The sequence below is a fragment of the Zootoca vivipara genome, chromosome 3 (assembly GCF_963506605.1).
Source record: "Zootoca vivipara chromosome 3, rZooViv1.1, whole genome shotgun sequence".
NCBI classification, from domain to species: domain Eukaryota; kingdom Metazoa; phylum Chordata; class Lepidosauria; order Squamata; family Lacertidae; genus Zootoca; species Zootoca vivipara.
The window spans coordinates 112,062,443-112,114,217 of record NC_083278.1 but is presented as its reverse complement, the minus strand read 5'-3'; the positions used below and the strand labels follow the sequence as shown (position 1 = coordinate 112,114,217).

At 46.1% G+C, this 51,775-nt stretch overlaps 1 protein-coding gene across 1 annotated transcript; it reads right to left on the bottom strand.

Moving 5' to 3' along the window:
• Positions 1–20,192: 20,192 nt before the first annotated feature.
• PAPOLG (poly(A) polymerase gamma) lies at positions 20,193–49,866 on the bottom strand. Its single transcript, XM_035110481.2, has 21 exons — positions 49,850–49,866; positions 44,446–44,601; positions 41,334–41,400; positions 40,170–40,251; positions 39,967–40,076; positions 39,678–39,731; positions 37,419–37,530; positions 36,770–36,859; positions 32,809–32,947; positions 30,829–30,901; positions 29,118–29,238; positions 28,463–28,547; positions 26,937–26,990; positions 26,213–26,332; positions 25,548–25,657; positions 23,471–23,592; positions 23,204–23,376; positions 22,096–22,200; positions 21,479–21,704; positions 20,684–20,737; positions 20,193–20,334 (listed from the first exon to the last, which is right to left on the bottom strand). Exons 1-21 carry the CDS (start codon positions 49,864–49,866, stop codon positions 20,236–20,238), a joined length of 2,169 nt encoding a protein of 722 aa, XP_034966372.1. The 3' UTR covers positions 20,193–20,235.
• Between the last annotated feature and the right edge of the window lie 1,909 nt (positions 49,867–51,775).

The window sequence follows — 51,775 nt, the reverse complement described above, 5'->3', positions numbered from 1 at the left end:
GTTGCTGGTAATACTCCTGAGGTAAAAGAAGGAGGGAGGGAGGGAGGGAGGGAGGGAGGGAGGGAGGGAGGGAGGGAGGGAGGGAGGAAGGAAGGAAGGAAGGAAGGAAGGAAGGAAGGAAGGAAGGAAGGAAGGAAGGAAGGAAGGAAAAATGGGTCTGATAGCTCCTAGTGATGTGCAGTCTAGCTGCTGTTACCAATAGCATCATCCAATCTTTGTACAAAGTGTTTTGCGTATTTTCCAAAAAGGATGAAAGCAAGGCTGAACCTGGGTCAGGAGGGATAATTTGCTGGTCAATAGAGGAAATTTCTTTGGGAATCTTGACCCAGAAGTCATGCATAATCAGGCAGTGCCACCACAAGTGATAGATAGTACCCTTCCCATCCCTTGCAACCTTGGCACCAAGTGGCCAGTAGTTCACTGTTATGCCATTTGGCAGGGGTGTAATAACGCCTGTATATTAACTTCAAGGACCAGGTGGCGCTGTGGTTAAACCACTGAGCCTAGGGCTTGCTGAACCGAAGGTCAGCGGTTCGAATCCCTGTGACGGGGTGAGCTCCCGTTGCTTGGTCCCAGCTCCTGCCAACCTAGCAGTTCGAAAGCACGTCAAAATGCAAGTAGATAAATAGGAACCGCTACAGCGGGAAGGTAAATGGCGTTTCCATGTGCTGCTCTGGTTTGCCAGAAGCGGCTTTGTCATGCTGGCCACATGACCTGGAAGCTGTACGCCGGCTCCCTCGGCCAATAATGCGAGATGAGCGCGCAACCCCAGAGTCAGTCACGACTGGACCTAATGGTCAGGGGTACCTTTACCTTTATTAACTTCAAAGCTATTCCTCTGTTCCTAGAGGAAGCACTCCTGAGGGGAGGCTTGGACCATATCAAATTCCACCCATCTTCTGCCATCACGTGACCAATAGCTTTCCCCCAGACTTGACTGATGCATGCCATCTTGGAGTGCACTCCAAGATTCTGAGGCAAGTAACTTATATAAAATCAATATTCTTCCCATTCTATGCAGATCTTAGACAAAAACTCATAGCTCAACTCCTAGGCCAACTTAGCCCTGTAGCCAGACAAAGACAGGGTTTTCCCCCCTGCTGAACAAGTTTACTGGAACAACAGCCTCCTTGGTTGCCAAATTTCTTTTTCTGGCCCTTAAGCGTCGTAAAGTCAAAATTGACAGCATTGACATGGGTCTAAATGTATAGCCTACTTCTTATTGTCGGTTTAAGTTTTAAGTTCCTTTAGATGTTTAGATGTTTTAATTTTTGAATGGATAAATGTTTATTTCTGACTGATGGTCAAATAAAATCTGATTGATTGAAATCAATATTATTGAAAAACATTGAAATCTCTCTCTCTGTGTGTGTGTGTGTGTGTGTCTGTCTGTGTCTGTGTCTGTGTGTCTGTGTCTGTGTTTGGGTTTAAGTCCTGGGAACAATGTACCTGATTATTTTTCCTAGACATGTGCAGATCGGCCTTGAACAGAAGATTGGCATGTCAACACATGTCCATGTCTTTTTGATACGATCTCTCATAAGGACACCCAATAATTTAACTGAAGTGCTGAAAGGATGGGGAAACAACCCGTTATTAATGGACACGGAGCACAGGAAGTGATGAGGAGAGGGATATTTATAACAGCAAACAAGTTTGAGAAAATGGGAGAGTCCCAGTCATGTTCCTTGTTCCTCATAGCCCAAAAGCAGCAGAGCCTTCAATGAGATCAACCCGCGAGCTTATAGCTCAAAACACGGCTAAGTGTTACCTAGAAACAGAGAAAGCAGTCTTTTAGCAGGCTGTTTCATCATCTGTCCTCTACTGCATGACATTGGCTCTCCAATGTCTAATGTACAGAGATCTTTCCCAGGCCAGCTTTGCTGCCTAAGGGCCTTTTAATTGGATAAAGCTATGAAACATGTGTTCTCCCAGTAAGCTATGGGTTGCTCCATTATAAGGGAAACTTCTGGGCAAATCCACAGCAAGCATTTAAAACACATGACTTAGTAGCAGCAGCAGCAGCAGCAGCAGCAGCAGCAGCAGCAGCAGCAGCAGCAGCAATAAATTTATACACCGCCCATCTGGCTGGGTTTCCCCAGCAACTCTGGGCAGCTCCCAACAAAATTAAAAGCACAATAAAACATCAAACATTAAAAACTTCTCTAAAGAGGGCTGCCTTCAGATGTCTTATAGAAGTCAGATAGTTGTTTATTTCCTTGACATCTGATGGGAGGGCATTCCACAGGGTGGGTGCCACTACCAAGAAGGCTCTCTGCCTGGTTCCCTGCAACCTCGCTTCTTGCAGTGAGGGAACCACCAGAAGGCCCTCGGAGCTGGACCTCAGAATCAATGGGGGTGCAGACGCTCCTTCAAGTTCTTTACCCAGAAAAATCCCAGGAGTCGTCATTTACCCCTCACAGAGCTACAGTTCCCAGCAAGCTATGACATACAATTCCTTAACAAGCTACAATTCCTTAACACAGCGTTTCTCAACCGCTGTTCCGCGGCACACTAGTGTGCCGCGAGACGCTGGCTGGTGTGCCGCGATGTGCGGCGACGAGAAGGGAGATTTGCATTGTCACGTGCCTGGCGGCCGCCAATATGCCAACACTAACCCGCCGGAAAGGAAGCCGGCTGGGTCACGACGCGGAGCGAGCGCAGCTCTCAACAGCCACCACCACGGGAGGGTGGTTTTAGACAAACTTAAAGAAGCTGGCTGGCTGAGCTCAACCTGAAACTTGCTGAGCAAAGGATTGTGCTGGCAGAGAAATCAGCGGCTTGTGAAGCCTTATTACAGGAGATTGCAACCAACACAGCAATTGGCAAGTGTTTCTTACAGTCATAATTATATAGTCAATATAGGGCGGCACAGAGTTAAATTTTTTAACTTTTTTAATGGTGGTGTGCCTCGTGATTTTTTTCATGGAACAAGTGTGCCTTGGCCCAAAAAAGGTTGAGAAACACTGCCTTAACAAGCTAGGCTTCTCAGGATTCTTTGGGGGTAACTCATGAGATTGAAAAGTATGTTACATGTGCTTTATAGTGAGGATCTGCCCACTGTTACCAATCCCAGACCTCGCAGAGACCTTTCATATAAGAATCAGTGTGTGCGCGACCCTATTTATATGCCTATATACAGTGCTTTTTTCTATATATATATCTATATATATATATATCTATATATATATATATATATATATATATATATGTTAAGGGGTACTCTCATTTTCCCACTCATATTGAATGTTCCAATAAAAAAGCCAATTAACATATCCATAATCATAATCCAATTAAAAACAATAAACTAAAAAAACCACACCAAATTACAGCTATTCCAATCCCGGTTGTTGTCCAAGCCTGTTGTTTGATGTTACGCATACTGTTTGCAATATTGCAATATAAATGAACTGTATTCCACAGATATAAGTCATTTGGTGATCGATCAGCTTTCGGAGACCACACAATTGCCCCCTTCTGGGCCCTAGAAGGGGGGCTGCCAGACATCCATTTAGCCTTTTCTCTCGCTCATAATGAAGAAATTCTGCACACAGATGCACTGTATGTTATCCCAAATTATTGTCTGAAGTTACTAGAAAGTCAGCCAGCAAGCATCTCCCACTTTCCTCAAAAAAAGGGAGGAACTCTCATTTTTCTGTGCTGCGTCATATTAACAAGCTCCATCTTGTTTCTTCTTTTATCTTTATCAAGTCTTTCAAGTCTAAATAAAGCTGCGCAATTCAATACTTAATTATAAATAAAATACCATCTGTACTTTAAAAAAGTTTATTTTTAAATCATTTTTATTAATCCTATATAATAAAATGCAAGTGTCCCTGCGTCCACGTTTTCCCGTGTGTCCCTGGGTTACTGCGCATGTGCCCCAGGAACACAGGGATTGGACCAGAGACTTAGAACGCACGCGCACGCGCTCTCCCCCCAACCCCTCTGCCTACCGTTTACCTACCTGCGGCCGCCAACCACTCGCTTCTAAGCAGCAGTGTGAGGAGGCTGCAAGATAGACCCATGCGCTTCTCTCTCTCTCTTTCTTTCTCTTTCTCTCTCTTGCACGCACACACACACACACAGGGAGGGAAGGCAGGTCTACTCAGGAGGAAGCGGGCTTCAGAAGGCTGCCTCCCCTTCTCCTCCCAGACGCAGCAGCCGAGCGCAGAGAGGGAGGGAAGGCAGGTCTACTCGGGAGGAAGCGGGCTTCAGAAGGCTGCATCCCCTTCTCCTCCCAGACGCAGCAAACGCAGCAGCTGAGCGCAGAGAGGGAGGGAAGGCAGGTCTACTCAGGAGGAAGCGGGCTTCAGAAGGCTGCCGCTCCTCTCACATGTTCCTAGCGCCCGTTTACTGAACGGGCTGAATAACACTAGTTTTCCAATAAAAACAGCCAATTAACATATCCATAATCATAATCATAATCCAATTAAAAACAATAAACTAAAATAAAAAACCAAATTACAGTCCAAATTATTAATTATTATTTTTTCTGGGCTCCCCATAGTCTGGACCTCTTGGAGTATATCTCCAATATCTTCGTTCCTGCCTTCTTTTTGTTGTTCTCATATCTTCCACTTTCTGATCTTAACACTTTAAAGTTCTCCGTCCCTGGCTATACGATTCTCAATCATGTCAGAAATCATTTATCCTTTCATCCATCGAATACAGCTTTATTTGTAAATATGTATTTTTCCAACTGTCTATTTGCCAGAGCAGCTTTTCCTGACTTCATTCCAATCTTCCAATCTGGGCTATCGTTTAGAGTTTAATGACGCAGCAACTACCATGTTGTTAAGTTATTCCAATCTGGGCTGTTGTCTAAGCCCGGATTGGAATAACTGTTGTTTGATGTTAAGCATACTGTCCGCAATACTGCAATGTAAATTAACTGTATTCCACAGCTAAGCTACTACAAAGTCAGCCAGCAAGCATCTCCCACTTCCCTCAAAAAAAGGGAGGAACTCTCATTTTTCTGTGCTGCATCATATTAACAAGCGGCATCCTGTTTCTTCTTTTATCTTTATCAAGTCTTTCAAGTCTAAGTAAAGCTGCACAGTTGAATACTCAATTATAAATAGGAGTCCATCTGTACTTTTTTTTAAAGGTTTCTTAATGAGGTTTGGCATAGAAAAAAAATTGTAGGTATTGAGAAGAAAAAAGAAAAAAAGAACGTACCGATCACCTCCGTAATCCAAACACCATGATGAGAATCTCTTAGAAGTCCGAGCTTAAACACTAGGGAGTGTGCCATTCTGCAGTTTTTTTCTCAGTCTTCTTCGGTCCAGATTATGTCTGTCTATTGTCCAAATCTAATTATTTTATCAAACAGATATTTCCGGCTATGAGAGTGGCTCAGAGAGTGCCAGACGTGTCGTGCTCTGGGACCCAGTGTCCTGCCGCTTGCACCTTGATGCAAGCTGACAATCTCGGACAATCCGTGGGTCTATGAGACAGTCCTCCCCCACCCTGGGGAGTCTGCCAGGGCTAATTACCCCCATATCAGTCCTGAATTACTGGCATGGCTGAGGTCCGATCGTATGGAAGTCAGCCATTTATCACCGCCAGAAACAGGAAGCCTCTGAAATACTGTCCCTCAATGAGGCCAAAATTAGATTCACAAAATGTTTAGGGGTGTGTGTACCCCTGCGTACCCCCAGAAAAAAAGCACTGGGTAATATATTTTATTTAACGGAATTTGTAACTTAATCATCAGAACCTCTGAGCAGTTTACGTAGAATATGGAACATACTGATAACTGATAATATTTTAATATTTTGTTGGAAGCCGCCCAGAGTGGCTGGGGGAACCTGGCCAGATGGGCGGGGTATAAATAATAAATTATATTATTATTATTATTATTATTATTATTATTATTATTATTATTATTATATATTAAGAGCAAGTTAACTTAAAAGAAAATGAAAAGAAAAGCAGCATTTTAAAAATAAAAGATTTATTTTATTATTTATTATTTACTTTTGAAATAAAAACCCTATGTTGTTGTTTAGTCGTTTAGTCGTGTCCGACTCTTCGTGACCCCATGGACCATAGAACGCCAGGCACTCCTGTCTTGCACTGCCTCCCGCAGTTTGGTCAAACTCATGTTCGTAGCTTCGAGAACACTGTCCAACCATCTTGTCCTCTGTCGTCCCCTTCTCCTAGTGCCCTCAATCTTTCCCAACATCAGGGTCTTTTCCAAGGATTCTTCTCTTCTCATGAGGTGGCCAAAGTATTGGAGCCTCAGCTTCACGATCTGTCCTTCCAGGGAGCACTCAGGGCTGATTTCCTTAAGAATGGATAGGTTTGATCTTCTTGCAGTCCATGGGACTCTCAAGAGTCTCCTCCAGCACCACAATTCAAAAGCATCAATTCTTCGGCGATCAGCCTTCTTTATGGTCCAGCTCTCACTTCCATACATCACTACTGGGAAAACCATAGCTTTAACTATACGGACCTTTGTCAGCAAGGTGATGTCTTTGCTTTTTAAGATGCTGTCTAGGTTTGTCATTGCTTTTCTCCCAAGAAGCAGGCGTCTTTTAATTTCGTGACTGCTGTCACCATCTGCAGTGATCAAGGAGCCCAAGAAGGTGAAATCTCTCACTGCCTCCATTTCTTCCCCTTCTATTTGCCAGGAGGTGATGGGACCAGTGGCCATGATCTTGGTTTTTTTGATGTTGAGCTTCAGACCATATTTTGCGCTCTCCTCTTTCACCCTCATTAAAAGGTTCTTTAATTCCTCCTCGCTTTCTGCCATCAAGGTTGTGTCATCTGCATATCTGAGGTTGTTGATATTTCTTCTGGCAATCTTAATTCCGGCTAGGGATTCATCTAGTCCAGCCTTTCGCATGATGAATTCTGCATATAAGTTAAATAAGCAGGGAGACAATATACAACCTTGTCATACTCCTTTCCCAATTTTGAACCAATCAGTTGTTCCATATCCAGTTCTAACTGTAGCTTCTTGTCCCACATAGAGATTTCTCAGGAGACAGATGAGGTGATCAGGCACTCCCATTTCTTTAAGAACTTGCCATAGTTTGCTGTGGTCGACACAGTCAAAGGCTTTTGCATAGTCAATGAAGCAGAAGTAGACGTTTTTCTGGAACTCTCTAGCTTTCTCCATAATCCAGCGCATGTTTGCTATTTGGTCTCTGGTTCCTCTGCCCTTTCGAAATCCAGCTTGCACTTATAAACCCTATACTGTATTATAAAATAGTGTTACATAGCTTTATGAGCTTGAGTGGGGTGCGCAGGGGAGGGGGGAGTAGGGCGAATGCCAAGACCCTTCGAACCCCTGGATCCAGCAAGTGTTAAGATATAACCAAGGATTCGAATTCCTGGAATAGCCAGGCTAGCTTCCTGGTGAGGAATAATGCCCTCAAAAAGACTTTGCAGAGTTTGTGTGTATGCGTAACTGCTTGGGGACATGGCATGGAGTGGGGAAACGGTCGGTGGGAGAAGGGTTAGCTGTGTCCCCCCCCCCACTCAGTGGTGGAGCTTCATGCTCCGGTACCAGGGGGCAGAGAGCAGGCGGGGCGGGGCGGGGCTGGCGTGAGTCCTGGGGGTGTGGCGCGCCATTTGAGGAACCCCACCAGGATTACGCTGCCGGGGGCGGTGCGCTCCCCCCGCACTCCTCTTCCTCCACCAGTGCCCCCACCTTGCTTTGGCAATCTCTCCCATCCAAAGTGGCTTTTGCTGTAGTAAGCCAGGGCTACTGTTCTGAGCGCTGGCATGAGCGCTGGGAGTAAGCATGTAGGATTTTCAGATGGAGAAAAGGGCAGAAGAGTATGGTTAAGAAAGTTGAGTGTACTGCAGAGAGTGGCATCCTTACATTGCGTTCCCACTAGGGATGAGTGAATCTCAATTTCTGTTTCCTGTTTTTCCACTTCAGTTCAGTACTCCACGTTTCCACATCAGTTTGCGATTTTAAAAAATCCTCGTGAAAATCCATCAGCTTTAGGGGTGATACCTCCTGATATACTCATTTTTGTATGCAATATTGTCTCATACAGTCATACCTCCACTTATGTATCCCGCTGGATACGTAAACTTTGGGATGCGAATGCGGCAAACCTGGAAGTATTTCCCCGGGTTTTGCTGCGTGCGCATGCGCAGAAGCGCTCCTCCAGTTGCGAATTCCTCGGTATGCGCCCAGACCTCCGGAACAGATCCTCTCTTTTTTTTGGTATAATTTTTATTAAGTTTTTTTTTAACCACATACATAATTATACACATAGATATTATTACATTTTTGTATATCACATAATCCTTTATATAATATATCAAAATATATATAATAAAATGCAACTACTGAAAAAAAGAGAGAACAACATCAACAACAATATACAATTAAGTTCCCCAAAATACAATGAATCAAACCAGTTTCCCCACCCTCACCCCTATTACCTCGTCCTTTATTTTGATCTATCCTATCGAGTTCGGCTCAGACCTCCGGAACAGATCCTGTTTGCAACCAGAGGTACCACTGTATACAAATTCTTGTCAAGCAACTTCCCCCTCATATATAATGCATATTTTCACTAGCATATGCATTTAGACACATGCCTTACCCTAGTCAGGGCCGGCCCACCCATGAGGCAAGGGGAGGGGCCTGCCTCAGGCAACAGGATCTACAGGAATGCATTGCCGGCTACTGCTGCTGTTACTGTGGTGAAAGTGAAAGCTGAGGCATGCTTCTTGGAGGCCGGAGCTGCCTCGACCTCAGCAGCCCCCCACTACATGCCGTCTGCACCGCAATCTGTTGGCAAATAGGAGGTGATGCTTGTCTCCTCGTGCCCTTGTTGCTGTGTGTTGGACCGATGGCACACACTTGCTGGCTGGGGGAGCAGGCCAGGCAATGACCAAGATGGTGCAAAGTCCTGTTTCTCTGTGGGTCCACTCTCATGGGGGGGGGGGAATGAGGCAGGGTCTGCTATTTTTATTCCTGGAAGATACCCATTTATAGTTGGTGTTTTATTGCATTTATCTTATCGTTGCTGCTTGCTGCCTTGAGAGATGACAACACACACACACACAGCTGATTGCAATGATAAAAATAAATAAAACAGCAGCTGTAAGAGAAAGGTCCCTCCCCAGTCTGACCGGCGGGTGACATCAGGAGAAAAAATCTTTACCGTGGCCATACTTTGACATTTTCAGATTTCTGCCAGTGACGTTTCATGTCATCTAGACTGTCCACCCCCACACTGCCAAAAGATCACTGTTGCTGTACTAGCTTTGATGTGGGCACGTGGGTGGATCTCTTCAGCCTCACTCCAAGAGGCTTACATCGCAAGCAACCTCAAAAAGCAAAGAGGCAAGGGGCTCTGTGATGGTGGTGGTTTTTCTGCTGTGGGGGGCAAGAAACACTAGCCTTAAACCTGACCTAGCACCTGCATCCCAGGGCAGAGTCCCACTGACATGGTGGGTAGGGTTGCCAGGCTCAATAGAGGACAGGACTTCTGTGCCTTTAATTGCCCTGCTCTCTTCTGAGTCTGGAAACCTTGAAGAGAAACCAGCAGACCCTTTGTGAGGAAATATGCAAGTTGGCATGGTTATTTGTATGTTTCCCATCAAAACAAATCAACACAGAATCTTGCCTTTAGCACACTAGCTGCAGAAATGCCCTACTCGTTCAATAGGATTGTAGGGTTGACAATATTATAATTACAGTTGTGGCACACGGTATGAAAAGTACTGTAGCTAAAGCCACGCATGACACAACTTTCATTTTCCCCAGCCTACATTTCTTTTCATTTGGTTATCTCTTCAAATGGTTCTCAAGGCCATTGCTGGCAAGGAGAAATCAGTCTGGGCTCAATCCAAGCGTTGCTTGTTGAAACCTATATTTGGGGCACATACTTCCAGTAATCCACCTCCTCTAATAATACAATCCTATTGTATGAAGATATTATCCTGTTGTTGTGAAAGGTCCACCCTGTGACCTGTGAGTACAGGGTGATGATAATAATAATAATAATAATAATAATAATAATAATAATAATAATAATAGGGTTATTTCGTCTCTCATACCTTTCCATCTATTTTAGCAATGGGTCAGACTATTAGCTCAATATTGTCTACTACAGCATTTCAGGAAGGGAGTTCCTGAAAGTCTTACCTGGCGATTAGGGACTGGACCTGGAACCGTCTGCAGACAAAGCTACAGCTGTCCACCTTCCCATTTGTTCTACCTCCATTCTTTAGATGATGCACCTTTTATTGCATCATTAAGCCAGTGCCACACAATGGGGAAGGATCAATTACATCTTGTGCCAGTCTTCCAAAGCACGCACAGAAGAGGCAGAGAAACTATAAACTACCAATTGGGGAAAGCACTCCAGTTTAGCTTGCAGTGCTTGTGGATTGAGGCTTCTGAAACGGCTGCCTTAGAAGACAGACATGCTGACAAAGGAGGTTGAAAGGCCACCCTGACCTACAGTATTTAGTCAAAAGCTGGTGGGACTGATGCCTTGAGGGCTTGATCTGTACATTTTCTCAGCATGAGATGACTGTGGCATGAGAACCACCAGGAAACCATGGTAATGAACAACATGGACTCCAAACCTTCTCAACAACCACTGTAAAGGCTATATAAACAGCTGTTTGTGGCAAAACAGCTCACCCATGGGCCATGCTGGAAATACGCCAGCTAAACGTCCTTGGTGGTCGCTTTCAGACAACCTGGTTATTGAGCAATCGTCCTGATTCGTTTGCGCAAAGCTTGTGAGATTGCATGCTCATCCTGATTTGTCTGTGGGAAGGGTTGTGCAATGGGTTGGGGAACTGGATCTTGCAAGCTGGACCTTTATTTCTCCCCAACCACTGTGGGCCAGGTTTGACAGGGGTGGGTGAATGGGTCTACGTGTCAATCACCTGCTGTTGCAAAGCCAAGTGTGGTGGACAGTGCTCTGAAACGCTGATAATCAGCTGACTGTCAGGGCTTCAAAATGCTGGGCAGAGCCCTCTGCAATGACTTGCTGATTGTTTGCAATGTTTAGCTGATTGTCGAGCCTTGCAAAGAGCCATTCAGGGCACTACGGGCAGGCTCTGCAGGTTCAGCTGAACTGCAGTGGCTGCAACCCCTTTTGGCCCAGCTACATCTTGACCTGCCCCACACCTGACATCATATATGTATGGCATTCTGGGCAGGTGGGTGTGGCTTGGCCTGACCAAAATTGCCTTGAGGGCCAAATGGGGAGATTCCCCACTGCTTCTCAATGATGTCACATCAAACAGCTGTTTGCCCCACTCTTTCCAATCACTTTTCTTTTACTGGGGCGCGGGAGAAACCTGGTTTGTTTTGGAAGCGAATTCCGTTGTGCAAGAGCAGAAAATCCATTTCAGCTGGCGACCTAAATTTGCCACTTGAAATCCCATCTGCAAAATAGCTACAAACTGGAAGTGTTGGAGCTCTTCTCTCTTCCCCATCCCAATATTTAGATAAGTAAAAGTAGGTAACCCCAATAATAGTTCCTGTGGCGTGACTACAAAAGTGAGCTGTAGCTTGCTGAAACACAGCCAATATTCCCAAAGAGCTTTCGCTTACATTCAAATTCTGAGATGAGCAATTAAGGGATTTCAGCTTTGCCTGAGCTTCTGTTTCCTCCTGATCCATATTAGCAAATAACCATCCCTCTCTTCTTTCAGGCACCTTTTGAAAACTATTTTGTTTCCTCAGCCCCCTGCAATATGAATTTTCTATTTTTTAAAGCCCAACTGGTATTTAATTATGTTTCTAATAGATGCTTTTTGCCCATTTTGTGACTGCATGTTGTATGCCGCTTTGATGTGTTAGCAGGAAAGCGCTGATTATAAATATGCAAATAAATAATAACCACTTTGTCTCCTGTCATGTTTGTGCTCTGTGGGTGGGTGCCAGTGTTTTTAAGTTGGTTTCTCCTACTGCAGCTACCAAACCTCACTGCTGTTACTCATTGTCTCTTCCCAACACCTTAACAGGGGGCTTGTAATCTCCTTGTGGGTACATTCACAAAGCCATCAGTCTTTGACCCAAAGAGAATAGTGGAACATGTAGCTCAGTGGTAGAACACCTGGTCTTGTATACAGAAGGTCCCACCCAGGTTCAATCTCTCTTGAACTCCGTCCCAAAACCGTGGAGAGCCACTGCCTATCAATATAGACAATACAAAAGCAGATGAACCATTGGTCTGACTCAGTATAAAGTAGTTTTCTGTGAGACACTTCTGGCAAGGCAATACCAGCAATGATGGCTAGGGAGGAGGTTCTACATCACTCTCCCTCCCCATGTCCCCCCAGCACATCCAATGGTTTCCTCCACCCCCACAGACACTTTCAAGAGCTGCTGCCCCCGCCTGCCTGTCCCCCCCCCCATTTTATGCTATATAAACCGCTGTGAGAACTTTCTTCTGTAATGCAATGGATGTAAGCGTTCTAAATGAGAAAAGCTGGTGTTGACAGAGGAGGAAGCAATCTCATCACCAAGTTTCTTCATAGCATCTGTTCCCTGGTTTTCATCAGCACTGCTGACGCCATGAAAAAAGGGAAGAGTTGGTGTGACAACCTTGTGCAGGTGAGGAGAGCCTCACCTGTAAGTGTTGAAGGGAAGCATCTGGCCTGGCTGTCTTTTCCCAGGGCTAACGTGGGAATCAAGGCAACCCCCAAAAGGATTTCTTTTCTACATATTGAGCTTAGGGCTGTTAAGTTTTGTGTTTGTTCCCCACTGCAAGAGGCTGCATTTTAAGAACCAGGAGGTCCTAATAGAAGTGGGTTGATTATTTCTTGGCTGAGGTGAAAAAACTGATGAATTTAGCAAACTTTGTACTGGAATGTTGAAGTTCAAAGCCTTGTGCTCTTACCATGCTGCAGGCCTGATTAGCAACAGGTGCTTTGCGACAGGTTCAGAGGGCCCCCGAAGGTCATAGCTGCCAAGTTATCCCTTTTTAAAAGGGATTTTCCCTTATGCTGAATAGGCTTCCTCGCGAGAAAAGGGAAAACTTGGCAGCTATGCCCGAAGGTGGGTGTTGCTACCCCCTTTTTTTACAGATATATTTCGCAACATGTCATTGACACAATAATAGTGCAATAGTGGTGGATTTATCCTGGACTGTCCACACATTATTTCGCTTTGTTCGTGGTTCTGTGATGCTCTAAAACAGGCATCCCCAAACTGCGGCCCTCCAGATGTTTTGGCCTACAACTCCCATGGTCCCTAACTAACAGGACCAGTGGTCGGGGAAGATGGGAATTGTAGTCCAAAACATCTGGAGGGCCGTTTGGGGATGCCTGCTCTAAAATAAAGCATAACAAAAAAAAAAACCCTGAACAAACCACAACATCTGTAAGTATTAAAATAAGTTGCAGGATTTCAGCAGGATGTTATGGGACACGCATGGATTGGAAACGAAGCAGTGTGCCCGCTCCAAAACTTTTTCTGGCACAAATGGTATTAAGAGTGGGATTGTGTATAACTGCTGTGATTTCAGAAAGCACGGCCAGTAATAAAGGATATGCGAGTTGCAGTCCACCAGCGTATAGAGGACCAAAGGGGAGCCAACCCTCCATCAGATTTCTTTTCTCCCTGATGCTGTTGAGTCAGCCAGCAAATCTCTTCCAGGTAGTAGTAGTAGTAGTAGTAATAATAATAATAATAATAATAATAATAATAATAATAATTTATTTATTATTTATACCCCGCCCATCTGGCTTGGTTTCCCCAGCCACTCTGGGTGCCTTCCAAAAGAAATGTTAAAATACAATAATTTATTAAACATTAAAAGCTTCCCTAAACAGGGCTGCTTTCAGATGTTCTCTAAAAGTCGGTATAGTTGTTTTTTCTCTTTGACATCTGGTGAGAGGGCGTTCCACAGGGCGGGTGCCACTACCGAGAAGGCCCTCTGCCTGGTTCCCTGTAACTTGGCTTCTCGCAGCGAGGGAACCGCCAGAAGGCCGTCGGCGCTGGACCTCAGTGTCCGGGCAGAATGACGGAGGTGGAGACGCTCCTTCAGGTATACTGGACCGAGGCCATTTAGGACTTTAAAGGTCAGCACCAACACTTTGAATTGTGCTTGGAAACGTACTGGGAGCCAGTGTAGTAAGAGCTTTACAATCTGGACCTTGGTTGTTGGGAGGGGAGGAACTCTCAAGTCACCTGCTGCGACCACTTAGTACTGTAATTTCATGCATGAAGGACTTTATGAGTATTTGCTTAAGTTACAATTCCAATGGTGCTAGTTGCGTCCAGGTCACCACCTCATTATATCCATACGGATATTATCAGTTTATGCAATCTGAGGATGTTTACCAGATTCCTGCTGGAGGCCTATTAGCTGCATGCTCAACTTATCCTTCCTGGCTTGCAAAATCTTTCCGGGTGGAGGTAGCTGGTTGGGATTATGGAAATTGCTAATGGGTGCCTGAACGAGGATGATAGACCAGCCACATTAAAATGAGACTACTGGAGGCTTGTATTGTTTATTTTCAAAGCTCTCATGAGATTCCATCGGAGCTCAGTAATTACTATTGAGTCTCAAATATTCCAAACTTGGGCAAGTTGCTCAGGTGGAGTTTCAGTCCCAAAGCATCATGCTCTGGTCACCTTGGTGAAGGGGGTAGGGGACTTATGGCCGTCCTATCATCCCTGACCATTGGACATGCTCATTAAGTTGCTTTAGTATAGAACCAGGCTTAGAAGGGGCACATGCGACCCTGTTAAGTTCTCCTAGACAAGGGGGTCAGCAAACAAGGGGGTCACCTTGGTGAAGGGGGTAGGGGACTTATGGCCGTCCTATCATCCCTGACCATTGGACATGCTCATTAAAGTTGCTTTAGTATAGAACCAGGCTTAGAAGGGGCACATGCGACCCTGTTAAGTTCTCCTAGACAAGGGGGTCAGCAAACTATTTCAGCAGCGGGCTGAACCACTGTCCATCAGACTTTGGGGGGGGGGCGGACTGTATTTTGAAAAGATAATAATGAACGAATTGTCCTATGCCCCACAAATAACCCAGAGATGCATTTTAAATAAAAGCACACATTCTACTCATGTAAAAACATGCTGATTCCCGGATCGTCTGCGGGCTGGATTTAGAAGGCGATTGGGCCGGATCTGGCCCACGGGCCTTAGGTTGCCAACCCATGTCCTACCTAGAGCATTCAGCAGCTTTCAACACATGGTATTTTTCCAAGGCACCCTGGCAGATTGACAAATGGGGAGCACAGTGCTGAAACGCATCGTTATTCCTGGTTGCAGAACTTGCCAGTAGGAGTCTGCTATGCCCAGCGCCCTATAAGGTACCACAGGCACTCCTGTTGTCTCCTGTGCTACTTTGCATGAAAGGAGTAAAAGATATGGACCCAGGTACGACTGGTATGGCGAAAGAACCGAGTTAGTTTGCTTTGTTTTAAATAGGAGCCAAGGGAGTATGATTGTGAACCGAGACCCCAAGGTTGTTCATTCATTCTTATCCAATCCACTTCCAAACTCAAGCAAGGTAAGACACAGGTAGTGTTGAATTGGCGAGTAGCCGATCCAAGAATAAGTGCATAGCCAGCCCATCTTGGGAAGGGTTGCTCCCCTATTCAAAAGCCAGGTTTGCCGTTTTGGGTGTTCTGTTGGGTGCAAGACACCCACTGCTGCATCTGCACACCTAGATGCAAACAGTATCTATTAAGAAACTAAATAAAAAAATACCTTCTAGTAGCACCTTAGAGACCAACTAAGTTTGTCATTGGTATGAGCTTTTGTGCGCATGCACATTTCTTCAGATACTGTTTAAGATACAGTGGAACCTCGGTTTACGACTACCTCTGTTTACAAAAACCTCCGTTTACGAACGCCGTGGACCCGGAAGTGTTTACACCCGGGTTCCGCAGCGTTGGATGCACAGAAGTGATCTGCGCAGCTCACGCATGCGCTGAAGCAATCTGCACAGCGCGTGTGTGCGCAGAAGCGCTCTATTGGCGCTTTGCGCATGCGCAGAAGCATGCCTTCGGCAAGCGAATGCCTCGGCGGAACGGATTGTGTTTGCAAACCGAGGTACCACTGTACTGTTTTTGCTACAGTACCATCCAGTTTGGACTGTTTTCACATATCTAGGGTTAGTTTTGAAAGTTTTAGCTGTTACTAACTGGCGTATGCTGCAGAAACAACTCTAAACCAGTGATGGCCAAACTTGGCTCTCCAGATGTTTTGGGACTTCAACTCCCATCATCCCTAGCTAAAAGGACCAGTGGTCAGGGATAATGGGAATCGTAGTCCCAAAACAGCTGGAGGGCTAAGTTTAGCCATCACTGCTGTAAACACATGGACTACCAAAATGTTAAACTTCCAAGTGTGCCATAGTCGCCAACAAACACCATACTCTCAATTGCCCTACTTTCAAGAAGTCACAGGGCTGCATCCAGCTATGTCATACTCGGTGAAGATCCAATGATAGTCTTGTCCACACACACCTGCTGAATAGGAGCAAATGTCAACTGGGTTTTCTGTAGATTGGCGCTTGCTCCGATTCAGTGGTAAAGAGCAGGCTTTCCGGGGGAAAGTGGTGGGGCAAACAGAAAACCGGTCGGATCTGTGCTTTCTAGGAATGGGGCAAGCAGAAGTGTGCACGAATACGTAGTCAATGCGTTCAAGTTGGTCATACCCAATTAATTCAGTGGATCTACTCAACAGTGTGACTTAAGGGCCTTTTCAGTTGACCCAATCCTAACCACCCATTGCTTCACAGCCTATCTGTGAAGAATGGCATTAGCCCCCATAGTCTAATAGCCTTTGAAAGGTGGAATTTTATTCAAAGGCTGCTGCATCCCTGAGACACTCTCTTACACCAGCTCTTAGCACATAGCACATGTGTGCATTTATCCATGCAGGGAATCAATCTTGTGAAACAGCAACTTCACTAGCATTCTAAGTGGGGAGGAGGTTTCTATACTCCTGATTGAAATGAGAAATAGGAATTGCATCAGAATGACAGTTTAGGGGGAAGTTACCAGGTGGTCGGCATTTTAACTAGGTCAAAGTGTAATTGGGTCTCTGGCCACACACAAATAAAGCAGATGAGAGACTAGAGTTTTTTAAATTCTTCTTTGAAAAGATGATATTTTACAATACATACAAAAATACTCTGAATATACATTATCTTTTTTCCCCTCCTCATTACAAAAAACACAAGACAACACATAATTTAAGATTTGTAAACAGTATTTGTTCCTAACACTTCTGGAGATTGATTTGAGGGTGGAGAGCAAATTTTGGGAGATAGTTTGGCAACACGAGTGCAGTGGTGTTAAATTGGGCAGTGTTGATTCTAGGCAAATTATTCATAATAGTACGTTGTCCAGACTTCAGTAAAACTCAGTATTCCAGCCCTGCCTGCATTCATAGTCACAGTTGACAGAAAATGGGTAAACTAAAAAAGGCAGGCCAGGAATTTTAATATACCGGTAAACTGGACAAGATATGAGCAATAGTTTTGAGATTTCAGCCAATAAAACTCACAATCCAAATTACTTGTGTTAAGGCCATACAGCGAAGCCTTCAGACAGTTCCAAAGTTTCAGTGTCAGAAATTATTCTAGACAATTCAGTATTGTGGCAGATTTAAGTTTTTGCTTGAATTTTTATTTTATTTTTTATTTTTTAAAAAAACCCAGAGTGCAATCCAATTAAAACTGAATCACATTTAACTCTCATGGATTTCAAATAGGACAGGGAAGATGAGTAGTGAGAGAAAGCTATGCTCAACTCTCATTACGATCCACGGAGCAATTATGTTCTTAAACTATGGGTGGATTGTGTCCTAGGATTTCGTTTTGTGGGCCTCCGTGTGCATAGGTATAGGTGCCTAATTCTACAAGTTTGCCTTTTAAAAGGAGAAGCACCCTTGGCACACAGAGATTCTCCAGTGCGTAAAATTATTCAGGCCAATTTCACAAGAATCACCTAATTCATGAAATCTATCAGTTTAGTGGAGCGGTCTCCACCTTTCCACGCCGCTAAAATTGCTCGTGGGTTTCCTGATTAGAGCTGCCAGCTGTGTAAAGAATATGTTTTAAGGGGAGAGATTCAGACTGCCTGTGCTGCTGTGATAAACCAGTGGAAGTCCACCATAGCCAAGCTGTCTGCATGACACCCCTTTTAGGAAAAATATGCACAATACATTTTTTTTTTGGATTTTTATAACAAAAGACGTTTCCCACTCAAGACAACACGAGACTTAAAATGAAGCTATGCGTCCGCACAGTGAACAAGGGAACAAATATCCAAATCACAGGCACGCAGGGCCGTGGATTTTGGGCAATAGCATCTTGGAATATCTTGGCAACAGTTCAGATGGTGCAGCACCTGCAGAGTGAAATTTGCAGAAGATTAAATCAGTTTAAACAAAGACAAGGTGCATTGCATTGCATTGCGCAATCCATTGAGCTCAGTACTCGGCTACACTCCACTTACCTGTGTGGTAGCTATCCATGATGTCAGGCAGAGGACTTTCCCAACTGAGATCTTAGCTGGAAGGGTACCACCGTTTAGCTGTGGCCCTATCTTCCTGCTTTAAATAAGGGACAGGGCACATTTCCCCCTCCCTCCCATCTCAAGGCAGGGTGGGGAATCTGCCAGCAGAGGCTGGAACAGGAGCCACCAAACGCACACACACTTCTGCTCACACACACACACACACACACACACACACACACTCTTCCACTCTCTTCCCTCCTTTCTCTCCCCCCCCCTCCCAGGGCCGGATTTAGGTCTGATGAGGCCCTAAGCTACTGAAGGTAATGGGGCCCTTTATATGTCCAGCTGTCCTTTGTCAGCAACAAATTGTCACTGTTTTATGTGTTGAATATATATGGTAATTTACAGACCTAATAGGTATCTAAAGCCATCGAAATGAATAAATTGTGTATTACATGAAATCAATCAGTAGGCATAAGACTCATACCCTTAGCCTATGCTGCCTAACCATCAGTCTACAAGCACTCTTTAGTATTAGATAACAGGTACAACACCTTGACCTACATTCAACTGTGCTGCTCTGCAGTCTGCAACTGCATGCTACATGTTGCCCTGCAACCAGTCCATGCAAAACGTAGGCACCCTATATATAGAAATGAACAAACCAGTGATATTTTCGGGAGCAGACCAGCAGGTAGGGTCCATTGCTTACATCATAGGAGCCTATACAGCACAAAACACTGTTGCTGTCTGTAGGTTTTGCTTTACTTGCTTTTTTATCTTATATTTTGGAAATGTGCATCATTTTTTTCCTTTAAATTTTTTTTGGGCCCCCAAGAGAGTGGAGCCCTAAGCTATAGCTTGCTTAGCTTGTACGTAAATCCGGCACTGCCCCCTCCTCCCTAGCTTCTTTACCCTGCACAGCAATTCAGCTCAAAATCAACCAGCAATGCTGGTTTTTAAGCCTAACTGCTGTGCAATGTCAGGGGTGTGTGATCTTTTAGGGGGAGGTCAATCCAGCTGCAACCTCATCTCCCTGGAAAATCTGTCCCTCATCCAGTACTTAGGCTTTAAAACAGTGTCCGTTGGAGCAGATGGAAGCTTTTAAACACAGTGTCATTGCTGGGCCGGTACGAGGAAAGCCAAGGAGATGAGGCTGTAACCCAGATGGGGAGGGCCTCGCAGCTGCCCTCGCCCCACAGCTCCCCACCCCTGCTTTAGGTGTCGCCCGCATGGATGGAATAACTAAGACACCTTTTAAATACATTGCTGTTTTATGGTGCTGCTGATTGGCAGCTGGTTAAGTTTTGTGCGTGTCGATTTCAGGATTGTACTGTGTATTTTAAGTGTGAAAATGCTTTGGGCATTTTCTCTTAAGAAACAATAGCGGTCTGCAACCTGGTCAAATAATATATGCGCGTTTTGGTAGCTTAATCCATTAGTTAAGCCTGCATATAAGGTAAAGAATATTTCGAAAATCAGGCTGTGTTATAGTTCAAGACACACATCCTATTAGGGCATTTTAAAGAGGCCTCTTGAGAAGAGAGATTTAAGAGATTTAGGATCTCCAACACCCAGGGCAGCTATAAACCCGTGCAAGAGTGACATACACAAACACACATATGGGTGTTACTGAATCTGGGCACCTTTTCAGTTGCTTACAATATTTTTTCCAAGTAAGACCAACTGTTACAGCCCAAGTAATATGCTTTTAGAATGACATGTGAAACGAAATAATAATAAGAGCAGCCATTAAAAACACATTGCACTTAACATTGCCCGACGAGGCGCCTGCTATCGGTTGAGCGTCAGCCTGATGGAGTTTTTAACAACACGAACTCCGCTTGCTGGAATTGGAGAGGATGAATCTGGTAACTCTTTACTGGAAAGCCGCTGCAAAAGGAAAACGGAAAACGGATGTGTGAAGCTGAGCACCCAAGAGTTCAGGTACAAAAGACACATCTGTGGACTGCGGCACTGATCCTGTGCTGCTGTGTCTTTCGCTTTCCAATGCTCAGCTTCTATTCTTCTTCTAAAGTAACATAGCTGAGTGTTACGGTTTTCAGATTTCATTATCAGGGTCTTTTAACACTGATTTAACCCCATGAATTTAACCCCTAGTCTAGAACTAGGAAGTCAAGTAAATATTGGATATCAAGTAAATATTTAAGGCCTTTAGGACATAGGAACTAAAGCTCCATTTCTGGTTCTTCTTTTAAAACTAAGGGGGCTCATACAGTACCTGTGATCTTAATGTGCCAGAAGTTGGAACCAGTGTGGTGTCTCCGAGGCTGCGCTAAAGGGACCAGAAGAAGAAGAAGCTAGTCAGTATTTAAAGACAATGAACAGTGAATTACAGCCAGAAGCAGGTAAGTCTATAACATTGTGCAATTACTATCCCCCCACATGCAACTTCAAAATCTTGAAGCACAAAACAAAGCATGCCCACTCCGAAGGAATAGGAGTGGACTTTGGATTAAATGGGTTTTAAGACTGCAGCTATGGTCCATGGGGTCACGAAGAGTCGGGAACGACTAAACGACAACAAGACTGCAGCCTCAAAGCAACAATGAAGGATTTGGAGACACCGTTCAGGTGAAATCTGTCTGGAAGCCATGTGAAATAGCCTTTTACTGCATTCCTGAGACTTATCACAGCTATAATAGAAAGTGTTTCTGCCTATATCCATCCAGTGCTGCTCAGCTGACATTTGATCCGGTCCTTTCGGCTCTACAGCTACTACACAAAAGTGGAAAAGGTTGGAGGTTCCTTCAAGGCAGCAAACACAAGTCCTGTTAAAATCTTCTTCTGGAGCCCTTCAGGCAAGTTGTGTTACTTATGCTGTAAAAAAAATCTGTTAGTGGCCTCTGCGAAATCTGAGTATTCAGAAGTTGAGTATTCAGAAGTCAGGATCCTTTCCTCCCTATCCCTGTGCATGCTTCCGTCTGTTTGAGGTTGCAATCCTAGGCATTGTTTCAACATCTGTCATGTAGCATCAGGCCACTCTGACCAGCCCTTGTTCTGGAGGGGTACTTGCCCTTTCTACATCTTTCAGTCGTTTGAACCCATCTTGCAAGGCAGGTGCGTGACCTCTCTTGTTCACGGATATGTTTTTCACGCTTGCAGAAGCCAGTCCGTCCAGATGCTGCCGTTGGTTATGAGCAGTTGTGGGAGCCACATTTTGCTCTACAGCCTTGGAGATACTGTAGGTGCTTGGAGGAGGTGCAGCCATGTTGTCTGCAACTGTGGAATCCGGCTCTGCAAAAAAGAAGAATCTTTAAAACTTTTTAACTTATAGATTCCCAACAGAGAACTCTCGCCAATGCCTTCTTCTGCCACAGTACAGTTATGGTTCGAATATATGCTTTTAATACAACTGAATGCTTTAATTTAATTTAATTTAATTTTTAAAAATGAATGTATTGTTTAAACTATATTTTGCAAACCAAACTGGGATCTTAATGGATGAAGGATAGTAGCGAAAACGACACGGGAGGCTGCAGTTACGAGTTGCTGGGCTCTGCAGCCACAGTGGGTGCTGTAATTCTCCAGAGGTTTGATTCCACCCCTGGAGGCACACTCCATTGTCTCTTGAGACAGACAGGTGCCAGAAAGAATAGATGATTTTTTCAGATTTTAGGCATAGTATGTGGACCAACTACCGGAATGGACAAACCTTGAGAAGGCATCAAAGGCTGAAGGACGTTCAGTGGCTTCTCTCTGTTAGTATAGATGGTGGTACTTTGAAAGACAGCATTCCTGTGTAAAGCAGGAATAAGGGTAAGGATAATTGCCTAGGTAAGGAACACGTCTTGACATGTGTTAGGCTCTATAGGTCTTGCACAACGTCACCATAAAAACCACTTCTGTTCAAATAAATAGAGACAAAAGATTTTGCTGTGAGTCAGTTCAGCAAGTTAACATTAAGCAGATTTAAGAACATAAGAGGCTGCTGGATCAGGCCAAAGGATCAGGCTAAAGCGGCGCACTAGTCAAAGCGATGCCTCGGGGAAGCCTGCCAATCAGGAACTGAATGGAACAGCGCTCTCCACACCTGAGATTGCAAGCAACCGGTATTCAAAGGCATCTTGCCTCTGACAGTGGAGGCAGATTTAAAAGGCAGCAAAGACCAGAGTCTTTACAGCGGTAGAATAACCCAACATGGCTCAAACACACAGAGCTACAGAATCTCCAAAGCTGATCTGCGTGTCCGCCATGAACCAACCTGAATTCATAACGGAAACAAGACCCTGGGTGAGTGCCTGGAATCCTGCTACCGTTTGTGTGTAACAATAGGGAGAATTTGGCCTTGGGGAAATGAACTCAAAATTGATGGTCCCAGCACCAGGCATTATCAAATGCAGGAGCGGCTGCAGGAGTCTCTTGCAACAATGCCCTCCCCATAGTCTCATGGCACCTTAAAGACTAGCAAATATAGCACAAGCTTTCATGGGCTCAAGTCCTCTTTGCCAGATGCAAGTGGCTGAGAATTCCTGGGTCTTAAAACATCAGTGAGGCTTTGAAAATGGTACAAGCATTGACATTTTTTTTTTAAAAAAAAGGTAAAGGCAAAAGACCCCTGGGTGGTTTAAGTCCAGTCAAAGGTGACTATGGGGTGCAGTGCTCATCTCGCTTTCAGGCCGAGGGAGCCAGTGTTTGTCCACAGACAGCTTTCCAGGTCATGTGGCCAGCAGGACTAAGCCGCTTCTGACGCAACGGAACATCGATGCAGCAACACAGAATGTGTTAAGACAATGCCCACCTTTCTGCTTCTTTTGAAGAACTGCTGTTGGGTTTTGCCATGCTGCTGAAAGGGGGAAGAGCCCTGGATTGTGTCCCAACGCCTACATCCCTGTATCTTCCCAAGTAGCCGTCATCCACAGGTGTGTTTCTCAACAAAGGTCCACCAATGTGTTGGCCTATGTCTGGCATACTCTGTTAAGAAAAACTGGCTTAAGTTCACAGATCTACAACTAAAGGGTTTGTTTAAAAAATAAAATAAAACAGAAAGTCCAGAATTTGGGCTCACCTTTTTTCTCTTCTGCAAGACGTCTGCAGGCAAGTAATAGTGGAGCTGTTTCTTCCTCACGTGAGTAGCTTCGATCTTCATGCCTTCTTTCAACAGGCTGATATTATTTGCCTGCCTATAAACTTAAGGCCAAAGAAAGAAGGTCAAGCAGCTCAAGGAAACCTACACAGCAAAGTGAGCTGCTGCTTATTCTGCTGCAGCAACAGCCTCCTCCATTCACAGTCCATTCACAGAGACGTACACTGTGGGGCTTACAGAACAGGTGCACCCTGTATACCCTGGTTGTTTTGCTACCAAGCTGTTCTAATAGCTCTCAAGGGGCACCACTGCCTTTTAAACCCGACAGCAGGAGCTGAGGGCTAAGGGAGAGAAGCAGCACAGACGACGCTTTATTGGGAGGGTGGGGACTGTGACTGCTCACTAGGGTATATCATAGCTGCCAAGTACCCCGTTTTCCCCGGGAAACCCCCGTTTTTACTTACCTTTTCCTGGTGGCCCCCCGTATCACTTCGTCTCCCGTTTTTCTCCGTTATTTTCTCCTGCCGGCGGCCATTTTTTTTCTTTCTTATTTGCCCTTCTATGGGCACCAAAAATGGCCGCCGCCGGCTTCAAAAGTCGCACCTATGCATGTCCGGAAGTGCATAGACATGACTTTCGGTGTCGTCGGCGACCATTTTTGGTGCCCATAGATGGGCGGAGTGACACTGGAAGTTGTGCTGACGCACTTCCTGACATGCGTAGAAGCAACTTTCGAAGCCGGCGGCAGCCATTTTTGGTGCCCATAGAAGGGCAAAGCGACACCAGAAGTTATGTCGACGCAACTTCTGGTGTCACACGGCTGCCGGTCCCGGATTCTGCAGTCCGGGACTTGGAAGGTAAGGGGTATATTGGAAGTCAAAATAAGAGAGCCCAGTGTGGCCCTGGAAACTTCAGAGAGTGGGGAAGAACTGTTCAGTTCTCCATTGAAGCACAGCTTGGGTAGTTGCTTATAATGTTAAGGCATCACACAGAATCCCAGCAAGTTCCAGCAGTAGCAGCATTGGAAGCCAGGAGTGAAAGCTTTAAGCAGAGCACGGTGTATTTTGAGAAGCTCCCACCATGCTAAGCACTGACCCTCCTGCCACCCTCAGGTATTCCAGTGCTTCCAAGAGCGGATTTGCCACGTTCAGTGTAAACAGAACTGATTGCATGTTATTTAATGGGCTAAGGGAGAATACCTGCAATCAAGGAATTAAACCAGGTTGCAGAGGAACAATATATAGTGGTACCTAATGTTGTGAACGGGATCCGTTCCGGTGGCCCGTTCACAACATGAAAAGGCTGCAACATGAAGCGCCGCATCTGCGCACGTGCGTGACGCAATGCGGCACTTCTGCGCATGCACGCAGGTTACGGACGCACCGAACCCGGAAGTAACCCGTTCCGAGACTTCCAGGTGCGGCATGTCCGTAACCTGAAAAGACGCAACATGAAGCGGACGTATCATGTGGGTGGCATTAAAGAATGAGCGAGTCTCCAGCACTAGATTAGCCAAGGTGGTGTCCTCTGGCTTCTAATTCCCATCAACCCCAGCCAGTATTCCCTTTGATCTGGGACAACAAGTGTTGTAATTTACAACATTTGGAGGGCACCATGTTGGCTAACCCTGCTCTAGGGCCTTTTCTTTCAAATGAGACAAAGAAATACAAGTTTCTTTCTGAGCACAGTGGATTATACTGTTATGTTGCAAACAGAGTTGCTGGATGGTTAGCAAGCAATGCTTCCTTCTCATATTTCACAGGACTAGCACATAACCTCGTCAGAAGGCTTGTCGAGTTCAACACACACACACACACACACACACACAGAGAGAGAGAGAGAGAGAGAAGCTTCCAACTCTCAGCAGAACTTGATTCTTCAGTTTATAGTATAGTATAGTATAGTATAGTATAGTATAGTATAGTATAGTATAGTATAGTAACTGAAGAATTAGTATAGGCACTAATTTATACTGAAGTTAGGCAACCCTTTGGGAAACAGGCAAGCAACCTTAGCCCGCTCAGAGGCAGGGCTTTCACCAAGAAGAGAAGGGGTTTACCTGTGTCCGTGAACGACTGGATATCGTAGGTTAAGTCAACGCAGACACTCTCGGCATTCTCCGCTTTCTTAAAAAGTATCCCCAGAAACCATACAGACACAAAGTCGCTCCTGAAGGGAAAGTTCCAGGACAGCATATGAACTGAAAGGACTGGCGAGATGTCCGCAAAGTTGAAGCAATGCAGGGATTGCCAAGGAAAACCAGCATGACGCTTAAGTTATACTGAGGCAGGGCAGAGAGCTCCAGGTGTCACACAAGAAAGGGCCAGGCTACACTGCAAGGCTCTGAACCGCTATGCTTCTCTTGTTGCCCTAATGCAGGGACAGGGCACTTACAGGCGTGAGAATCAGCTGGCAGATACTCAAGTCTTGCTCCACCTGCCAAGTAGGTCTGCAAAATGCATTCCCTAGGCAGTAGTTAACTGTCCCCCACCTCCTTTCTGGCTCAGGAAAAGCCAGGCTGCAGGGAAGGAACAGTAGGCAATGGGGAATTTCCTGGCACACGAAGGCTAAGCATCCACCTTCATATTGGCTAATCTTTCCCTGAAAAATTCCCTTCCAAGGACTCCTCAATGGAATATATTCTTGTTATCACAACATGAAGTTTACACCCTAATGCCTCCGCATTTCCACGGGCTCAAGTGGCCAATTGAAGCATCAACTCACTCTTTGAATTTTTCTTTACTCCCTTGGAAGGACTGCGGATTTACTTGGGCGATTGCAATACATTCATTCCGTTCCATGTTTCCAACAAGCACGCGGATTTTCGATTCTACCAGGCCGACCCTAAAAACAAAAACACGAGAAAAATGCAGAAGGAAGTTTCAATTAACTGTTTTACTGAAGGCTGCCTGATTTACTTCTAACCACCCACTGAAGGGTGCCACCACGTGGTCCAATGGGTGTACTGCAACACACCAAAGTTACATCGCATGTATCTGAAAAAGCCTGCAATCACCCCACCCTGCTCCTTTTTGTAATGTTTTCGGACCGCTTCTGGGTTCAGTGTGATGCGTGTGGTAGTGCCTGTATTGTTTCATTTATTTAAGCTGGCGTGCCCCAACTCTCATACTCAAGACAACTTAGAAATAAAAACATCAAAGTGTGTTCAAAGCAACCCCAATAATAAACCAAACAGTAGTGAGGTTTTTGTTTTGCTTGAAAGCGCCATAAAGACTGCAGGCCTGTGTATTCTACTCTGTGTATTCTACTCTGAGCTGAGCACTTGAATGCAAGTTATCAGCATGGACATCAAACATCCTGCCATTCTAGGGTAAGGAGCTCTGGCTGTGAGGGCAGGTCTCCAGCCTATTCCCCCTGTTCACCCCCCTCCCCAAATCATATTATCCCCACAGTGAAAATCTAACGTCCAGACTTTACAATGACTTACCATTCCAAATGGTGCTCTTCAGTTGAGGAACTGGCAGTCAACACAATGTAATGCCTGGAAACGTATAGCAATGCCAATGTGACCATTTTTCAACCATTATAATAAAAGGCCTTTCCAAAGCGCTAGACAACTTTCATGTCCTCTTCAGCCTTTCTACCATTTCTTCTGCAAGGAGAAGCCTATCCCCACATATTTCCAATGCCTTGCAGGTCAACATCTCTTCCCACTTCTGGCCCAGTTGCTTGGATCAATTTAATGCTTAAGAAGAGTTTGAAGTGTCTACCAAGGGGAAGCTTCATAAGAAGAATGGCTGTGGGATTACGGAGTTTCTTTCATTTCAGCAGAATAAGATTGGTAATTAGGGCTGGACATACATATCTCAGTTCTGGTATGACTTCATCGGCTCCCAGTCCATTTGAGCACAATTTTAAGTGCCAGTTTAAATCTTTAACGCCCTAAGCGGCTTGGGACCTGGGTACCTAAAGGATCCCGTTGCTCGGTCCCAGCTCCTGCCAACCTAGCAGTTCGAAAGCACATCAAAGTGCAAGTAGATAAATAGGGACCGCTCCGGTGGGAAGGTAAACGGTGTTTCCGTGCGCTGCTCTGGTTCGCCAGAACCAGCTTTGTCATGCTGGCCACATGACCTGGAAGCTGTCTGCAGACAAACGCTGGCTCCCTCGGCCTATAGAGCGAGATGAGCACCGCAACCCCAGAGTCGGACACGACTGGACCTGATGGTCAGGGGCCCCTTTACCTTTACCTAAAGGATCACATCCTCCAGCATGAACCTGCCAGAGTACATATCAAGGCCTCCCTCTAAGGCCCTCCATCATCAGAGGTAGGTGGGTGACTACCAGAAACAAGGAATCTTTGGTCTGGTTCCTTGCCGCTGAAACAGCTTTCCCTAGGGAGGGCAGCCTGGTAACGAGCTTGTTCTTTCTTCACAGAAGAATTTTTAATAAATAATAATAATAATAATAATAATAATAATTTATTTGTACCCTGCCCATCCGGTCGGGTTTCCCCAGCCACTCTGGGTGGCTTCAAACAAAAGATTAAAAATACATTAAAACATCAGTCATTGAAAACTTCCCTCAACAGGGCTGCCTTCGGATGTCTTCTAAAAGTCATATAGTTGTTCATCTCTTTGACATCTGGTGGGAGGGCGTTCCACAGGGCAGGCGCCACTACCGAGAAGGCCCTCTGCCTGGTTCCCTGTAACCTCACTTCTTGCAGGGAGGGAACTGCCAGAAGGCCCTTGGAGCTGGACCTCAGTGTCCGGGCTGGACGATGGGGGTGGAGACGCTCCTTCAAGTATACTGGGCCGAGGCCATTTAGGGATTTCAAGGTCAGCACCAGCACTTTGAATCGTGCTCAGAAATGTGCTCTTTTAACTGCTCTTGCTGGGAGATTATTGTTATTCTGATCTTAGCATCCTTTTTAAACTTTTGTTAAGCTGCCTTGGGAGCACTGTCGGCTACAACGGCTAAAATAGGGGCTTTGAAAGCCCAGATACTCTCACATACTTGTACTTTTGAAAGAAGTTGGACGGCTCAAGCAGCTTTGACCAGTCTGATTTTCCTTGAAGAATCTCGTCTGTAACCACAAGACCTGTAAAGACACAAAACCACGATGTATGTGCTTTGTTATAAAGCTCTTTGCAGATCTTCTGAGTTGGGTAGCCTTGGGGTGCCTTCACAGAACTGGGACTAGGGAGCGCAAGTCTGAAAAGGGAAGTCAAAGGCTACTTGGTTCAGCTCATAGCACTGAGACAAAGGGGGAAAGTCACAAACCATAGAGACACATATCGAGTCTCATCTAATCAAGAACCAGATACATCTCTCTTGGCCATCAGTATCCTCATCTAGACAGTGCCCTTCCCTCTCCCAACTCCCCCTTCTGTTTCCGCTATCATAGAATCATAGAATTGTAGCATTGGAAGGGAGCCCCAAAGGTCCTCTAGTCCAACCCCCTGCAATGCAGGAACCTCAGCTAAAGCATCCATGGCAGATGGCCATCCAACCTCTGCTTAAAAACCTCAAAGGAGAGTCCACCACCTCCTGAGGGAGTTTGACCCTCGTCAGTCTGCATCTTTGGTTTTTGGGAGAACCAAACACTGCCAGCTCAAAAGTTCAGTTGTTTATACCCCACCATTTGGGAATATATATCAAGGTGGCTTACCGTATTTGAATTCTTCTACCATTACCGCTCTGGTTGAAGTTGACACATTATACGTGGAGTTCTGTTGTGGATATGCTGGGGTGATGATGGGCATCAGGTGATACCTGTCTGATGGATTTACCTGTGGCAGGTGAAGGATTATAAGAACGTTAAGAACCCTTGCTGGGTCAGACCCCAAGGCACCATCTAGTCCAGCATCCTGTTATTACGATGGCTAAGCAGAGGCTCTGAGCAAGACACAAGGGCAACAGTGCTCTCCCCAACCATGATCTCCAGCAACTGGCATTCAGAACATACCAGCGCTTTTTCATAGCCATAATGACTAGTAGTCACTGATAGCCTAATCTCCCATGTGTGTATCTGATCCCGTTATGCCATTCTGTTGTTGTTTAGTCGATTAGTCGTGTCCAACTCTTCATGACCCCCATGGACCAGAGCACGCCAGGCACTCCTGTCTTCCACTGCCTCCCGGAGTTTTGTCAAATTCATGTTGGTCGCTTCTATAACACTGTCCAACCATCTCGTCCTCTGTTGTCCCCTTCTCCTTGTGCCCTCAATCTTAGAGTTAAACTACAAAATTTTCTAATACAAGTTGTAGTTTTTATTGTGTAGTTTGGATTCTCATTTTGTACTTTTACGTTGTGAACCGCCCCGTGATCTTTCGGGTGAAGGTCGGTAGACAGGTTCAATGAATTAATTAGTTAGTTAATAACACAATACAGATGCCCTCCAACTCAACACTTCAGGTCTACGGTATTGGTTTATTATTCTTATTACTACCACAAACATTTATGATGTGCACTTCACTCTAAGGTTCCAGGGCAGGTCACAACAATTAAGACACATTAATATGAAAATACAGTATTACAGAATGTTAAAAACAGTTTAAGCTACATAATAGAACTGCCCCATCTTCTCTTCTCCCCACAAATCTATTTTAAGGTTCCCCCAACCCTCTGGAACAATTTTGGAAGTGTTTGGGGGAAGTTCTGTTGTGCTGCTTAAAAACATTGCACTAGTGGAATGGTTTAGCTGAGGCATGTCCAACAGGTAGGCCATGATCTACCGGTAGATCACTGGGCGTCTGCGGTAGATCACTGGTAGATCACTGGCTCCCCACAAAGAAGCTGAACAACTGTGGCTCCCCTAAAAAAAGCTCAAAATTTTACCTCGTCCCTGAAAAAACTCAACAACTTAGACCCAACCCCCCTCCCCCAAAATGGGCCTTCCTCCTTCCTAAAAAAAGCTCAAAAACTTTGACCTGAATTCCCAAAAAAGGGGGTAGATCACTACCAGTTTTTAACTCTGTGAGTAGATCGCAGTCTCTTGGGAGTTGGCCATCCCTTTAGCTGGATACCCTATAAAAGGTAGACAGGTGTATAGCCTCAGAATTTATAACCAAGCGGGCATATTATTCCTGAACTTTGCACTCGGCTCCCTGTTTCGTAGAGGCATGGGAATATCTCTCCCCCAACCTCAGCAACTATGCCTCTGGGTGAAGCAGATTTATGTTGTCCCATAGAATGCAATGCCTCTCGGTAAGGACACCTTTGTCAGGTGGCAGGCTTGTCAAAGCTGCTGCTGGTGTCGTGGAGAATCAAGAGAGCTCAGTATGGGTCAGTTCTCCTCCCTTCCCTCCCGACTAAAAGAGCAGCAACACTCTGACACCGGGGGATACAGGATGGTTTTCAAGGCAATGTGCTCTACGAACCCTGGGGTCCCAGGCTGGCAAGTTGAGGTTGCTCTCTTCGGGCTCTTTCAACAAGACTGGATTGGGCCATTCCCTGAAAAGAGAGCAGGTGAGCGAAACAAAGAAATCTGCATGTCAGTTACCCATATTGGTGCAGACACCCGCAGTACAACAATGCTTGTATTACACTTTTGTATTTGTTGGAAGCTGCCCGGAGTGGCTGGGGCAACCCAGTCAGATTGGGGGGGGGCACAATTTGTTTTCTTGTTTATTACATGCAGAAAATCTTAAGTATAAAGTGCAAATACCTTTGTAAGAGTGGTATTATTCTACAACATAGGAACACCAATTAGGCAAAGTGTCACACTGTTTGAATGAAGTCTAAAGAACTGTGAGCACCCTTTAATTCAAGCATTCACATTTCCCTGTAAAGTTAGCTGGGGTGGGTGGGTGGGGTGGAGGGGTGGGAAGACGAAATGGTTCATGGCGAGTACAGCCATAGGACCTGCTCCCAATTGCTCCATAGGCCACTGCTGCGTGTTCCTTCCAAAGGGAGGTACAAAGAGCAAAAACACAATGGGCCTTTTCAGTGGTGGCTCCCTGGCTGGGAAATGCTCTCTGAAGGGTGGGTGTGCCTGGTGCTATCATTATCGTAAGACAAGCCTGCTGAATCAGGTCAATGGCTCATCGAGTCTAGCACCCTCGTCTCACAGTGGCCAACCAGATGCCTGTGGGAATCCTGCAAGCGGAACAGGACTCCAGTAGTACTCTGTCCCACCTGCAATTCCCAGCAACTGGTTTTCAGAAGCATGATTTCTCCATCAGTGGAGGTAGAAAATAGCTACCAGGGCTAGTGGTACCCAGTGACAGCCTTGTCCTCTGTGAATTTCTCGAATCCACTTTTGAAGCCATCCAAGTTGGTGGCTATCAAGACCTCCCCTGGGAGCAAATTCCATAATTTTAACTATATGTTGTGAGAAGAAGCACTCTCTTTTATCTGTCAACGTTTAGGCAACCAGGTGAATATATTCTTCTTTTTCTCAGGCAGCCTGCTGTAGTGTTAAGTCTTTTAGTACTTTGGCATAGGAATAGTCTTATTTATAAAAAAATATGTACAGACCACCATTTCATTTAAAAAATATTAATGAAGCGGTTTACAACAAAAACCATAAAACCATACAGTAAAATCATTTAAAAGTTGAAAACAGACATCAATTAACCATTGTGGAAATATGTATTTATAATCGTCTGCATTAGGAAAGTTTCCAGCAGGTGTTTAGAAGTTAAAAGCAAAATGTGCCTGATAAATCTTTATTGGCAGAGTATTCCACAATACTGGGCCGATGACACTTAAAACTACTCCTTGTTCTTATCTTTTTTGCCCTATTGCAAGTGACAATTGTGTTACTTCAAGACACTTTATATAGGAAGCAACTGATAAATTTTGTTGCAATAAAAAGCCACCCTTGTCCTACTAGGGAAGTGATGGCCAAACTTGGCCCTCCAACTGTTTTGGGACTACAATTCCCATCATCCCTGACCACTGGTCCTGTTAGCTAGGAATGATGGGAGTTGTAGTCCCAAAACAGCTAGAGGGCCGAGTTTGGCCATCACTGTACTAGGGTAAGGGAAAGGCCAACCGGGAGTTGATTTTAGTGCCTGAAGACATAGAAGACAATGCACAATATCAACAACTCGGAATCTGAAAGCACACTTCTAAACAAAACAGCAGGGGAGACACTCAGGGGTCATTCCTGGCCAGGAAAACATTTTGATGGCAGCAGAAAGGTGCAGTTACTGAAGGCAAGTTACTGAAAAGTCTCTGGGGTGGATTCCAAGGGCATCCCATTCCGAAACGCGCAATTTTATGGTTACTTTACTTGCCAGCCGTAACTGAGCGGCAACATCTTGCCAGCCCGAGATCTGATCTGTGTTCTTCCTAGTTATAATCTAGTAGTTCATGTACAATCTGTGAATTGTGAAGGCTGGCCAGATACTTACCACCTGGAGAAAACCAGGAAGAATTTATGAACCAGCGTTGAGGCCAAGGCATTCGGATACAGCTGACACGTCCTTGCCACCAGCATGGCCCAAGAAACACCACCAAGAAATCCCAGCATATTTGAATAAATCCCACGCCCTAAAAGGCAGACATTTGTCACTTCAGATTTCCCTAGCGTTTCAGATAGCTTCAGGTTAGCAGAGGGCCAAACTAGAGCTTAAATACGCAGCAGGGCAACTATATAATCTTGGTTTTCCTTAGCCAAATATGGGAGAGGGAAAGCCCAATTCGCACTCTCAGGAAGGGGGGGGGAAGGGCTTAGCTATTCACTTCTCCTGCCAAGATCAAAAGAAAAGGGGGCTAGGAGCCTTAGAAAAAGCAATTACAGCAATTCGTATTTACTGTAACGGTAATTTTAGTTCCGATTTGGAATCAAATGCATGCTTTGCTTTCAAAAAAGCTCCCTCTTGTGGTGCCTATTGCCCTTCCATCAAAATTTGAGTGTGCTACGTATATGTTAATCCCTTCTACCTACTTATTAATTATTATTATTATTATTATTATTATTATTATTATTATTATTATTTACTGAATTTATATACCAATTTATTTACTGATATGATAGCCATGTTCAAATATATGAAAGGATGTCATATGGAGGAGGGAGAAAGATTGTTTTCTGCTGCTCCAGAGAAGCGGACACGGAGCAATGGATTCAAACTTCAAGAAAGAAGATTCCACCTAAACATTAGGAAGAACTTCCTGACAGTAAGAGCTGTTCGGCAGTGGAATTTGCTACCAAGGAGTGTGGTGGAGTCTCCTTTTTTGGAGGTCTTTAAGCAGAGGCTTGACAGGCATATGTCAAGAATGCTTTGATGGTGTTTCCTGCTTGGCAGGGGGTTGGACTGGATGGCCCTTGTGGTCTCTTCCAACTCTATGATTCTATATACCACCCTAAACCCAGAGGTCTCAGCAACCTGCCCAGCAATGGTCTAATGATGTACACAACAACAGCTGCATGCAAGTCAGAGGCAAACATGCAAGGTGACTCCACACTGCTGATCTGCACATCCCTGAAAGGGGAGCAAATGACTAGCATTTGACAGGCCAGCTCGGGAGCAGCAACAGCAGCAGCACCTTTGGCATGGTTCAGGATTCCCCAACAACTTGCATGAAGAAGAGGAGTGTGCACCTTAAAGGAGTTAAATGCATGCAAAGAAGTTGCCGGAAACAGCATGCATTTTGCAATAGGGGATTTTATGGCACAACTGTACCGAAGCCATGTTTTACTATGCGGCAATTTCTTTGAACTCTGGTCATAATGTTGCACTCTACCCAATTTTCATGTTGTTTGGGCTTTAAACAGCAGTCTTGAAAGACCTACAGTGGCTCCCAGTACGTTTCTGAGCACGATTCAAAGTGTCAGTGCTGACCTTGAAAGCCCTAAATGACCTCGGCCCAGTATACCTGAAAGAGCGTCTCCACCCCCATCGTTCAGCCTGGACACTAAGGTCCAGCGCTGAGGGCCTTCTGGCGGTTCCCTCCCTGCGAGAAGTGAGGATACAGGGGACCAGGCAGAGGGCCTTCTCGGTGGTGGCGCCCACCCTGTGGAACGCCCTCCCACCAGATGTCAAAGAGAAAAAACAACTATCTGACTTTTAGAAGACATCTGAAGGCAGCCCTGTTGAGGGAAGTTTTCAATGACTGATGTTTTAATGTATTTTTAATCTTTTGTTTGAAGCCGCCCAGAGTGGCTGGGGAAACCCTGCCAAATGGGCAGGGTATAAGTAAATAAATATTTTTATTCTTATTGAGACAGCTGAAAAGAGTGCATTTGTCACCTGGTGATAGGCAGCTGGTAACCTCAAGAGCATCCAAGCTTCAGCTCGGTCTAAGAATGCACTTACAACAGATGAACATTATGGGCTGTCAAACCCACATACTGGTTGGTGCTCTGTTCCACTTGTGAACCTTCTTTTTCTTTTTTTAAAGGCCTACAATGGTACATATAGCTTCACTTAGAAATTACTTGCTCTCTCCCCTTGTGATATTGATGCGAGGTAGTAGTCAGCCTCCCTCCCTCCAGCAATTGCTGTCACTTCACTGAAACGAAGGAAAGCACAAGAGCTTGTATTCTTGCAGGGAACCCTATTCCTCTATGCACCCAGTGCCGGATTTACGCATAAGCTAAACAAGCTATAGCTTAGGGCCCCACTCTCTTTGGGGCCCTGCAAAAAAAAATAAAGGAAAAAAAACCCCTGGATGTACATTTCCAAAATATATGATAAAAAAACAAATAAAATAAAACCTACGTACAGCAACAGTGTTTTGTGTTGTGTAGGCTCCTATGATGTAAGTCACGGGCCCTGCCTGCTAGCCTGCTCCCTAAAATATCAATGGTTTGCTCATTTCTATATATAGGGTGCCTACATTCTGCATGTGCAAATGGCTTTAGATACCTATGAGGTCCATAACCATATAGCATATATTCCAACACAAAAAACGGTGACACTTTGTTGTTGACAAAGGACAGTTGGACATATAAAGGGCCCCATTACCTTCAGTACCTTAGGGCCTCATCCAACCTAAATTTGGCCCTGTATGCGCCATTTGCTAAACTGGCATATAAGGTGGGCCTGAATGGATCAGGCCAAGGGCCATCAAGTTCAGCACCCCATGTCTTAAAACGGCCCAGGCAGGTGCCTCTGAGTGCTTATGAAGGTTGCAACTGGCCTCTCCCTGGTGCGTCACAGTATCTGATCTTCCTAGGACTTCACTGCCTCAATCCACAGCGGTTTCATCTAAAGGACTGTCACATGGACCAAACTTGTTTTCACCTGCTCTGGAGGCTAGGACCCAAAACAATGGATCCAAGTTACAAGAAAGGGGATTCCAACTAAACATCAGGAAGAACATTCGTGGAACGGACTGTCTTGGAAGGTGGTGGACTCTCCCTCCATGGAGGTTTTTAAGCAGAGATTGGATGGTCATCTGTCATGGATAATTGAGATCCCTGCATTGCAGGGGGTTGGACTAGATGACCCTCAGGTTCCCTTCCAACTCTACAATCTTATGCCTCTATACCAGGCATCCCCAAACTTCGGCCTTCCAGATGTTTTGGACTACAATTCCCATCATCCCTGACCACTGGTCCTCTTAGCTAGGGATCATAGGAGTTGTAGGCCAAAACATCTGGAGGGCCGCAGTTTGGGGACGCCTGCTCTATACCATTGCCAATAAGCCATTCTTCCAGACCAGGGGTGAGGAACCAGTGATCCTCCAGATGTCGTTGAACTACAACTCCCATGATTTCTGACCATTGGCCATGCGGTCTGGGGATGATGGGGAGTTCAACAACAGCTGGAAGGAGAGTTTCTCACCCCTGACACAGGTGCATCCTCCGCAAATTCGCCTGATCCTTTTATTACTTGGAAATCTCCCAAGTTAGCAGGAGACCTGAAGACAGAGTTTCATGGAACCAAGATTCAAGGGGTAAGCCTACATTCCTAGGCCAGATTTAGGAGCTAGCAAGGTTACCTGGAAGCCAGGTTGGAGTCGAAACACCTGACCCCTGCAGGAGCCTTGGTGCTTAGTTAGGGCGCCCTAGCTTTTAGGTGACAGCCCCCAAACACCTGCAATTCTTGAGGCTCTGATATGACTTCGAATGAGGGGGCAGGGAAGGAAGCAAGATTCCTTTCCTGGCCACTAGATTCCAAACTGGTTAGAAGTATTCATCAGGAGCAGCTAGCACATTTCCAGGTGTTTCTCTGCCACCATTAGACCAGCATTCAAGCTCGTTTAAAGAGCGGTCCTCAGGATTGGAGACGTAATCGCCATTATGCAGATTCTGAAGGCAATGTGCAGAGGCGACAAGCTCACTTGGCTTAGCCTAAAGAGCCATTTCAAGGACTATTAAGCTTAGGGGCTGATACCACAAAATTTGATGTATTAAGTACTTACGTTTTGCCCACAGTTTAATTGCTCTGAGCGTCAGCCTGAAGTTCTCCTTGTCTGGTACTAAATGAAGTATTTCATCAGTGACTCTGCAACCTGCCGGCAAACGTTAAGCCTTTACGTTAAATCAGGCAAAGGTACCAGGCTACTGAGAGGCAGTCAGATTGAATAGACACGGTGCAGAACAGGCTTCTAATTTTGCCTGTTAAGTCCTCCCGCACAACATGGCTTGAACTGAGAAAGCTAAGTGGAAATACTAGACTTATCAGGCTCATGCTACGGACAGGATTCAAAGAACCACACAGCTACTTCTGCCTGCCGAGGGCATTGCAAACATCCGCTGCTGCGTGGCAGGCTGCTTTTGGAACTGCAACCATTCCCAGGTTCAAAGCATCACAGCTATTAAGCTTCACTGTGTCACTGAGAAAGTCTGTCTATTCCATACCTACTGGGCAGCGAGACAGCCTGCGCATCCTTCCCTGAACTTCTTGGAGGAAAAGGCAGAACATAAAATATAGTGTGCCACATATGAATCTGCTACAAAAATCCCCTATCAAGTATGCCACTGGGCAGATCACAGCCATTTAATACCCAGTTACTTGAGTAGCTGTGTTTAGCAGCCACCATTAAGAAAAACTGGAAAGGTACGCATTACCATTTAAGCTCCGAATACACCTTATATCGAGGCTTCCCAGATGCGAGTTGTCCCGAAGATCCAGGTTATCAGACAAGATTGGCACAGCCAGCCTCGCAAAGACAAGATCGATCTAAGGAGGCAAGAAATGAAAGTAGCCTCTCAGCAAGTGACCTCTTTAACAGCTGGCCACCAAACATCAAGAACATAGGCCTGGCTTGCTAGAGCGGTGGAAATGCCTTCAAGCATGTTCCACAGACACTGCCCCGAGCATTTTTAAATTTTCTTCATTCCATAATATTTTTAAGCCGTTGACAAGGCGGACCCAATAAAGCAGGTTGCCACAAGGGATCAAATTTAACTGCAGAACAATCAAAAGGGACCTTCCTGGTGAGGCACTCCTTGAAGTGTTTAGGCCACAAGTTGTTTAGGGGCACCCGCCCTGTGGAACGCCCTCCCATCAGATGTCAAAGAGAAAAACAACTACCAGACTTTTAGAAGACATCTGAAGGCAGCCCTGTTTAGGGAAGCTTTTAATGTTTAATAGATTGTTGTATTTTAATATTCTGTTGTAAACCGCCCAGAGTGGCTGGGGAAACCCAGCCAGATGGGCGGGGTATAAATATATTATTAATTATTAATTATTATTATTATTATTATTAGGCTTTATAGGTAAACAGCATACAAGCATCTTATATTTGGCACCAGAGTGTTGAATTGCAATCCCCGCAGGGTGAGTGTTATGTAGTACTAATGAACTGATGGATTAACAACTGAATTGTTCCACACGGAGCCCCATAGCCATTACGGTGAGGTTACCAGCACACAGATTCCTGTGGCAAGGATGGTGAAAGCCACTTACAAAAATAGTTTTTTTATTAAGGTTTTTTATTTTATAAAGCAAACAAATAAGCAGGGGAAGGTACTTCTCTTGTCTCCACTTTCAATTCATAGTCTTTTTCACAGTTGGTTTACATTTGGTGAGAGGCTGCTTGGTAGCAGCTCTATCAGACTACAACTCTTGCCCTTTCAGGTTGGACTATATCTGATAAGGAAACAGTGTGAGAATTTGCTACTATTCAAAGCTGTACAAAACAAAAATGCCACATGGAGATAAAATAGGACAATTCTTACCTAAAACAAAATTAACGAGTCTGTCTAATGGAAGATGAGCAATAATTAAGACAGATTAAGAAATATTGGAAGTTACTAAAGGGTTGAAAGAAAACAAGGCTCCGGTCCCAGTTGGGCTGACATGGATGTTTTATTTAAAAATCCATTGAAAAAGACAATGAATGAAATGGTAGAAAAATATATTCTGGGGACCTGGAAAGAAACCAATATAGTGGTGATTCTAAAGGAAGGCAAGGACCGATCATCAGTGACTGCATATCACCCAATTATAAAATTTTCATTGCAATATTGGTATAAAGTCTGAACAACATTATAAGCAAAATTAACAGTCCAGATCAGACAAGACTTATATGGGCAATGAAAATGAGACAGTATTTGTAAAATTATAGGTATTATGAATTATGTGGTAAGTAATAAACATGGATTAATACTTTTGTTTCTTGATGTGGAGAAGGCCTTCGACAATGTGCAGTGGCCTTCTCTATTTCAGTTAATGAAATTCCACAATTTTGGAGATAGATTTATGAATTGGTTTCCAGCTTTCTATACTGACCCCAAAGCAAGGGTTTTAGTGACTGCTACATCGATAACATTTAGCCCATCTACTGAGCCATTCATGCACTGTAAATCCAAGGTTTCTATTTGGGGAAAGCCTCGTTATTTTTTACTGCAATCAATATATTTTTGCCTCTTTACCACTGTCTCTGTCCTTATTCTAGATATCTTTAAAACAAAATCTATTAATTTAGCCATAGCTGCATACTCCCATATTTTATCTCTCCATTCTGTATTTAAAGATCAGTGTTTTGTATTAGGTATAATGTAATGATTAAAGTGCTTTGTTCCATCTCCTAGTCTTCACATTCCATCCCCCCTATCCTCCAGGTTCCCAGTCCCCAACCTTCTAAAGTCAGCATCATGCTTCCACTGAGCATGCTTAGTCCTCGTTGGACCAGTGTGAGTCAGTGTCTCATCTACATTGAATTATTTAACTTGCCAGCTATCCTCCCATCAGTTGCAATCCATTTAACCAACTAAAGCACTCATGAAATGCAATCACATTGGTTCATGGATCATCTAGTTTTGCCCCCAAACCACCATAAATACTAATTTCTATGAAGGAAAGAGGAAGTAATTATTTCTTACCTCAATACCATCAAATTCAAACTTGATGACTGGTACATATGCATCTTCTACTGCCTGTAGGAAGGAGAGATGAAGACAGCTTTTACGTAATCTAAGTGACCACATTTGGAATGAGATGCACTAACAGTATGACATAGAGAAGGACCAATGTTCCAATTCCCTACAAGGCGGCCTCATACCACCCAATTATCATGTCAAGCACAATGCTTTTCAATGGTCGGCACGCACATGAGTAAATATTACACACACTGGCTCGTCCAAGCAAGACAAGAGACTTACTGGTACTTACTCTTAAGTTCCTGATGCCATCTTTGAGCTTTAGCTTCTCAAAGAACAACTGGAAGAAGTCCGACCTTTCCACATGTCTAGGGGCAACACAGAGAGCATCTATATCAGCACCTGCAAGAAGAAAAAACCATCAAAATTAGCAGCTTTTAGTAGCTTAAGGCAAACTACTTCCCAGGTTGAGGCGTCGTCTTATGAGAATCATACCTTTTGTGTGGACTCCAAGCCGATAGGAACCAAACGTAAAAATCTTGCCACCACAACGTGATGAGACTGAAGATGGGAGGTTCTGCAGGAAAGTTGGAAACATTTACACCTTGAAAATCTAAGCTACTGGGTTCCCCCCGAGAAGTCTGCTGCCGCATCAAGTGTGCTTGCTTGTTGCGCACAGAAAGGCGCAACAGAATTCTCACACCTGCATGGAGAGCGCACAGCACCCAAGCTTCTGCGCTGTGAGAGCAACGACTTCGGTGCTGGAGCCAGTAAACCAGGGGGCATGGGGACGGAGAGAGGGAGAGACAGTATTAGTGCTCTCTCCCCATCCAAGGACCATCGGTGGCCATGAAACCTTGCTGTACCTGAGCAAGCAGCAACATACTCGCTTCACCCTCTTCCGTCCATCAGCCTGGCTAGGACCAATTTACCTCTGGGGCCTCCTCTCCCAGAATTCTCCTACACAATGGCCATGGTACAGTGGTACCTCGAGTTACAAACGCTTCAGGTTACAAACTCCGCTAACCTGGAAGAGTTACCTCGAGTTGAGAACTTTGCCCCAGGATGAGAACGGAAATCGTGTGCTGGCGGCGCAGTGGCAGCAAGAGGCCCCATTAGCGAAAGCACGCCTCTGGTTAAGAACCGTTTCAGGTTAAGAACGGAGCTCCGGAACGAATTAAGTTTGTAACTAGAGGTACCACTGTACTTTTAATTTGCCTGTTTCCTCCTTTCTCCCTGTCCTTTGGTCCATTTGAAGCAGGTCTATTAAAATATCTTAAGGCATGAACTCCTTCGAGCACATCAGCAGAAAGGCAATATATGCTCTGACTTTTGTTTCCCACCCACCAAAAAAAGAGAGAGACAGAGACAGGAAACCCCTTCTACGGAAAGATCTAGGGTGTTGGGTGCACACAGAATTTAGCGGACTGCTAACCAGGGCTTGGTGGGGCAGGTATGGGGGAAGAAGAGGGGAGGTTGGAGAGGGCTCACCCACAGCAATGGACTTGCTGTATACTTGAGGATGCGTGCATCATGGCAGCTGTTAATAGCTCACCCTTTGAAAAGGTCAGAATCTTACAGCAAGAACAACAGAATCCTAGCTACAAAAGGTAAGAAAGAGTAGGCCAATATAAAAATCGTCTTTGACAAATTTCTTACCTTCTTCTCTGCAACCTCCACAATCCACTCTCTGACCAAATTATTTAGTTTACTGAGAACAACTATCCTGCAATGGGGGAGAAATGTTAAAAAGGGAAGATTTAAAAGGAGTAGTAGAAATTGTGGTTGCTTCAAGCTGGTTATTCCACTGTTAATGAGTAAAAAAAAGAATCACTGTTACTGCCTTGTTAATGGGTCATGGCAACTATTTTGCATTCAGGCAGCAGTCACTGTCTCCTTCTTCCTGCATCCATCCCCTCAATTCACTCCTTTCCTCATCCTACCTACGACACTTGCCAGTTCAGGCATCTGTTGAAGTGGGCTGAGATTGACAAAGGCAATAATTTGGTCACTCTTCACTGTTTTTGCTGCAGCGGATTAACGCGGATAGCCTTCCGGTAATTACTATAAGCTTAGTAATTTGAACAAATATTACGCAATATGGCAGTCATTTGTTCAATATACAAAGGAAACTAGCCTTGAAGACAAACTTTCCGAAGCATCTTTGCAGACAGAGCTACGCTGAACAGCCCAGCCTAAACTATATGCTTCTCTGGGAACAACTGTCCACGATGGGGAAAACAACTTTTGTGCTGTCACCAAGACATTCTGGAGATGTGGATAATTTGTATGGATTGATAAGAGTCATTTGTGTGTTAACGTACTACCGTGTTTTCCCCTTTTTAAGACACCGTCTTATTCTTTTTTTTACTCAAAAAAACACACGGTGTCTTATTTTCAGGGGATGTCTTGTACCTTAAGGCCTCCTCGGAGGGGCCAGGCAGCTGGCTGGGGTGCTGCTGGGCGCTCTGTGCGGTGCTGCAGCAGCAGCTGGTTCCAGGCACCAAGGCAGCAGGCCGCTGGCTCAGTGCTTCGTCCGGCGCTGCGGAGCGCTCCTCTCTGCAGCTGCCGGTTCCGGTAGCAGGGCGGCAGGCAAAAAAAACCAAAACCAAAGAGGCCAGGCCGCTGCACTCCGCCCAGCGCTGCAGGGCGCTCCGAGCCCTCGGCGCTGCGGAGCGCTCCTCTCTGCAGCTGCCGGTTCCGGTGGCGGGGCGGCAGGAAAAAAAAAAAAAAAAGAGGCCAGGCCGCTGCACTCCGCCCAGTGCTGCAGGGCGCTCCGAGCGCTTGGCGCTGCGGAGCGCTCCTCTTTGCAGCTGCCGGTTCTGGTGGCGGGGCGGCAGGCAAAAAAGAAAAAAAAGAGGCCAGGCCGCTGCGCTCCGCCTGGCACTGCGGAGCGCTCCGCTCTGCAGCCGCCGGTTCCGGTGGCGGGGCGGCAGGCCGCCTCGGGCAGGCAAAAAAAGAGAGGCCAGGCTGCTGGCTCGGGCGCGCGGAGCACCCCGAGCCTCCAGCAGCAGCAACAACAATCCCAGAGGCTCGGGGCGCTCCGCGCTCGCTGCTGGGCAACGACCCGGCAAGCCTCCTCCTCGTCCTGCTGGCTCTCAGAGGCTCGGGGTGCTCCGCGCGCACTGCTGGATGCCGACCTGGCAAGCCGCCTCCTGCTCTTGCCGGCTCCCAGAGGCTCGGGGCACTGCACCATGCCTCAGCCCCCACAGCACTGAGCGCGCCTCCTTCGCCTCCTCTTCCCCAGCCTGCGCTCGAGGCCACGGTGCGTGCAGCCGCCTGCTGCCCAGACTTTTTGTTCTCTGCCCCTCCGTCTCGCCCACCTCGAGCCTCACATTGTTCACCTCTTCGCCCGCAACTCCCTCCCGAGACGCGGAAAGCTGCTTCACGCGGCAGCATCTGCTGAAAAGCAGTCGACTCTCGCGCCCCCTCGCCTCCCCCCCCTCAGGAGTCCAGCGCAAGGTCCGGCACTGAGCTCTGCCTGCGGGGCCCTGAGGACCCGCACACACCCTTGCCTCCCCCTCGGCGGCCCCGCTCGGCGGCAGCCCACGCCGCTTGCCGGACACCCCTCTTCGCTGTGACTTCTTTCTCTGCTTTACTTCTTATTTCTATACTCTTGCCGCGGCCAGCGTGCTGGGTCCCGCTGGCTGGCTGGGGCACTCAGCGGTCTCGCTCCTCGGAGGTATGGCTTATTTTCGGGGTATGGCTTATATTTCCTAAACGCTTAAAATCCTGCTATGGCTTATATAATGACTACGTCTTAAAATAGGGGAAACACGGTATCTCATACCCTTATTGGGGTGGGGGGTGGGGATATATAGTAGGCATCTCTCGAGAGACAATGGAGTGTGCCTCCAGGGGTGAAGTCAAACCACTGCGTTAGCACCACCAAAGTGACCTCCCCAGGCTGCGAAGCCTGGGCAGTGTGTCTGGAGGTCCTGGGCTGCCCAGACGACAAGACCCGCCCTCGTTGATGTGGTCCTAAGGAAAGCAGAGCAATACTGTACATTTGGCACCAGCTTAGCTGCAGGAGTTGCCGGAAGGAAGTGTACAAGGCACCGTCCAACCATCTTAGGGACTCCACTCTGGCTTTGTGTAGGGTTTGCTCCTTAGCCCTTTCTTCTCCTGAAGATGTCCCGCAAGGCAGCAGTTTTAGGGTCTTTTTTCCTTCTCCTAGATGGGTGACCTTCTCAGGTTGACGAGCCCCATCTGCCCCTCACTTTCCTCTACAGTCCATGCTGGAAAGTGGGTTTCTTGACCCACTCTTGGTTTTGTCTGCTCAAACTGCTGGAGCCTGTCTTCGCATGCAAAGGAGGCCCCTAACTCCTTAAGGGTTTGAGACCCATCAGCTCCCCTCACCTGGTTTAGCTGGCCAGTCAAAGTTGTTCCCGGCGTGTGGCTGCCGTTGCATGTTGACAGCTTCTAGAAGCCACAGACGGGAGCCGAGTGCAGGGCGTAGACCAGGCATCCCCAAACTTCGGCCCTCCAGATGTTTTGGACTACAATTCCCATCTTCCCCGACTACTGGTCCTGTTAGCTAGGGATCATGGGAGTTGTAGACCAAAACATCTGGAGGGCCGCAGTTTGGGGATGCCTGGCGTAGACCAAAAGTGAACAAACTACCCCAGAAGGATCATGACATGTCCCCCTCCCCTAACAACCCATACACCCTGGATATCATATTATATATTTGTCATTATAAAAAATTATATATTTGTCATTGTAAAAAGTTTACCGCTTTAGCTGTTACACTGCGCCTGTTTGCTCTTACCTGCGACCAAGCTCTTCCTCATCTTCAAATACACCAAAAGGCTTCATGGCTTCAGTCAGCTTCTGTGTGTGGATGTAATCTATTTCCCTTGGAGGAGCCAAGCTAATTGGAGCAGTGACCCCGTAGTGCCTTTGCGGCTGGTTCTCCAAATAATTTCTATATAGGAAAAGTCACATTAAGCATGATAAAGGAGAGAAGTTATCTCACACAGAAACACACACACTTTTAAAAACCGCATGCACTAAACTGCAGGTATTTAGCAGAAATGATTAACATTGGTGAGTGTGATGTTGCACACGGGAAAATGAACTTATGATGTACTTTTCTATTATAGTAAATGCCTAAACTTTCTAGCAGTATCAATGCAGGCATCTAGGAAGTCTACAATTCCCTGACACATCATGTGATTTAAAAGGAAGCACCACAGTTTCTTACAGCAGGGAAATGGTACTAAATACCATTTCACCCATGTAAAGCATTAGCTAAAGTTTCATTTATTTATTTCTTTTACTATCAGTTTTACAAGACTGCAGAGAAATTCAGAATGTAACAAAACAAGATTTGGCATAGGACAGGTCCATAACCAACCACGGCAAGTGTACTTCTATTGGAACAGGCACGCCCAAACTTGGCCCTCCAGATGTTTTGGGACTACAACTCCCATCATCCCTAGCTAACAGGACCAGTGGTCAGGGATGATGCGAATTGTAGTCCCAAAACATCTGGAAGGCCGCGTTTGGGGATGCCTGTATTAGAAGTAGGCAGTTTAACATAAAAAGCAGCTTTATTCTAAATACAGTTGTACCTTGGATCCCGAACTCCTTGGGAGTCGAAAATTTTGGTTTCCGAACGCTGCACATCCGGAAGTGAGCGTTCTGGTTTGCGAACATTCTTTGGAACCCAAACATTCAATGCTTCCTGCAGCCAACCGGAAGCCGCGCTGTGGTTTCCAAACGTTTTGGAAGTCGAACAGGCTTCCGGAACAGATTCCGTTCAACTTCCAAGGTACCACTGTATCAGCCCAAAATCTACTAACATGCATTCATAATCCAAAGCCACACTTGCAGAAAAACAACAGTACTACCGTGTTTCCCCTTTTTTAAGACGTAGTCATAAAGTAAGCCATGGCAGCATTTTTAAGCTTTTGCGAAAGATAAGACATACCCCGAAAATAAGACATACCTCCATGCCGTGTATGAAAACTAACACCCTCCTTATGGCCACTACTGGCAGTAAGATGTTGCTGAATTAGACTGAGATCCTATGTAAGTGACTAGATTTTGGATTTTAAAAGCGAGACCGCCGAGCGCCCCAGCCAGCCAGCGGGACCCAGTCAGCCAGGGGGGCCTGGGAAGCGGCTGCTGTTGTAGTGGTGAGCGCGCGGAGCGCCCGGCTGAGGAGAACTGCCGCCCGGAACCGGCTGCTGCGGAGCGGAGCGCTCCGCAGCGCCGAGCGCTCAGAGCGCCCAGCAGCACCGGGCGGAGCGCCGAAGCCAGCGGCCTCGCCTCCGCCCGGCTGAGAAGACCTCCCGCCCCGCCGCCCGGAACGGCTGCTGCAGAGCGGAGCGCTCCGCAGCGCCGGGCGCTCAGAGCGCCCAGCAGCACCGGGCGGAGCGCCGAAGCCAGCGGCCTCGCCTCCGCCCAGCTGAGGAGACCTCCCGCCCTGCCGCCTGGAACGGCTGCTGTAGAGCGGAGCGCTCCGCACCGCCGAGCGCTCAGAGCGCCCAGCAGCACCGGGCGGAGCGCCGAAGCCAGCGGCCTCGCCTCCGCCCAGCTGAGGAGACCTCCCGCCCTGCCGCCCGGAACGGCTGCTGTAGAGCGGAGCGCTCCGCAGCGCCGAGCGCTCAGAGCGCCCAGCAGCACCGGGCGGAGCGCCGAAGCCAGCGGCCCCGCCTCCGCCCGGCTGAGGAGACCTCCCACCCTGCCGCCCGGAACGGCTGCTGCAGAGCGGAGCGCTCCGCAGCGCCGAGCGCTCAGCAGCACCGGGTGGAGCACCGGAGGCAGCGGCCGGCCGGCCGGCAGGAACCAGCTGCTGGAGCGCGCAGAGCGCTCAGCAGCTCAGAGCACCCGGCAGCGCCAGACAGAGCGCCGGAGCCAGCGGTCTTGCCTCTGCCCGGCCAAGGAGGCTTGCTGTCCCGCTGCCCAGAACCAGCTGCTGGAGCGCGCGGAGCACTCAGCAGCTCAGAGCACCCAGCAGAGCCCTCGTCCCTTTCTTCTGAAATCTTTGTGCATACATTGTATTGTTCTAATACATACAACAGCCTTGTCAGGTAGGACAGAGCTCAGCAACGCTGCGCGTAGTGCCCAGCAGCACCCCGAGCCAGCGGCCTGGCCCAGCCGAGGAGACCATAAGACACCCCACCAAAAATAAGCCACCCTGTGTTTTTTTAAGGAAAAAAAGTTATAAGACGGTGTCTTAAAAAAGGGGAAACACGGTATCTTGAAGACTCTATCAATATTGTTTATTTCAGGCATCCCCAAACTGTGGCCCTCCAGATGTTTTGGCACACAACTCCCATGATCCCTAGCTAACAGGACCAGTGGTCGGGGAAGATGGGAATTGTAGTCCAAAACATCTGGAGGGCCGAAGTTTGGAGATGCCTGGCTTATTTCATGGACTACCAACATGCTTGGGTAATCCATCTCACTGCCTTTTCTTCAAAGCCACTATGTAATGGACCGTATATATCAGCAATAGGGAACTGGTTATCCTCTAGATCAGTGTTTCCCAACCTTTGGCCTCCAGCTGTTTTTGGACTACAATTCCCACCATCCCTGACCTTGGTCTTGCTAGCTAGGGATGATGGGAGTTGTAGTTTAAAAACAGCTGGAAACCAAAGGTTGGGAAACACTGCTCTAGATGTTGTTGAACTAAAACTCTCATCAGCCCCCACAGGCATGGGCAACGGTCAGGGATGATGGAATTTGTAGTCCTACACCAGATAGAGGGAGCCACAGGTTCCTCATCCCTGGTACACATGGATTTGTGCTGTGGTGGTATTGCTGCCGCTGCTATTGCTTTTACTGTGGTTTTTATCTGCTCCCATTTTTATAAATGGTTATTCCTGTTTTTGTACACCCTTGTCCTGGGATTGCTTTTGCGATGAAGGACAGGTTTAAAATATTTTAAAATACATAAACTAACAGTACCATAGCATTTGCTTTCTGATAAAGCACTTGCTAAGTCAGGCTTCCAACTAAAGTTAACCCCGATAGAACCAACAAGTACCTTACTTTTTATTTTAAAAGATGGCACCACAGACCAATCCTGGCATAACCAAACTCCTTTTCCTTTTCCGATCTCTTCCGACCCCCTTTTGGAGGGCACATTTTATTGGGATAGGTAGGAAAGCATGAAGAAGATTCTTCATTTTATTAGTACACCATAATGTTATATTGATATTGCCAATTTAAAACTAATACAAGTTATGATTGCCCCATCTGGGGCAACCCAGCCAGATGGGCAAGATACAAATACAGTGGTACCTCTACTTACGAATGTTTCTACTTACGAATGTTTCTACTTACGAACGGAGCTCCGTCCACCAGCTTGGATGCGGTTTAGATAGGATTTTTTCTACTTACGAATTTTTAGATAGGGTTGCTTCGACTTAACGAATTTTTTCTCCCAATGCATTCCTATGGGATTCGACTTACAATTTTTTTCTACTTACGAATGTGCGTTCGGAACGCATTAAATTCGTAAGTAGAGGTACCACTGTAATAAAATTATTATTATTTGGAAATGTAGTATGTGTGCAACATTTATGACATTATTTGATGGCAGGGTAAAAATAAAGGGTGAGGTGAATAAATAGTTCAAGTTCCTCATGGCAGATTATTATTAAACTTCTATTACTACCATATAACTGATGCTTTTACCAGACCTTTGGGGGGGGGGAAACCTCAATACTCTGAGCGATACTGCCTAGCATAGGCATAGCCTGGGAGTGCAAATGCCCCCCAAATCAAATAAATAAAAATACTTAACATACCAACCGCGTCAACGATAACTCGGTTCTACCCCTCCAACATAATGCCTCGCCTGCCCCCTGAACAAATCCTGGCTACGCCCATGCTGCCTGGTCCTTCAGTGGCCAAGTAAAATACTTTAACGGATGGAGCATTTGTAGAGGTGTGAGGCAGGACCTTAGCAAAACTCCCTCTTCCCCACAAATCCTATTGTCAAAGTGGTTCTCCACTCCAGGGAATCTAACTGTTGACCAGGAGTGTAGCGCCGACAGAGCATTATTATTATTATTTGCAATACACGGCATGATAATACGGGGGTGGTCTTTTTCACTTCTGAGAGCAGCTGGGGGCTCACCTTTTTGAATATCCATCTACACAAAATATGCACATCCGGGAGCAGACTGGGTGAGAATCTCTTTCTGCTTTGTGTACCATTTTCGAACACCACCACTGTGGGAGGCAGCATGCCTTTGAATGCCAGTTGCTGGGAACCTTAGGAGAGCTGTGGCTGCTATGCACATGTTCGGCTTATAGGCTTCCCACTGTGAGAATACGGAGCTGGAATACTGTACCGTAGATGGGCCTTTGGCCAAATCCAGCAAGCTCTCCTCACCTGCAATTCCCAGTAAATGGTAGCCAGAGGCATGACTTTGTCTTAACCCCTTTTAGCCTGGTGGTCAACAAACAAAACACTGTGTGAAATTCAGGCGTTTTAACGTATGTGCTTTGTGGAGTTGTTATACTTCATCTTGTCTGCCCTGAAGAAGAACCTAGGGGGAACAGTGGAGATGGAGTTCTTGTTTTTACCTGTGAGCCGCCTTGAGCCCAGTCAAGGAAAAGGGCGGGGTACAAATTAATATATAATAGTAATAATTAACACAAAAAACCCAGCCACAACACCCTCTTGCCAATTTTGCATCTGGCAATACCAATTCTGGCACGCAAAAGCACATGCCACAGTATTTATTATTGTTACGATTTATTAAATTTCCACGCCGCCCTTCATCTGAGGGTCACAGGGAGGCTTACAATGCAAAAACACAAAAGCACGTAACTACCATCGGAACTAGGAGTAGCAGCAAGACGTGCTTCCAGCCGTTTCTAAGCGCAGTTGAGGCTGTTGCGATGCTGTTTGGCTGCAATAAACTAATTACAGCTCCTGTGCACAGAGAGAGCTAAAAACGGGTGCAGTAAAAGCAAATTCCCCCAAGGACGCTGCCAAGTTTCAAATATGTAAAGAATTACTGTATTATTATTGTTATTGTTAAAAACAAAAAAAAAACTGGGCGAGGAGAGCGGGAAGCATTCGCTCGCTCGCCCGCCCCCAAACCCATCCCACGCCGAGAGTAGCTGCTGGTTCCTGGACAATGAATGAATTGAATGAATGAATGAATGAATGATGCAGCAGCAGCAGGACCACGCCCACCCCTTACCCGCAAGTCTCCTTCATAGCCACCGCCAGCGCGAGCTCCGGGCGCACCTCCTGCTTCCAGCGCGGGACGCAGCCACCTGCAGCCAAGCCACGCCCACTCCCTCCGCCCTGTTATATAAGGAGCGCAGCCGCAGCCGCCGCGCCCCCTGCCGTCGCTACGTGGCATGACAACCACCTCGCTTCTACGCCGAAGCGTCCGCCCACCGCTCTCGCGACCCGGGACGGAGCGCGGGAGGCGGGGGAGGGGGGAATGTTTTCCCATGAGCCTTTGCGCGGCGACGGGAGAGTCTATAACGGCTTTTCCCGCCTTTTTCTCTCTCCTCTTTTCCCCTCACGAAGCGCTGCGTGAGGGTAGAATGGAAATACATATATATCGGTAATAATAATAAAAATAAAAGGTTAAAGTAACAAAACCGCTGTGTGTGAAACTAACCGCATTCCCCTCACGCCACCGTGGAAAGCGGAGTCCGATTTTGTCGCTTTTGTTAAGCAAAGAAGAGCCTGGGAACGATTGGTTTTTAGGTTGGGCCATTAGGAAAAGGGAAAAGTGTTGTGGTGTCGTGTGGGTATTTTTGGCGCTGCTTATCGTTGCAAGAGAAATTTTTTTAAAGAAAAAAATAGGGAGCTGGTGTTGAAAACAGAAATTGGACGCTTGAAAATGTGTTCCAGCCCCTGTTCCTACTAACATCATCACCATCTTAAATCCTTGGTACCTTCCTGTTTTGCTGCTGTTTAAATATGGCTGTTGAGAACAGCACTTGGATTCTTTGGAAGGTCGGCAATAAGGCAAATTACAAATAAATGTTTTAGTTGGTGCTTAGAAATGTTGTGCGATCCACTGGCTTCCAGCTTATACAAGAAAAAACCCAGTGCTAGATTTGCTTCATTTGTATTTAAAACTCCTCTTTCCTATTTTTCAAACCCCACACACACACACAAAAAAGGCTCCCAGAGCAGCTTACATATCAAGAAAATAAGAAGAGAAGAAAGTCTCAGGTTTGCAATCTTAAAAAGGACACCAGAGTGATTTTGCTATTTTGGGGAAAACAACTAAAAACTTCCTTTTTAAGCTCTCCGGGCAAATGCAAGTTCCAGGGGAGGCAGCTGCATTATTAGTTTGTTGCAAAAAAACAAAACAAAAAACCCACCTAGAAAGACTTGCAACTACGACGTAGTTTGTTGCAGCAAAAAACAAGGAGGAGGCATCTTCATAGACTCAACACATTTTTATGGCATAAGCCATGGTGCGCCAGAGTTGGCTTTCTCAGATGTGTGCAAGGATTATTTACTTACTTACTTACTTACTGTCCTTCATTTGAGGATCACAGGACGGTTTACAATATAAGGTTATAAAGGTAAAAGATAAAGGACCCCTGGACGGTTAAGTCCAGTCAAAGGTGACTATGGGGTTGCAGTGTTCATCTCGTTTTCATGCCGAGGGAGCCAGTATTTGTCCACAGACATCTTTCCGGGTCATGTGGCCAGCATGAATAAACCGCTTCTGGCGCAACAGAACACCGTGATGGAAACCAGAGTGCATGGAAATGCTGTTTACCTTCCCGCCACAGCAGTACCTATCTACCGGTATCTACTTGCACTGGCGTGCTTTCCAACTGCTAGGTTGGCAGGAGCTGGGACAGAGCAAGGGGAGCTCACCCCATTGTGGGGATTCGAAACGCCGACCTTCTGACTGGCAATCCCCAGAGGCTCAGTGGTTTAGACCGCAGTGCCACCCACGTCCCATAAGGTTATACTGGTATGTATTTGTCTGCTGCATGGTTCACACCCCTTCCATTTTTATCCTTACAACAATCCTGCAAGGTAGGCTAGGCTGGAAGAGAGTAGCTAGTACACTGGCAAAAGTCTAACTCCACAGAAGACCTGGAGTTTTCCTACATGTTCACATACTTTGTCCAGAGATTCTCCA

Bases quoted from the DNA above. Each gene is read 5' to 3' on its own strand.
- PAPOLG (XM_035110481.2), bottom strand. The intron at 39,732-39,966 runs GTAAGTACCAGT...TCCTTCCTACAG, and splicing joins ATGGCATCAGGAACTTAAGA to GCAGTAGAAGATGCATATGT. The intron at 32,948-36,769 runs GTAAGTACTTAA...TCTGCCTTTTAG, and splicing joins AATTAAACTGTGGGCAAAAC to GGCGTGGGATTTATTCAAAT.